The following is a 60,948-nucleotide window of genomic DNA, read 5'->3' on the forward strand; positions in this document are numbered from 1 at the left end:
CTAAAATCCGATGCCAACACAACATTCCTGAACAGGTCCTGCCCGGGTTGGGGCCACCGGCTAGGCCGTGCGGTGCCCACAGGGGAACTCGAGAAGCTCAGCACCCACATCACACTTAACTCTCTTTCCATCCAACTCTCACTCTCTCCTTTGCTTCTATCCTGTCCTTCCCACCTACCTCTTTCTTCTTTACACCCCTGCTGTCCCACCCCAAAACTCCAAAAAAAAAAATTTTTTTTTTTTTTTTGTGGCCATACTCTTGACTTGCAAAATTCGGGCATTAATCTGAAACTCGTCCTGCCTCTGATAAGAGATGAATACAGGAGGAGACACAAAGGGAAAGGTAGACCAGAGAATGAGTCTGTTGGATTTGGTTTGGGGTTTTTTCCTCCTTCTTCTCTCTCCCTCTAAAGCGGAGGATCCGGCCGGGCCAGTTTGGATATTTATTAAGAAAAAGCCAAAGATAATTAACTTTTTTGTTTTTGTTTTGTTTGCGGGTGCCTCCCCTGCTGGCACTCCTGACTGCCTGGCAAATTAAACCTGCTCCCTGCTCCCTGGGTGCTGGGCTGCCGGCAACTTGGCTGCCCAGGAACCGCCCGGCCCCTCAGCCGCCCACCCAGCCACGCACCTCGGGGGTCAGACCCAGGGTCACTTTATGCGGCCCACCGATGCCACGTCCCCAGGCTCTTCTGACTTCTAGAGCAGCCTTTAGAGCTGGGTAAGTGGCCTGCGGGGGAGAGAGAGGAGGGCTACCGTTGGGGTGGTGGCCAGCACTTCCCTAAAAGGAGAAACGGTGAAAAAGCGAGGGCTACCATGGGGCCAGGGCATGCCCCTTGGCCAGTTCAGGGCTGTCCACCTTCCAGAAGAGGGCGAGAACAGAGAATGAGCTGCAAGTGGAGGAGAGGCCAGCTTTGGGCCATGGCCACCACCTGCTCTCCTAGGAGGCGGCTATGCTGCCAGAACCCATGGGCCTTGGGAAGGCTCTGGAGGAGACTCGGGGCCACAGAACCATCCCACGATGGCTGTCTACCTTCAGCACTGGCCTCCGTCCCACCCCCACCTCTGACCCAGCCCAGGCCATCTGGGTGCCCCACAGCATGGTTAGGGAACCCCGCGCTGCTTCTGGCCTGCCGCCCTAGAACCCTGCAGAGCCCTGAGGCCAAGCTCCGACCTGAGCCTGAGCCCTGTCCGTGGGCCAAGAAGGTGGCAGTTCTAGACCTCTCCGTGGGGGGACAGAGTTGAGAGTATCTCGGGAGCGGGGACAGCCAGTGGGGAAGGCAAGTCCTCTCTAGGGGCCAGCCAAGCCGAAGCTGAGGGTTGGAGGTGTGGTTTGCCCCTCTGCTAAATGAATATGGCTCAGCCCCTCCCCTGGCAGAGACCTCTCCTCCGTGCCCCTGGCTTCAACCCCAACTGGGCAAGTAGGCAGCGATGCGAGGTCCCTCCAGGTGGGGAACCCGCTTTGGTGCTGGTACAGAAAGGAGGGCATTTTTTTCAAGGATTTTGCTGGCCCTTTTTTTTTTTTCTCTGAAATATAAGGATGTGCAATTTTTTTGGTTTCAATTTAGCATTGGAGAATTTTATAATTTAGTAATTAAAATCTCTGATAGGCTTTAGAAATTGCAGCTAATTGAATTTAATGGGAAGATGATTTTCAATTTTATTTGATTACCGGGACCCCTGGCATCGGTATTTATGGGAAAAAAATGGGAAATGTGCTGTGTGGGCTAAGATGGCATAATTGAATTAGGGATAATCGGATTTCTCCGTCATGAATTTCACTATAATTTTCCTATAATTTTCCATTAGATATCTAGTTTACAAATATTCACAAAGAAATGAAGCTCTTTCGGAATGGAGATTGCTGGCTAACAGGATTATGGGGCCGAGCGTGCGGCTGTGCCAGCCCCTACATGGCCATAATGCGATCCCTGTATCTGCCTTATACTTAGCCTGAGCCTGGCCTCAGCCCCTCGCTCCACCACCCACTTCCCTGCTCCTCTCTGCCCTTTGTACCTTCTCCGTCCCTGTGTGCCCCCTGCCCAGACACCCACCCGTCCCTGGCCCACAGCCTCTTGCGCCCTGGCAGACCGTCCCCGTGCCACCGTGCTTCCTGTCCACACTTTGCTCACTTGACGCTCTCCCTGACACCCTCCCTCCGTCAGCCCAAGCAGTGCACTCACACGCAAACACACGGACTCCCTCGCAGGTGCGAACATGCTTGTTCACATGCACACACAGTCCTTTGGCCAAGGCTTCTGTGCCCTGGCCCAGTCGCCTCAGAGGGAACCAGTTTATTGGGATCCTGGGGTGGGGTGCAGGAACAAAAGGAGCTTTGTTCAAGTTTATGTGAAAGTTACAAATTCAGAATGAGAGCAGATAAAGCCTGAGATACCTGGTGTGTAAACAGGCTGGTGAGTGAGAAGGCCCCGGGCTCGGGAGGGAGAGAGAATGAGTGGGCACGCTCTGGGGGTGTGAGGGGACCGGGAGCCAACCGTGGAAGCTGGCCTGGGGAGAGCTGATGGTTTTCCCTGGACCCGTGTGAGGGGCCCGGTGGCCGGGATTGCTCTGCACGGCTGCACATTTCCTCTTGGGGATGGGATGGGGTGCGTAAGGAGGAACTGGTGTCTCTGGGCCCAGGGCCTTGAGATTGGGAGGAATTGAGGCATTGGGCTTTCCGTGCCCTGAGTCCCAGACACAAATGTCCTCACTGTGGCCTGGCCTCAGGGTCTAAGAGGTGTCACCACATCAGGGTCCTCAAGGCAAAAATGGGCCATAGCTTCAGAGATGCCAGAGTTCTGGGCCTCTCCCCTTCCTCTGAGCACACACCCAAGGAGAAAGAAAGAGAGAGAAATCTGGGGACCCCTCCATTAGGCAGTCTCTGACTCACACCTCATGACCTCGACGCCTCAGCCTTCTTCTCAGACTTTCTTAAATCATAACACGCCAAGATGGCCTCATTCTCTGTGCCTCTCTGGCTTGCCCTCTGCTTTTGGGCAAGACCCCTTAAGCCTTAGTGGCTGCCTGTGGCTGTCGCAGAGGCAGAACAGAGGCTCTTCGGCAGCCCACACCTCCCTCCACCACTGTGCCTGACCGGTCCCTCTGGCAGGCCCTGTCGGCTCTGTGCGCTGCCAGTTCTCCAGCCTTTGTCCACCAGAGGCCCCGAAGTCACCGTGCAGCCAGTCCAGCTGGCCTTGTCTAGGTAACTGGAGGCATGCCCTCCCATGCCCTCACCGCCATCAGCAGGAGCCCAGAAGGGTATTCAGAGACAGCCAGCAGGCCGTTTGGGTCACATATGCAGGGGGGTCCCTATACGTGCTTCATCACGTAAACCCAGAAATCACCCTTCCACTCGTATGTGACTCTTATGTCTTCAGGCTTCCTTCCACACCCCAGCTGCCCAGGTCGGGGAGCAGACACTCAGGATTGGGGTTTGGGATTGACTGCCTGTTGTTACAGCCAAAGGCCAGCGACATCTGTATAGTCCAGAGTCCTGGGCACGGAGACGCCCTCTCCGACATCCCACGTGGGGAGCAGAGCTCACGGTCTTCTGTGCCTGATTACCCTGTACCAACTCCTGTCCTGGCCTCCGGGTGGCACATGGCTTGGTTAAGCTCTGATCCCTTATGCAGGGTTTTAGGGTCAGGGGACCCTCCACAAAGCATCTGGGCCTCTCTAGCTACTTCTCCTACGTAGGAACAGGGCAGGCCTGAAGGGCAGAGGGTTGCGTGTGGCAACCAGGAAAGGGGGTTGCCAAGAAGGCATCAGGGAGGACAGTCAAATAGGGAAGAGATGCTAACCTCCTCCCTGTGATGCCATTTGGAACTAAAAAAAAAAAAAAAAAGACTAAAGAAAAATAAGGGGAAAGTGGGAGAACGAGTAGATTGGTTATTCTCTGACTTCTTTGCCCCAAGGTTTCCCTGAGCCTCTCCCTTTGCAAAACAGACATATTACAGAAATAGGCCAGTGCCATTTTGCTGAATCCTGCCCAAAGACCAGAGAAAACCCGGGGTCTATTCCCCTCCCCTAACTTGAGGCAGTGTGGCTTTCCCTGGAACAGGAGAGGAAGGTGGCAGCATGGGGATACAAGGGATAGAGGGAGAGCTAGTGACAGTGAGATCTAGGTACTGTACTGGCAAAGCTGCCCATTTCCTGCTCACCTGGCTGCCTCCTTCCTTGAGGCCCCCCAAGTCCAATGGGTAACTTGGATCACTAAAATTTAAGGAATTTCAACATATTTGGCCATAGCAGGGACGTCTGGGGACAGAGACCCACCAAAATGCTTTCTCTGGGGGAAAAGGAGGGGGGCCAAGGAGAGCACGGGAGCCCTGGTCCAGAGATGAGCTGGCAGACAGGAAATGCGGCCACTGCCAGAGGGACAAGTGGGGGGACACTCGTTCCCTGGTTCAAGGGTGCCTCTTCCCTCTATGCCAAGATCCTTAATGAGGCACGGCACAGGCAAGAGGGCGGGAGGGAAGCCCAAGTGATGGCATGGATCTGTGGTGGGCGCTCGGAGTAAAGTCTCCCAGCGGAGTGAGGGAAGAGGAGGTGCTGGATGCCCCTCTCGGCCCAACGGTGGAGCAGAGGAGGAGGAGAAAGGCCCCGGGAGGAGAGCAGGGATGTGTAAGGGGCCTGGGTCGGTCTGGGTTAGCCCGGTAGGGAGGGCACCAGGGCCCATTTCAAGGCACAGCCAAACCCAATCGGTGGAAGCCAGGGGTCCTGGCTCTCCTTGGAACCTGCAGGCGGTGGCGTGCAGAGCTGCGGGAGGCCGGACGCACACGTCCCGTCCCCCTTCCCGCACCCCCCCTCCAGGCCCACCGCCCGGTAGCCTTTCCTCTTTGGGACTAAACAGCCCCACCCCCCCAACCCCCCCCACCATGAGACTCGGGTATGAGGGGAAACACAAGCCCTGGTACCGCCTCACCCGGAGCCCTCGCGCGCGAGGGACCACGAGGGCGCGCAACCCGGCGAGCGCGACCCCGTGGCGCTCACACCTGCGCCCGCCCTCGCGGAAAAGTTTGCGGGGCCGCGCGCGCCGCGAGGCCTGTGCCCGCCGGCACCCGGAGCGAGTCCGCGCGCGGCCGCCGTCGAGTGGCGCCCGCGGGGCCGGGGCCGGGACGCAGGCGGGAGCGTGCGAGCGCGCGGCCGCCGGCGTCCAGCCAGAGTTGGCGCGGGGACGCGAGCGCCGCCCGCCTCGCCCCTCCCGCCAGGGTCCGCGCCCCGAGTCCCCGCCTCCCTCCTCCCGAAGTCTAAGGTTTGGGGAGTCACTGAGCCAATGAGGCGGGCCGCCCGAGCTGGTGTGCTGGAGCTGCGCGCACGCGCGCGCGCGCGCAGGGGAGCGGGGGGGGCGCGCGCGGGGGGGGAGCGGCGGGGGCGCGCGCGCGGGAGCGGCGCGGCAGGCGGGCGAGCGCGCGCCCATTCACTCCAGCACCGCGGCGGGCGGGCGCGCGCGGGCGGGCCGAGCTCTGCTCTTTCACCTGCCGGGGCGGCGCGGCCCGGCCCGGAGGAGGCGGCGCCGCGGCCGCCCTGCCAATCACCTCGGCGCCTGGCAGCGCCCCCGGCCGCTCCCGTCCGCCCGCTCCCTCCTGCCAAACTGTTACCCTGAGTGTTACCGTCAGGAGCAATGACATCAGGGCTTTAAAACAACTTGTTATTCGGGGAGTAATCAGTTGCAATTAGGCATTAATTAAGTATTATGAAAGTTGATTATTTAAGTGAATTCGGCTTTCGACTCTCCGACTATGGTGAGTACGGCAGTGGGGCGGGGGAGGGCAGGGGGCGCCGCCGCGGGGCTCGACCCCAGCGCGGGCGGGGGGCGCGGGCGGGGGCCGGGCGGGGGCCCCCTCGGCCTCGCGGGCCGCCGGGCCCCCCGACCCGGGCCGCGTCTATAAATAGTTTCTCTTTTAGTTTAATAAACTCGAGAGCCGAGAGGAGCTGCTCCGAGTGTGCAATGCCGGAGCGTGAGAGCGACAGGGGAGGGAGGGAGAAACTTTCGCTCTCCCTCCCGGGCCCCCCTGTCACTGCTCGCCGGGTCCCGGGGACTTGTCCGGCCCTCGCTGGGGGGTGCGGCGAGCCGAGGGGGGCGGGAGGGGGACGGCGGGCACTGCGAGAGACTAAACAGATGTTTTTTCTTTCCCCTTCTGTTTTTGGCGTTCCTCGAAGAGTTTGGGACCAAAGAGAGGAGAATGGATCTTGGTACAGGTACCGGCGGTGGGAACCAGGGGAGGCTCTTTCACTTTTCTTTCGGTTCTTTTACGGAAGTTAGTATTTTTAGCCCAATGAGGTAGCAGCTGAGCAGGGGGTGGGGGCTGGCCTGGAGAGGGTCCGGTGCCCGCTGCGCTTCTCGCCCTGGTTTCTGGATTGCGAGGCTTCTGATGATATTATTGTTATTATTTGTTACTTGCTTAGTGACTGTGACTAATTTGATGCTTGTCATTATGAAAGGACCGAGGGGAGAGGGAGCTGGGGGGCACCCAGAGAGAGGATTTAGGGGGTTTTTGTGGGGGTTTTTGTTCTCCGTGTTTTTGAATGGCTCCGTGTTTGGTGTGTGTGTGTGTGTGTTTCTTTTTCCCCTGCAAAGATCGCTGTGTGTCAGGCTGTGGGGTGTGTGTTTTTATTTTTTTAGTGGGGGGTGGTTTAGTTTTTGAAAGCAGCGTCCTGTTGGGAAAGGTGGTTAGTCTGGTTTCGGGGCGACTGTCTCAAGGTAAAGGAATTTAATTTATTTGGGACAAGGCTGTGTCGGATGATCAAGCTGCTTATTATGGCTAATGAGTATTTTTCACCTGAGAATCCGTGGGATGAGGCGGCTGTTATCAGTTCAAAGTGAGGGGCCCAGGACTCTCTCCCATCCCCCTTTTGAGCTCCCCCCAGGGGGTACACCAGGCAAACTACTAAATTTGGACTCTGGGTTTTGGGGGGCCTAGTATGACACCTAGGCTAGGGTTCCAGATAGCATGATGCTGGCCTGGGGCAGTCTGTCCTGATATTTTGGTGTTTTTATTGGTTTTAATCTAATTTTTTCAACATTTCGCTTCTCTTCCCACCTGGGGTTCCAACCTGAGCCCAGATTGAGGTTTACCATAAGCTCCTCAGGCTCTCAATTAGCCCTCTCTGTTGAAACCACATTTTGACCAGGACCCCAGATCCTAGCCTGAAAAAGCCACTGTCTTCTTCTTAAATGTTTTTGAAAGGAGTCCGTAATAAACAGGCTGATAATTCATTGAGACTGATCTCTGAACCCTTGTGTCTCATTTATAGAAGAATAGGTGGCGGTTAGGATTGTTGTTTATGATGGGCCCAAGTTCATGGCATTGCCCCTTGGGGCCCATGAGCTGACATTTGACCTTCTGAGGTCAAAGGGGAGTGGGCAGAGAGAGCAGGAAGGAGACAGCACTGGGGGGCCCAGGGTAGGTGAGATGGCAGTCAGCTCTGGGTAGTGGGTGTGTGTTTGTGGGGAGGGAGGTGGCTCAGAGTTTTTATGACGGTGTCCAGCCAGGTGTGATCTCGGGTAATCTGACGTGGAGGTCCTCGGGACCTCTGTGCCCAGGAAAGATGTGACACCCCCTGCTGGGCAAAGTGGTGAAGGTGTCTAAGGCCACTGTTGCCACGCTGCCCCTCCCTGGCCTCCACGCCCACAGAGAAGCAGCCCACCCCCACCCTAATCAGGTGTCTCATTGCCTCCTTCCTCCGGGCCCCACCCCCTTTCTTCAGAAAAAGGGCCCCCACCCAGCCCAGCCAAAAAGCAGTCCTTACAGATGGGCCAGGCGGTGTGCACCACCCCCTACCTGGGGCAGATGAGCCTCTGCTTGTGGGCGGGCACAGTGGACCCAGGCATTACTCAGCTGGAAGGCGGGCCCTCCTCGTCTTCCTCCCTCTAACCTGCGTGCCAACTGGAGCTGGCGTCCACCCTCCTGCCTTCCCCCAAACAGTCCCTCCCAGTCTGCTATGGGCGCACGACTCCAAAGCCCTTCTGGAGGGTGTCTCCGACTGGAGAGAGAGCCTCCTGGGCCTGTGGCTGGCAGAACCTCTTAGAGCATCTCTCGTGGGACTTAGGGAGACTTGCTTCTCCCAGCACTCCAGGGATAGGCTCTGGAAACTTTTCCTAGAAGCTGGAAGAGTCACTGAGGTGGAGTGGTGCATCCTCTAGCTGGAGCAGGGCTCTCCCAGCAGGGCTTAGACCTGGACTCTGGCCACTCGGTGAGGGGAGGTCCGGGTGTCAGAGCTCTGACTGCTTCCTGGAGGAGTCATGTGGCGATACCATCTCAGGCTTTTCTTTGAATTTGGAAGTTTCACTTAATTTCAGAACTTCAGAAGAAAAATAATTTTTTCCCTCTTCACAAAAAAAGGGAAGCAGGTGGGAACTCTAAGATCCCCCTCGGAGCCCATCTCTGGGCTGACTCTGTGCTCATCTTCCAAAATATCTGGAATGTACTTCTGGACCCAGCCATGGCCAAAGGTCTCGTCACTGGCTAGGGCTCATTGCTGAGACTGTGAGGGGCTCTCTTCTTTGGGGGGACCATGGACAGCTTCCACGGAGAGCTTCTGTAGCAGAGGACAAGGCTGGAGGCTCAGGCCCCAAAAGGTTGCTGGCGCCAGGGACCCTAAAAGCGTTGGATCATGGGTTAACATCCTCTCTAGCCTGGGACAGGTCCAGGTCCTGAAGCATTCCGTCCAGAAGCCATTCAGTGGTGGCAGAACCTAGGCTTCTCAGGAGGGGACAGCAGGACCTCAGGACCGTCCAGGGCCATGTGGACCCCTATTCCCCCACCATAGTTCAGCCAAGGGCTGGATCAATCTGGACGTCTTTAGCAATAAAAAATGCCGATGTCGTCCTAATTCACCAGGCCCCGAGATGACAGCAAATTTACATTTTTTAATTAAACTAGCAGCCAGTTTTTATGAGAGGGGGTTGGGTTATGCAAATCAAATGGTTGTGTACGGAAGATTAGGAGAGTTTGGGAATAAATTCCACAAATGCTAATAAAAAAAAAAGGAAAGGGAAAGAGAGGAGGGAGGGAGGAGAGAGAGGAAGAGAGGAGGACATAGTTCCATTAGGCCCTTTTAGAGTGATTTCCCTGGGGGAGGGAGCCGGGCAGGGGAGGGGAGAGGGGGAGGGAGCTTTCAGACACAGGTAAATCCATCCTGCAGTTGGGAAGCTCCGCAGTGTTAGGCCCCACTAGGCTGATGGCTAGGCCCCAACAAGACTGGAGGCAGGGGCGCAAGGGCCGTGAAGCAACAGTGGAGCTTTGAGAGGGACCTTGCCCTTGATTCTCAGGGTCTGCTTGTAACTGCCCCCACTCTCCCCAGGGAGAGTGTGAGAAGAAGAGGAGAGGCTGTCCAGGGCTAGAGCTGTCCATCAGGATCCAAGCTAGGCCCCACCAGGTCAAGGGCCAAAGAGGCAAGAGAGCAAGTTCAAGGGGATGGTCAGGGACAGAGAGCCAGAAAGGGGTGGCACTGTCCACTTGGAAGCCATGGTATCAAGGTGAGGTCAGTGGGAGGAACTGGCGTTGCTCACTGAGCCAGACCTGCTTTTTCCCTGGGATAAGCTCTGCTGGGACTCTGGGGCCGGGAACCCCTGGCCTTGTGTACAGACACACGCCCACCCCCACCCCGCGCCATTGCATCCGAGCCCTGGCCTCAGCGGTGGAGGAAGCCTGAAGCAGGTTGTCCTCGATTTTCCTTCCTCAAGCCTTTACTTGGCCAGATACACCCACTCGACCAGTCTAAGCTAGGGCCAGTCCCTGCAGTCAGGTTGGGCACCGGTTTTGCCAGTCTGCCGCAGGGGGTAGGTGCCATCTTGGCAGGAAGGTGCAGTCAGAGCCAAGGACAGAATGGGCTGTCTCGGAAGTAGCGAGTTTCCTGGTACCATTCAAACAGAGGCTGGCTGTGACGTGTGCGGGGACCTGAGCATCAGATGACCTTTAAGGCCTCTGGCTCTCCAGCTCTCAACTGGATCTTACTGGGGACCGTCAGTGGGGGCAGTTCGTGGGGACGGGGTTGAGGGGAGGATGTGAGAAGCACATCGTTCGGGACTTCTCTTCGGAAGAAGGCATTTGCGACCTGCGGCTCTGGACTGCAAAGTGGCCCTCGCACCAGCCCTGGTCCTGGTTGAGACATCAGAGCAGAACACGGGCTAAAAGCCCAAGCGTAGCTGTTCTAGCAACAAGAGGCAGAGGCAGCAAGGGCACATCTGGAAGGATCCCTAGAGGGGCCCCATCCCAGGCCCTTTTTTCCTGTAGGGACCAGCCAGAAGAACCCATTAACTCTCCTCTCCGAGAAGGGCACTGGGGCCACTTAGCCAGACCTCGTGCAGCCTGGCCATCGTGCCGCCATTCGCCCATCCCCCACGGCCAGGGAATCTGGCTGAGTTGCAGCTTGGGTTTTTATGATGGAAAAATAAAATAAATGGAGACACCTTTGGAGGGCTGAGTCACGCAGCAGCATCTCCTCATTAAAGCTGCTGCCCCTGGCTCAAGTCCCTGGGCTGGGGATCGGGTGGGGCCCAGGAAGATTCTGGGCGCCGGCTCCTCCGCCTGGACCCTGCCAGGTTAGTGGTGTGCCTGCCCCACCATCAGCCTCCTCTGGCTGGCCCGCCATGCTTAGAGGGGTCAGGCCGTTTCTCCCCCCACCCCACTCACCCGGGGCCCCAAAGCTTGTCCTTTACCACTGCCCTCCCTGAGCTGGTTTTTAAACCTTGACCTCCCCGGCGGCTGCCACATCTTCTCCTCCTCATCTTTGCCGTGGGGTCGCGGGAGGAAGTTGCTCTGTAGTAATTCCAGCCTGAGGGTCCCTGAGGCAAGCAGCAGCTATCCCAGGATACCTGGGCCAGGGTACAGCAGGAGGAAGAAGGAGCAGGGGAGGAGGAGAAGGCTGGCAGTCCCAGGGGGCAGAGGATGGCCTATGTCCCTTGGACCGCTTGTGAAAGGCAGCCACTTGGTGGTCCAGCGTTCACCCCTCTGGCTGCCTGACCGCAGCCTGGCTCCTCACACCCCGCGTTCATCAGGACGTAGTGTCCCCTGTCTGGGAAGAGACCCCGTGTGGGTGGTGACGCTGGCGATTCAGAATGTGTTAGGGAGCACCTGCTAGAGCTGCCAGGGCCGCAAAGCTGCCTGGTCCTTCCCTGTGTTCCGGGACCCACCCGGTGGAGGGAGACAGGCGTGTTCAGCTGCCACGGGGCAGAGGGGCATGGGGTGGGAGCCCAGGGAGCTCTGTGAAGGAGTGGCCTTTGGACTTGATAAAGGATGGGGAAAGTAGCGGCACAGATGGAGATAGGCAGCCGGACGTTCCCTGCACCCCCCAGCACGTTCTGGAGTTCACATGGCCTTGCTCCCTAGTCCTCTGCCACCCACCCCCCAACAGAACTCCTGCTTCCCATCCTGCAACCTCAGCCTTCTGCCCTTTTCTTCCAGGCCGCCCAGATCCCTAAAGCCAGGCCCTTCTGCCTACCTTGCCCCTCCTTACAGCCTCATGCCCAGTTGGCCCTGGAAAGAGATAGGAGATAAGAGGCTGGCTGGGGGCCTGCATCTCTGAGGATCTGGTTAGGCCCACAGCAGTGGTGTGTCTTGGTGGCACTCAGGCTTCTGTACCCTGGCCCCCAGAAGGTCAAGGCCAGCAAAGTGCTTTCTTCTGCTACTCCTGCTCCTAATGGCGACCATTAGAGTTAGCTCTGTGTTGACATCCCCTCCCAGCACTCGGTACGGGGCTGGTCTCACGCCTTCCCACTGTTAGTGCTGGTGGAATTGATTGATTGATGTGCTTCTTCGCCAAGTGCCTCCCGGCTTCTTAGTGGGGGCAGAAGGAGGCAGGCAGGAAACGTTGGCCGATTCCCTTGGGACCTGGGTTTTAGCTCCTTGAGAGCTTTCTATAGCCTGGTTTACAGGAAAGAGTGGGGCTGGGATTAAAGATGACATGAAGGGGGCCCAAGGATAAAGATAGGCATTGTATGGTTAGATGGGAGCCTGCATTAGCTACTAACCGTGAGTCTGGCTTGGGCCTGGGAGGGTATTTGGCACCCGTAGCCTGCTACCCTATGGGGGGCAAGCGGGCAGTGGCTGATGCATGGTCTGGGACTCTCCTCTACTTCCTCTCCCGCCCGTCTCCATCTCCCCCCAAGCAGACCTCACTACAGCATGTCCGTCCTCTCTGGTCCTGCTTCCAGTCCCAGGACCCCTCCAACTAGGTAGGCCCAGTGCCAGAAAGAGGGCCCACCCCACATTGCCGAGACCTCGGACCTCTGTCCCCTGGCATGGCGTTTGGGCTAGGGCACTGTCTGGCTTTGGGGGAGCGGGGGGTGGGTTGGACACATGTTATGTCTCCAAAGACCAGGGATTCCCAGAGGAAACCTTCTCGAGGTGAGATTTGGCCTGCTTTGGCCTTTCCTTGTAAGGCTTTCTCCATGAACTCGGGGGACCCCTGGGAGGGAATGTGCTGCATGGAAACTGGCGAAGAGTAAGAGGGGGCTCCACCATGTCACCGTCACTAGAAGTACATCTCCTTGGCTAGATCATCACCTCCCTGTAGACCAGGGCCTGCCTCCCGTCATCCCCTCAGCCGGAGAGCCCAAGGCCACAGCAAGCCAGGTGGGCTGCCTTGGGGAGGGGTTGGTCAGGTGCCCCACTGCCCAGCAGGGGGCGCCCCAGCGTATCTGCCCCAGTTCTAAGGACTGGGATGCTGGTCCGGGTCTGGTCCAAGCCTTCTGGCCGTGGGTGGGGGGAGGGGAGCCTCCCCTCCCCACCCCCAGAGGTTCCTTGGCTGAGTTTGTTTTGCCAGGGTGACCTGTTTAATCATCTCATTTTCTGGTGGCCGTTTATTCCTTGTTTCCACGGTTACGGCCCCATTAAGGGGAGAAGCAATAAGGCAGCGAGTCAAACAGGTAATAAAAACATTAAGGCCCATGTGCACTGAGGGAGGGCGGGTGGGCGGGAAGGGGGCTCAGTGAGGTGAGGCGGCCCGGGGAGAAGCAGAGGTAAGAGGCCGCTGGCCTTGTCCTCCAGAGGCCACCAAGAGGGCTCCTGGCCGGCAGAAGCAGAGGACCGCTCCCCATGCCCCGGCTTCTGAGCTGCACCCTTTGGGGGCCGAGCCCCAGGGCTAGCTCAGAACCATCCCCAGCCCTCGGTGCCCTGGCAACAGGCTGTATGTTGGGAAGTAGCACAGGAAGGAGAACCGTGAGAGTGACAGAAGCCTCCCCCAGGACTCCTCCCTGCTGGCTGGGCAGTCTGCTTGCAGGCCTCACCTCACCCTCACTTGGTGGGGGTGGGGCATGATTTCTGACATTGTTTTGAGCTCTAGAACTTTTTTTCTGCCAACTTTATCAGAAAGCATATTTGTGGTGAGTGCTGCTAACAGGGCCAGTCTGGTGAGTAAATATTCCTGGTGTGGACAGCCCCGTGACCTTGAGAAGGAAGAGCGTGGCAGGGGGGCCAAGGGCATGTAGGAGAAAGGAGACCCAGTGGCCCCGGTGCTGTCGGGGGGCCCCCTAGGATGGAGTGAGGGGGCCAAAGTGTTTGGGTTTGGCCTTAACAGTCTCTTCCCAGCAGTGTGGTCCGGCTCAAGCTCGAGTGACACTTGGCTCGGGCTGGGGTGTGTGACTTTCCTGCTGGGGGACTGGGCCGGGAGCCCTTGGTGTTGCCCCCACAGAGGACTTTCTGGCAGGTTCTCCTCTGGGCTCCATAGGGACGCGGCCCTCCCTTCCTTTTGGAGATGGAAGCTAAAAGGAAAGTCAGCCTCTTGCCAAACCCGTCTGAGCCCAGGGGCACGTGCCTCCTTCCCTAGGGGCCTCCTGAGTGGCCCCAGCCCCTCTGGGTGGCCCTCGAGATTGACAAGTGAGCCGCTGGTCAGTGGGGCTGACCAGGAGGGGAGAGGGCCCTCAGCCAGTAAAAGTGGGGCTCCGACCGGAGGGGCAGTGCCTATGCGTCCTTGAGCCTGTCGCTGCTGCCCCGAAACCTCGTGTCAGTGGCTCGGAGAGAAGAGCAGAGGTCCCCGTGCGGGGTGCCTCTGAGTGAGGAGCGCCTACTTTCCTTTTCTCCCCAGTGTTCTGAACCTTTGCAAACTCACTGAGGTCTGTGTCTCCAATTATTAAATTCAAAGTTGATTTCTGACTCGAGAGGGAGAAAGAGAGGAAGGTCTGGGAAATGGGGGAAACCCTCTGGCTGGGAACTGTGTCTTGGGAGCGGACCTAGATGAGTTAATATTCTGATCAAACAATTAAAAATAGAAAATGCGCCCGCGGCCCCAGCTGCTGAGGCTTTTCGGCATCTGCCACCAGGAGGTTCACAGGGCAAGTGGTGCTGGAAAGGCGTTTTTCCACAAACAGAGAATATCAGAGACTACCGTGCGCCTGCCCCGCCCCCACGTCCCTCCCAGGACCCAGGACAGGTGTCTAGGGGCTCCCAGCTCTCCCTGAGCTCCCCTCGTGGGCCTGGAGCCGGGGTCTGTGCAGCTTCAGGGCAGCCCTTCTCCCCTGCAGGGCCCAGCCACGGCAGTGAGGTCATCGCCAGATGCCTTGCTAATTGCTTTAAGAATCTAACTTAAAATAAGATGAAAACTTATATTCCTGGGTGAGGAATAATTTCCCATCGAATAGTAAATTAATGGAAGGGTTATACCAGGGGGCCTGGCTGGGAGGCCGTGCTCATCTGATAAATCCAAGTGGCTTGGGCAGAACAGGTCTAGACCGGGGGCTCCCCTAAACCTCAGGCCAGGCCCCGTCCCCCAGCTCTTCTCGAGCTCCACCATGGCCAGCTGAGCTGAGAGGACACGTCCCATGTGTGCTCAAGGTCCCTGTCAATGCTGGGGACCACTTTTCAAAGCCCCCAGGTGGAAGAGGCTCAAGTCTGACGTCCCTCAGGCATGAGAAGGCCCTGGGTGGTCCGTTCACCCAGGAGCACATCTTGGGCATCAAGAGAGCGCATCTCTTGATACCCAAGAACACAGAGCTTCAGGAGCACTTTCCAGCTCCCAGCATGGTGACCAGCCACCCTGGTTTGCCCAGGACCTGAAAGACCCACGTCCAGTGAACACCTCAGTTGTGGAGGCAGGTGGACGGGCTGATTGACACCGCCCCTCCCTTGGGGTCCCGGAGAGCCTGAGCACCTCATGGACTAGAATACTCTCTGTCCAGGATGGGTGATTTACAAGTGGCTCCACCTAAAACACCCAGCTCTACGGGCTGCTGCCTTCGGTGAGGCGCGTGTGAACTCACGCGGGTGTGACACACACGTTCCCGGTGCAGGACGAGACACTGCCTGGGAGCCTCTGCTGGACGTAGGAAGGGACTTGCCCCTGTGCACCCACCTCCACTCCCCTCCCCTTTCTGCTGAGCCCTTCCCCCTATGGCAAGGATGGGCACACGGGGCAGATTTGTGACAACAGAGCACCCATGAGTTTACCTAGTGCCTACCTGCCTCCCGAGAGATTCAGAGCACGCCAAGTTTAATATCCCAGTTCCCCGGAAGAAAGACAGAGAGTTGTCCTATTTCGCAGGTGGAGAAACAGGAGGTCCAGAGACACGGACGGGTCAGGGAGGGGAGCTGCCTCCCACGGGGAAGAGGGACTTGCTGGAGGACCCCTCCATTGGCAGCCCAGTCCTGGATATTTCCCGTGCTGCTGGGCCCACTGCCCCAAACCTCTCTGGGTGCCCCCTAGGTCCCACCTGTAACATGTGGGCACATCCCAGGCCTTCCCTGCAAAATAAAATGCACTTGTTCATGCGGTTGCATTTTGAGCTTTTTGGAGGTAGCCTCCCCTCGAGGCGCTCATTACTACCTATCTCCTGAGAAAGGGGTATCCCCTTCTGTTCACGGGGAAGGGTTGAAGGGGAGTTGGAAAACATTCTGACTTGTCTCTTTGGTGAAATGGAAGTGAGTGGACTGGACCCAGGGCCCTTCAGGAGGAGAGTCTTAATGAACGGGCATTCTCCTAGGAGACAGGACGGCAGATGCATGTTTGTCAGATGTGTTTCTGTGTAAGCATAGACTTTGCTGGAGGGGAAGATCAGGACGTTTCCCCTGGTTCACCAGGAGACCCTTGCAGCTCAGCTAAGGGGTGCATATCACCACTGGCCTTCATGGCTTCTGGAAGTAATGAGGCCTCCTTGGGAACCGTAGAGGATAAACTTGCTGCTGGTCCCTGCGTGGGCTTTGAGCCTGGGGGCTGTACTGAGTATGGCAGGTGTGATCCTAGGGAGTCCCCCGCTCCTGTCCCCGTGTTGACCACGCTGCTTTCAGAGGGAGGGAGGGAGCAGTTGGGTGCTCTTGGGCAGACTGCGGCTGCTTGAGCGGCCTCTTCCACCCTCCTACTGCACACCTACCCCCCCCCCACCCCAGAGGAAGGAATTATGGGGCAGTAGGACTGAGAATTCCTAGTCTAAACAACTCAGGAAAGCATGCTCCAGGAGTGAGCCAAGCCGGAACTGCAGATGGTGCGAGCCTCGGTTTTGACTACAAGGACAGTGGCTGCGAATGTCCCGTGTTCTATGGCAGTTGCTGTTCAAGCAGACTGATTGGTGAACTCCAGCCTGCTGGGATCTGAGCGGGCTCTCCTCTGTTCATCTTCTCTCACCCCCAGGGTGGGGGAGCGAGCCTGGGTTAGACAGAGGGGGCAGCCTGCCAGTCGGCCCTAGAAAGGCAGGTGGAAGGAGGAGGAGACAAATAGGCAGCCTGGGAGCACCCGGGCCCTGGCCGGAGGGTGCAGCCTCTTGCTCTGTCCGCATGGGCCCCTTTCCCAGGCCTGCCTGATAGGAAGTGTCACTTTGGGGGTTCCTGGGAGGCCTTCAGATAGGTGGTGAATGGAGCTCCTCCCTGGAGACCCCAGGGCAGGGCCAAGAGCCCAGAGAAGGAGCTGGGGATGTTTTCTGTTTCCGGGTCCCTTGGGGGCCCAGGGACAGATTGAGACAGGCTCCTTGCAGGGAAGGTGTTAACAAACAGCAGGTGATTAAACATGACAAGCGGTGACATTTCTGTGCAGGGTTCTCGGTCCCGGCAATGCCAGGAATGAAGCTATAAACCCTGACATTTTGTGTTATGCACTGAGAGGTTTTTAATAGACCTCTCTCCCTCTTCCCCAGTCAACTTCTCCTTCCCTCTTCTCCCCCCTTAAATCCTCCCCCACCCTTGTAGCCACTGCCCCCACAGAAGCCGCCTGCCTCCCCATTCAGCCTGGCCTCAGGGAGCCTCCAATTCCTGCATCTCTGCAGGCCTCCGGCCTCTCCCTCCCTCAGCCTCCAGCTCTCCTCCACGGCAGGGGCCAGCTCTCCCAGCTCTCCCAGCTCTCCCACTGCCCCCCACAGCCCCTCCCTCCGCTTTGATCTCTCCCCACAGCCTGCACTCCCTTCTCCTTTTTTTGGGTCCTGATCTCACAGCCTCACCCTCTGCTGTGGCCGTGCCAGTTGTTTGCAATGGCAGGTGGCTGTCCCTGTGCCCTCTTTGTGGTAATAACATTTCCAGACAGACTTGAGAGGGGCTGTAGGGAGGTGCTGGGGCTGGGGCTGGGATTTTCCCCCATCTTTTTTCAATTTCCTTTTCTCCTTTTTGGGACAGAGACGGGAGGTGGAGGGAGAGCAGTGCGAACAGTTGCTGGATTGATTCCGAAGGGGCCTGGCTGGTAACAGTTGTTCGTCTCCCAGAGAAATGTTGGAACAACTGGGGCCTCTTTTGTTCTCGAGGCAGAGCCCTGTGAAGGGCATTTGGAGGTGAGCCTGAGGCACAAGAGGGTCAGAGACCCAGGAGCTTCAAACCTCAGTCCCACCCAAGGGAGGAAAGGTTCCTAGAGCTCCGCGGGGCCTGCTTGGTACAGAAGCCGGGCCACACCCCCCATCCCCGCTCTTCCCCTAATGAACTTCAGAAGCACTTAGTTTTCTGTATTCATTCAGTAAATATTTATTTGGGTCAGGCGCTCTGCTAAAACAGTAGTCCCGTCCTACGGATCCTGCAGTCTAGGGAGATAGAAGGGTCATTAAACAAGTTACTACAGAAGCGCTGCCACACGGAGCAGGGCGTCAGGAGAGGACAAGGACAGGACCCTCCAGAGTGTGGTGATCTCAGAGGGCTTCCAAGAGGAAATGAAATTTCACCTGGGACGTCTGAAAGATGCGTGGGGGTGCGGGTGGGATTAGCTGGGCCCTGAACTGAAGGAGGTGGGGGGGGGGGACGCTCCCTGTTCCCCAGGGGCTGGCTGGCAGGCCAGGGGTGAGTGGTGAGCTGTGCCAGCCCACTAGGGCCATGCCCCTTCGCGCTCTGGCTAACGGGCCCGGGACTTGCTCTTCCAGCCGCCCTCCTACCAAGTTGACCCATCTGTGCCAAGCACAGTACTTGGAGGCAGAGCAGGAACGCGGCTCAGCCCTGTCCCTGTGTGAGGGAGAATAGCCAGGAAGTCAGCAGGTGCCACTGAGGAGTGGGCTGCTCCCACCGTTCCTCCCACGAGGCACCTCTGCTGATGACTCACTGAAGAGGGGGCAGGAGAGAGCATGCAGACCCACATGGAGGGCAGAGCTGCAGCAGGAGCCCAGGGGAGCCCAGCTGGGACGGTGGCACGTCTCTGTGTCCGCTTACTACCCCTCTTTACCTCCTGCACCTGCTGGCCTCCAGGAGGCCCTCCTCGAACTCACAGCTGGCCTCCCTCCCGTGCCTTCCGTGGTGTGCGGAATGCTCCGGTGCTGGTGTGTCTTCCCCAGTAGACTCTGAGCCCTCTGACACCTGAAACCGCACTCCCCGAGTCCCTAGGGCCAGCGGGACCCTGCGAAGTATGTGCCTATAGGTACTTGGGATGTATTTGAGAAACTCACCTGGGCCCCAGAAGACGAGGACGTGCACTGACCCTTAGAAGTGAGGAACCTGTAGACAGACCAGGGGGCCCCTGGCGTTGGGGAAGCCAGGCTCTGGGGGTCCAGGTTCAGTTTCCCCACCCAACCCAAGCTGCCCTCACACCCCAGAGTCATTCAGCCATAGCAGTGGGGCAGCAGTAAGGGCTGCTGCCTAGAAGGGCCTCAGGGAGACTTCTGAGGGCTTTCTTCCCCACCATGCTCTGCCTTTGCCCAGAGGTCAGACCCAGGACATCCTGCCTCCATACCTGTTCCCCGAGGAGGACCAGGTTAGCTTCTGGTCCCCATTAAAGGGTCCAGGGCAGATTTCAGCCATAACTCCCCTTCCCCACCCCATCCCGATCCTGCCTTTCTGCCAGATTTGGCCTGGGTCCCCTAATGCTACCGCTTGTCATCCACTTCTCAGAGTCCAGCCAAGACCCCAGGGAGGCCCCAGAGGCTCAGCCTTCCTGGGCCCTTGGCAGCCGAGAGGGATGAGGTGTGCAGAAATGGGAGGGGAGGGGAGCCCCAGAGCCAGGACTTGGCCCCCTGCCCCTGTAGATCCGGAGCCAGGTTTTACTGTAATCCCTACATCCTGTTGCAGATCCTTAATCAGCTGGAGCCCAGGTTGGGCCGGACCCTGTGGTGACACTCAGGGCTGTAGGATGGAAAACCTGAAGTGGAGCTTCCGGAGTTGGGGTTGGGGGCTGCGAGGAGGAGGCAGGTGGAGGGGAGGAGAAGAGAGCCCGTGCAGGCACAGGATGTGGACAGAGCCCAGAGCCGCCACCCACCCAACCCAGGCTGGGGGTGGAGGAGCAGCTGTTGCAGGCTGGGAACCAGGGATGTGAGAGGACGAGGAGGGGCCCACGTGGGGCCCCCTGGAGAACAGCAGAGTCTGTGGGGGCGGCCCACGTTGCCTGTTAGCACCATTGAGACAGCTGGCCCTGGAGTCGCTCAGATAGTGAGCAAGGACTCCAGCTGGGAAACAGCAGAGAGGGGGGACCCTGGGTGCTGTGGGTTCCAGGGGTCTACACCGACCTGGGCCCAAGTGCAAGGCGGGAAGGGCTCCTGCCCTGCTAGGAGCTCTGCTTCCTGAGGAGGGCTGAGGCAGGGGACTCGCAACTGTCCTGCTAGGGGCTCGGGCAGCCAGGGGACCGGGCTCCTGGGGGGGAGCAGCAGGGGCCCCTGAGCAGGAAAGCAGGCTCCCAGGATTGGCCATTCCCTTCAGCCAGGAGCAGCGGGCCCTGGTCGTCCAGCCTGGCTCCACAGTCCTTGCATGAGTCAGGGGAAGGGTTGGGGACGGGGTGGGGGGAGGTTCTGGACCTCAACTCCGTGTCCCCCAGGAGCAGTGGTGGAGCAGGATGGGGGTCAATGCCCAGGCCAGAGACAGCCATGGAGCGCAGTCCAGGAGTGGGCTGGCTGGCAGCGGGCGGGCAGACGGGCGTCTGTCCTGCCAGGGGCCCAGGCTGGCTATGCAGACAGCTTCTTTTCTATATGGAAATGAAGAATTTAGGCTAATGGAGCTCAACCATCTCTAATTTTGCGATGGCAGGAGGATTTTGATTGAAAGTAATTAAGCAAGCTAGCTGTAAAATTAATTAAAGCAAAAGGGGGGGATTTTTTATTGGATTGGATAGCGATATAGCGTCTGTCAGGCGGGGGACGGATGGGGGTGACCTGAATCCTCTGCCCTCCCCCCTCCCACTCGGGACGTTTATGTCACTTTAATCTCCTTACAGCGGCTGCTGTGCATTTGTTTGAAATAATCAAGGAAATATGGTCAGAAATTGTCAGCTTTCAGATCTAATTTACCTGACGGCCCCTGCGCGAGCTGGCGCGGCCCAGGGAGTGAGCGTGCGTGAGCGGGCGGGGGAGCCTGAGTGGGCACAGAGGACACCAGGCTCTCCAGCCCCCTCCCCAGCCCCAGGCCCCCTCCCAGGGCAAAGGGAGGGGCTCCCCAGGCCTGCGGACACCTCCCCAGACAGGCCCCCGCCCCACCCACCTGCTGCCTCCCCCTCGTGCTGTAACCAGCTTTGGGTTTAGGGCCATAGGATCAGGGAGGTGACGGTAATTCCTTACTCCAGATGGCTGACAACTGCTAAACCCCTCCACGAGGGCCACAGTTTTAAAAATACTCTTAACTTAGTCCCCTCATGTCGTTGGCAGCCTTAGCAAGGGGATTGTGGAGATGGGCTGTAGGGAGGGTGGGATGGCAGCGTCCACCATCACACCCCTCTGCCACCTGCTGCCATCCCCACCTTCTTTCCCGGGGCTGCCTCTCTCCCAGGCCCTTCCTCTAAATCCCAGAATGGTGCTTTGCCCTGTTTTCCCCTTCATAGCACAACTCACAAGGTCTGGGGGTCTCAGTCTCTGCAAGAGGAAGGTCCCCTCCCTAGAACACACATGCTCCCATGCTGCACCCAGGCAGGCTGTCCCTCATATGGCCACCCGCCCCCATGTCCTGCCCCTTTTCCAGTGGGTAAGCCAGGCCACAGACTCTCCTTGTGCTTCCCTTGGGTGCTGGGAGCCTGAATTTCAGGCCCTGCACCCTGAAAGTGTTGGCTCAGAGCCATTTGGGGTCCTTGCCCAGGTGGGCCAGTGTGGGGTTGAAGCTTTTCCAGCAGGGAACCCTTGTGGGATTTGGGGCCAGTGGGCCCTGGAGCAGTCTACAAGGGCTGCAGAAAGTTCCCCTTTAAAGCACAAATGTGTAGCAATTTGATCTGCTGGTCATGAGAGGGCCCAGGTAGGGGGTTGAGGCTCCGGATTTGTCTGGTCCTGACGAGTTAGTGACATGGGCTTCTGAGGAGTCTCTCAACCTCCTGGGCCTCAGTTCCCTTCCAGTTCTAAAGTTCTATGCAAATCTAGGACAACCTGTGCTCTGATCGCTGCCACCCTTGGGAGCTCCTTGTCCAGCCAGAGCTCCTTGCCATGCCCCTGGGACAGAGGAGAAGGTGGAGGGTTCTAGAAACAGAGCAGATTAGGATGAGCAGCCTGCTCCCAGTTTGCCCACATTACAGCACACCTGTTAGAAGCCCTCTGTCCCCACCTGCCCTCCTTCCATCGGTCCTTATCCTAACCCTGAGTGTGTCTCCCCACTCCCACCCCAGCTTTGGTGCTGGGTGACTCGGGGGGAGGGGAGGCCTCCTCCAGCAGCAAGGGGGATTGAGCCCCGGACTTCTTTCCAGGCTGGCTCTTGAGCAGAGCGTCTGGGGGATTGGGAAGCATCGCCTGCCCCCTTCTTGAGCTCTTTCTGCCTGACCCTCCACTGTCTTCGCACCATGAATCACTCATCTTGGGGCAGGGGGTGGAGCCCCAAAGCGCTCTGCCCAGGAAAGAGTGGGAGGAGAGCCCTTCTCCTACTGGCTCTTCTCCAGGTCTTCAGGGCAAAGTTCTTTGTGCCTAGAGCCCAGGCGGCACTGTGGTCATTTGGGCCCAGCACTCCCCTGGCTGTGCTGCAGGAACTTGGTGAGAGGCAGGGGCATGGCCAGGCACCGTGGGGGCCAGCCAGAGCCAGAGTCCCTGCCCTTCGTGCCCACCAGCTGCCCAGGAACCAGATCCCAGGAGACACAGGGCTAAGAGAGCGTATCTGGCCCCAGCCCAGCGCCTCACCTCCACGTGTGGCTGTCAGCTGCTCACGTCAGTCCCTGCAGCTGAGATGTGGAAGAACCAGCCTGGGAGCCAGCACCAGGGACCCAGCAGGGCTGCTCTCCCTGGGCCAGGGGCCGGATTCTGGCCTCGATGCTGGTCCAGGCTGCGGGTGGCGGGCACCAAGGTGGAGAGAGACTACAGCAGAACTCAGATGCCCACTCGGGCCTGGGCAGGTTGGTGCACTGAGGCACAGGGATGTGGAGAAGGCCAAGAGAAGGGTGAAGAGTGCTCTTAGGGTCCTCATGGTGTCCCCAAGTTGGCCCTTTGCTCTGCCCTTGTGGGAAGCACCTGAACTGGGGGTGCTGTCCCCAAAACTGCTTTGGGAATGAATCCTATGCAGTGAGGAGAGAGCTTTGTGCAGTGGCTTCTCTTGGAAGGACAGGCACAGGTAGTGGGCAGGCGAGGTCCACAAGACTGGCCACGGGCTCTGAGATTGTAAGGTCAGAGAGAGACGGCCCCCGACAACATAGTCCCAGACAGCCCAAGGAGTCTGGGAGAGAGATGAAGGGCGGGTATTTGGGGGCTGCTAAGTCTGAGGCCCACCCAGGAGTACCTGGTGCCCATCACCTGGCTGGGGTTTGAGAACACACATGCATTGTGGCCTCCAAGGGTTCCCGCCCACCCTTCCTCCTCAGCCCCCAAGGCTTTAGGAAAAAGCAAAGCGTGTTGGCCTTGTCCAAGTGGAGCCCTCCTCTTTCCGGGGCTCCTCCCTGGCTCTCTGCCATCCCCTACAGCCAGGTGTCTGAGCCTCTAGGTGGAGCTTGTGCAGGGAGAACCAGAGAGGGTGAAGGATGACTGGCTCGGCCTTGGACCAGCCCTCCAGGCCTGGCTCCCTGAGGCCCTTTGTGAGTGAAGAGAACTCCCACCAGCGGGGGCCCACCCTGGCCTAGCTAGCCCCGTGCTTCCTCTCTTTAGGTGGGGCCCAGCATGAGTGGGGCTGGCTAATCTCCCCGCCACTGAGGGCAGAGAGGAGGGTCTGTCCTCTGAGTCCTTGCTCGTGCTTCCTAGTGGCCAGTAGCTTCCGGAGAGTTCTCAGGGGTATGTGGTGCCCCAGCCACAGGACCTGGGAGCGGTACCTGCCCAACTGGGAGAGGAGCCCAGGGTGGCTGGGGTCCAGCCCCGGGAGCATTCACGGCGGGGTCTGGCGATGCCCACGGTGCTCCCCCAGCCAGGGCCGTGCTGGAGCTGGCTGGATGTGACCAAGGCGGCGGGCTCCCGGAAGTGCCCGGGGCCAGGCTGGGCTCTGGCCTGGCAAAGCCTCCGCCACCCGGCTCGGCGGTTTCCTGCCGGCGTCAGGCCTTCTCTCCTGCTCCCGTGGCACCCACCCCGCTCCTCCGGATCCTGCGGGGTGGGGTGGTGGCTGGTGGCCCCGCACAGCCCCGCGCCAGCCTCCCAAGCCCCTCTTCCCCTCCCTCCAGCCTGGCCCCGCTTCCTCACCCTTCAGGCCTGAAGCCTCTCTGGCCCAGCCCCGGCCCCGTGCCCCGGCCCCGTCCTGCGGCCCCCCTGGCTTCACAGTCGCATTTGGCTGCCAGCACAGGGTACAGCAGAACTGCTGGCGCTGCCAAAACCCTGTGTGCGCTATGACTCCCCAAACATCCCTTTATTTTTATTGTTCTGTTAATTACTGTTTAAACTTTAATAAGTCACTTCGTCAGGAGGGGGGACCTGCCGTGAGCTTTTCTGTGCAAACACGGGCCCGGGAGTGACTCGGGTGTAATATAACCCTTTATGCGATGTGGGAATGTTTAGATTGTAACAGAAACTTGTTATTTTAATGACAGTTGGGGGGGGAATCTGAACATGGAAGGGGAGGAGGGTGGGCTCCCCTTGGGTCCCCACCGAGGGCTGGGTGGCCTGGCGACAGCAGGGGTGCTCCCTTGCTGCTCCGAGGACGCCAAGGGTCAGGCCCGCCCAGAGGGGGGTGCCTCCCAAGAGATGCTCCAGGACTCGAGGGCAGGAGAACACTCGGGTCTCAGGGGCCTAGACAGCTGAGGGTCCCAGGAGAAAGGGGGGCTTTGGGGGTTGGGAGAAGTAGGAGGACCCAGAGTTCCTAGATCTCGGGGAGGCTGGACTTCCTTCCCTGCCCCCCACCCCCGGTCTGGGGGGGAGCAGCCCTTCCCCCTCCCAAGGCAGGGACCCTGCCCACAGTCACCATCCAGTAGAGGGGCAGGCCCCACGTGCTCCGAGGTGCTGTGCCAGACATGTCACTCGATTCCATCCTTTCAACAGCCCTGTTTCAGATGAGGACACTGAGGCCCAGGGCAGAGACCAAACTTCCTTAGAAGTGGCGAGCTTTAAGAGGAAGATCCAAGTTTCTAATGTTGATTTCTCTGATCTGGATGCTGTCAAAGTCCCGGTGCCCGAGCGTGGATGGTATGGGAGGGCCAGGCACTGTCCCTCGATGGCAAGGCAGGGAAAGGCTCCAGGCGCTGTGCTGGGAACCAGGATCATCCCCCTCGGCCCTTGGGCAGGGCTCACCCCTTGAGTCCCCCCTCCTGCTCCCCATCAGGAGGAAGGGCTGCAAGGTGAAGGGGACATGGAAGTAAGGGTCGTCCCCAAGCCTGGGCATAGGACACTTGCCCTCTTCCTCAAAAGACCTGGCTCCATCTCAGGGAGTTGGGGTTCAGGCCTAAGGTAGGGGTGATGGTAGCCAGGTCTCGTTCCAGTGCCCTGTCTCACTCCAGTGCCCCCCATCCTCTATACCCAGAGGCACTCCTGTCCCAGACCCCTTTCCAGAGCAGGTGATACCTGGACAGGGAGCCTTTCTCCAGCATCTGTGGGTCTCCTTCTGGAGCCTGAGGGCGTCTGGGCCTGGTTTCCTACTTTGTCTTCACTCAGTCCCTCCGCCTGTCCATCCATTCATCCATCCACCCACAGCGCTGAGCTTCTGCTCTGTGCCAGCACTGGGTGGCAGAAGGGCACGGGCCCCATGCTTGCCCTCGAGGTCCCATGCCTGGTGGGGCAGTGAAGAGGTGTGGGGGGAGAGCACAACAAGGGGGACTGTCCCCTGGCCTGCGCAGGTGCTCTCGGCCAGCCAAGGCAGAGACCCTTGCCCTCCCTCCACTCTCTCCCCTCCCTCTGCAAGCTACGCCCACGAGGGCCCCTCCCCAACCCTCCAGTGGGCAGGGCCAGAGGTTCAGGACCCTGGCTCCCTGGAGCTGGAGGCCAGAGCCCCCCAGATGGCAGCGGCGTGGGTCACGAATCGCTGAGGTTTTCCTTTTCCGAGCAGCGCGTTTCCCTAAATTGTCTTTGACTGCGTGCATGGGTAATGAAAGTTTATGCCCTTGTTAGAAGGACAGGCGGCCAGTTCCAGTTAGAACTGGGGCTGTCTCCCTGCCAGCCCCCCCCGCAGCCCCCCTCCCCAGCAGCAGAGGGAGCAGGAGCACAAGTGTGTGTGTGCGTGTGTGTGTGCCCGCGCGTGCGCGCGCGCGCACACACACACACACACACCCCTCCCTGGTGGATAAGAAGGCTGTTAGGGGAAGGGAGAGGGGACAAGGAAAAAAAGAAAAAAAATTTCCATATTTGTGTAAGTTGCTTTAAAAGCATTTTATCATGTCATAAAAAAGGGAAAGTACTCTCAGAAATTGATCCTCTCCGCCAGCCCATTGGACAGAAGGACGTTGGGATGTTAATGGCCATCCTGCTCCAGGGTGGCTTATTAAAAAATTTATACATAAATGCTTAAAATTGCATAAATTATTTAAAAAAACCCAACAAAGTAAGCAATTTGAATTCCCTCTTTTCCTCCCCTTCGCTTGGTCCCCCTTCTGCGACCCCCCCTTTTCCGGCCCCTCAGCGTGGTCCTCCCGTTCCCGGGGCCCCCCCGTCCCCCTCCTCGGGGCTCCCCTCCTGCTTCCTTCACTTCCCACCGCACCCCAGCCCCGTCCGCCCTGCCCTCCTCTGGGCTTTCCCAGCCTCACCCACAAATTAACGGAACAGCCGGCCCACCACCAAACACTCACATGCACACGCACTAATAAAAACACCACTAATAATGCCCCAAATCGCGAAATTAAATATTAAGGCCAGAGGAGGCGGACGTGGAGCGGAGCCGGCTGCCACCGTAGCCGAACTTGGAGCTGATGAGTGTGTCTCTCACAGGCGTGGAATGTCACCCACACATCCCGGAGACTGGAGTGGGGAGTTTTATGATGGTTTTTCATTGATTTGTTTCCCCAGCGCAGCTGCCGACCTCTATTGAGGGACAAACATAATCAGCACTGACGCAAATTAGATGGTTATTCGTTTTGAAAATTGACAGAAAAACAATAAAAAAGATGAAATGCTCCCAAATCAATAGATATAATGAAATTCAAATAATCCGAGAGATGAGGTCTCCATGGCAACTGATAATGTGGAAAAGAAAACAATTTAATAAAGGACAGACACACTTTGAAAACAGATTGGGCCCAGGGAGGGGGGCGGGCTGGCGGGCGGAGGGCTGGAGCGGGCGGGCTGGCGAGTGAAGGATCACTGTCCGTCCCAAGGACACCCGCCATAATTAAGCGAGGCTTTCGGCCCCAGAAAGTGCAGATTCAGGTTTTAATACACAAAATTATTTCAGGAGCAGTGAATCGGAAAGTCGTTTGTAATGACCTTCCTGAGAGGCCCGGGCGCGGGGCATGTTGGAGGCTGGGCGGCCGGGCCGGCTGAGTTATGGCATATTTGTGTTTTTATAGTGCGAAGGGGAGGGGGTGGGGGGGAGGGGGGGAGAAGGTTAAACAGTATTTACAGCTCAGTTGTTTTCAGAGAGGAAAGAGAAATAGAGTTCACGGGAGATGCGGCGGGCAGGCAGGCGGGTGAGCCGGGAGGCCTCCGGGGCGAGGTGGGAGAGGTGGGCCCCGGGCGGGCCATCCCCCCTCAGGCTGCCTTGCCTGGCCTTGGGGATCCACAGAGGAGGCCAGGAGAGGCCTCTCCCACTCCGCTGTCTGGTATGGCCCAACTAGTGGGTCCTTCCAGGTCCGGGGCCTCTCTGGGTGTTGGGGGTGGGGACCTGTGTCCAAGCTGCGTGCACATGCGGCCACACCTACTGGAGTAAAAAGGTGGGGCATCCCTGTGGACAGGTGCCTCTGGGCGCTCACCTAGCCTGGGCACCTTCCGAGGCCGCTGGTCACTCCTTCAGATGGTGCCACCCTTCTTGAGTCCTGTGCTGTGTCGGGGGCGGGACCGGCCTTGGGTGGCCTCGGCTGGCGAGGACCTGGGACCACAGCGTGCCCCTCTGCGGTGGCCTGCGAGTGCCGGCCTCCCTGGCGCTTTCCACGGCTCCACCTCCCCGCTGAGTGCTTACCTTGGGCACACAAAAGGGGAAAGCTCGGCCCTTTGGGTTTACAGAGGCAGGGGCCACAGAGAGTGGAGGGGACCGAGCGGAGCCCCTCCCGGGCCCTCCAGAGCCACTCGCCGGGGCAGGGCAGCTCAGGCGTGAGCGCCCAGCCCTGGGGGTGGCCCATGGGAGGCTCCCTGCCCTCGGGCTCTGACTCCCTTTTCAGCCACAGGAGCCCTGTTTGTGCTCTGTTATCATGACCACACACAGCACGCTCAGTTTCCGGGCCACTCCGCATGTGCACGTGTGACTTCTAATAATATTGTACAAATACGGAGACGCCCGAGTGTGTGTGCGCGTGCACGGTCTGTGTGTGCGCCGTGTGTGTGTTTTAAATCTCCCCTGGGTGGTAGCTCTTTTTTTCTCCCCTTCCTGTTTGGCTGTGACCTGGGGGAGATTGATAGCCAGCCTGTGCGGTGGATGCTAACAGTTCCCCTGATTTATAGAGTTACTTACGCTAAGTGAGGCCACTTAGACGCGTCTGGATAGTAAACCTTTTAACTGGACTAAAAAATCATAATAAATAAATAAACAAAGGGGGGCAAGTAGGACCTGGCGGCCGGGGCCCCCCCACTTCCTGCCTTAGCACTGTTGGGGACCAGGGGTCCTGGCTGAGAGCCCTGGGGAGCAGTGGCCCTGCTCTCACCCGCAAAAGCTGGGCGGCCCTTCTGTTCTGAGCTGGAGGTGGGCTCTGGCCCAAGAGAGGAGGACACCCTCTCCTAGAGGACAGGTGCTGGCTGGGGGAGGGAGTCAGTGCTGAAGAAGATAATAGGGAGGCAAACTGGGCTAGCTGTGGGGGCGAGGAGAGAGGTGGGAGGGATGGTCAGGGAGCTTGGGGGGAAGCAGGGGATGGGGCACCTGTCTCTAGGGGGACCCTTCCTGGCTCCCCAGACTCGCTGCCCCTGTGGCACCTGGACCTTTCACCACAGTGATGGCGCTTGTAATGACGTGAATGTCTGCCCCCTTGTCTAAGTCTGAGCTGGCTGTGGTGGCAGGAACCAGGACAGTCTGTCTTGCTCACGTCGTGTCCTGAGGATTAAGCCCAGGGCCTGGCCTGTAGAAGGAGTTCAGAGGGGGTGTTGAATGAACGTAGACACATCCCCCCCAAAACTGGGGTTTGTGGCCCGTCAAGTTCAAGTTCTTAGGGATGCAAGGGTGGAGGCTCCAACATTGCCACCACCCTGATTGGGAGGCTGTGGGAGGGGCGTGTGGGGTGTTAGACCATGACCTTGGACATCCGAGCCCCGTGGGAGTCCAATTCCAGCACTGACTCTGGGTGACCGTGGGCAGTTACCAATCTCACCAGGCTCTGCTTCCTCGTCTGCAAATGGGGACAGGTCAAAAGCCTCATGGGACTGTTGGGGGTGGGTGGTCACTGACGTGCCCAGTGCGATCTCTAGCACGGGAGGTATTCAGAGGGTCCCAGCTGCCCTATCACTCCGGGCTGTGGGCCCGTGGCCTGGCAGTGTCCGTGGCCCCTGAGCTGCCTGGCTGCGGGCAGGTGGGCCCTGGAGCACCCCCACCCCAGGGATGGGTGCCTGGCCCTTGCCTCCCCACCTCCTGATATACAGCGGGCGTTAGGCTGCCCAAAGGGGACACTGCATCCTTAGGAAGAAATATGTCCTCATTTTTCTTAAACACCGTTTCCACTGAGTGAAATGTTTAGAAGGGACGCACAGGGAGAACTTTATTTCCTACCAGGGAGTTCAGAGCCACCAGGCAGAGCCCATAAAGCACCCGGAGCCTGGTGGCTGACAGGCCGCCCGGCCCCGAAACACATTACTCACGAGTTTGGGGGGGGGGGCTGCCAGGCCTGCCCAGCCCCCAGGGACTGCCCCCCCCACACAGCAGGACAAGCAACTTGGAGAACCAGGCCATGGGCGCTGGGCACTGGAGCTTCTCATCCCCTTGAGCAGGTCAGGGGAGGGCCTGGCCCCAACCTGGCCGGGAGGTGGAGCCGTTCCAGCCACCCCCAACCCCTTAGTCCCCAGAGATCCGGGACCAGGGGCCCAGGTGCAGCTATAGGAGCCCCCCTGTCTCCCCCATAACTGGCAGGAGCCCTGGCCTCCTCAGCCTTTGGAGGGAGTGATGAGATTCCTGCCATAACCGGCCCTTCTCCCGAGGCCCTCCCTTCATTTGATTTCTGAAGCTGGCTGATTTGAATATTTATAAATATCAGTAAATTATTTATTGTAGCAATCTGCTGCACCATTTTACCCATTGCAGTTAACACTTTAGGGGGCTCCGTGTTATGGGAACCAGGAGTGGGGGTGAGGAGGAGATGGGGCAGAGAGGCCTGGGACTTCCTACAGCCCACCCAGGAGCCTCAACTGGGGACGTGGTGGCAGCCTCAGCGCCTTGCTGAGCCTGGGGCCTTTGTGAGCCCAGGCTCTGGGGTGTCTGTGCGGCTCCAGGATCAGTTGCCTCTTCTATTAAAGAAGGGATGAGGGCAGTCCCTGCTTCACTGGGTCACCGTGAGGCATATCGTGAGATAGTCCCCAGAAATGTGCATGGAAAGTCCGGTTTCTGCCCCACCTGCCTGCCGCCAGGATCTGCTCAGCTCACAGAGGAGGGCTGCTTGCAGGTGGGCTGGTGGAGTTTGGAGCACTGGGAGGGAAGATTCAGACCCTGGGAGCTGATGTGGGGGGGGGGGGGCATTTGTTGCTGAGTGGGCAGCCTGCCCCCCGGCCAGGCCCCCCAGCCTCTCTGGTCTCCCCTCTCTCTTCAGGGCCAGGTGAGGTTTCCAGGTCTTGGGATCTTGTGCCTAGATGTGCACCACACCTGCTTGCTTGTCCCCCCCCCACCCAGGACTCAGCTGCCTTTTCTCAGGTCCTTGCTTGCCAGAACTCTCCCACCTTAAAGTCCTGTGGCCCTTTCACGGGGGGAGAGCCCGCCCAGGGCCGTGAGCTAGCAAGGGGGAGAGCCAGGCTGTGCCCCGGGGCTGTGCCACCTCCTGAGGCTCACCCCACGGGGCCAGAGCTGCCGGGGCCAGAGGCTAGAGTCTGGGAGAGCCGCTGGGCTTGCTTCCTGCGTGCAGGTCCTGGCCACTCCTTCCCCCGGGCCTGACTGGGCCCACCTCAGCTGCCTCGCCCCTTGCCTCCTTTCTGGAGCCTGTCCCTGAGTAAGCAGTGCAGGAGTCCCCTCGCCTTCCCACCCTCCGGCCCAAGCCTGCCTCCTGGGCAGTATTGTTCCCAGAGGAAGTGTCCAGTGTAAATACAGCAGCGGGCAGGCTGGTGGCGGGAAGGAGATGAAAGGGGCAGTGACAGGGCCGGGGACGGATGGCTTCCTCCCATTGAGGCCTGGCCACGGCGTTTATATTTTAGGGAAGAAAGTCGGGGGAATGTTTACATGGACAGGAGCCTGGGGTCAGACCACGAGGGGGGTAGTCTGTATGTCCCAGGGCCCTGAAGGAGGGGGAGGGGAGAAGGGCTCCGTGGAGTGGGCCGGAAGGCGGATGGACCTTAGCTCTTTCATACTCCCTACCGCTGCCCTAGCCTCTGCCTCCTGCCCTGCACCCCAGGCCCACACGCCTTCTCCACCTCTACCCCTGGGACCAGCAGTAGAGTCAGAGGGAGGGCAACATCTGGAAGGCAGGTGGGCTGGGGCAGAGCAGCATCTGGAGGGCAGGTGTGGGGGGTGTAGGCGGAGCAAAGGGGCCTGTGGGCTGGGGGTGGGCCCTGGGTGCACAGCTGCATCGCAGCTGGTGGGGGCCCAGGAGGGACCGAGCCAGGCACACGGCCGAGACCAGGGGAGGGTGGGCTGGACTGGGTGGGCCCAAGTGCCGGGAGGCTCCAGGATGGGTGGGAACCCAGGGAGGGCTGTCACCAGCAGCAAGTGCAGCCCTGGGAGCTTCTGCTTCCCTCTTCCTTGGGATAAATATTTATAGATCCATTTGCTGTCTGCCATACACACTTGGCTGCTTACCTCCTGGTAAAAATAGAGCAGGCTCCCCTACTCCCCCCTTCCCTTCCCGACCAGGGCAGGGGACAGAGGGGGCCAGGTGAGGCCTGCTGCCTGTAGGTCTGCTGGAGGAAACTTGGTGTCGTGCAGCCTGGCGGCTGGCCCAGCAGTTGGGTGGGATGGTGTGACTAGGGGACCCATGTCAGTGCTTGGAGACTTGGGCATGGGCAGCACGGACTTGGAGATCTGGGTGAACTTGGGGAGAGCGGGCCCCTGGCCTGGGCAAGGGTGGGGCCCAGCAGAGCCAGGGCCCCAGGACTGGGAGGACTGGTGTGAGCCAAGCAGAGCCTTCTCTGGCAGTGAACACTACCTAGCCTGGTCTCGGTCACCGGGCCCCCAGGGCCCCAGGCCATGTGCCCTGGCGGCCGGCTTCAGGGCAGGTCTGGGGCTGCTGGGCATTGTGCAACCACCCGGGTGCACAAGCCGAGTCTCGTGGAACAGGGTCCCTGGGCAGGCCCAGGTGTGGTCATCCTGTCTGAGCATGCCTCTCAGGGGGCTTCCACGTGTGGGGGTTTTTAGGGTATTGACACATTATAGGGAACCCCCTTCTGCCCACGGCCCTGGGAGCGGAGCCCCTGCCCTCACTCAGCCTTTTGACCATTGTGGGTGGAGACTCAGACATGCCCATTCCTCCGCTGAGGGACACGCGAGGGAGCCCTGCCACTGAGAGACTCCAGTGGGGCCCCCGGTGCCCAAAGCCAGTGTGGGCTGAGCCTGTGTGCCCAGCCCACCACAGGGTCTGGCCCACAACAGGAGCTGACTAAATGGACGGATGGAAGGGTGGAGGACAGACAGACAGATACACAAACATGTGTATGTGTGTCCACCCTTGGCCTTTGTGGCAGGTCCCAGGCTGTGTGGTGCGGGGACTTGCCGTGCGCCATCACCCCCACCCCGGACCCTGGGCGCCCCGCTCAGCAGCCGTGAGGAAGGTGGTGAGGCCTCGGGCGGCCTTAGTTAGAGTTTCTGTCGAGCTGTCATGTGCAGGCATTCGGCACCGCAACTGCAGCTTTTGGGCTCTCTGTTGGGGATCTGAGGAATCCCAGCCTGCTCCAGCTGTGGCTTCTCCAGGCGGGGACGTGGGCTTCCCGGAATCAGCCAGGTCTACAAGGGCCGCGGGAGCTGGCCGAGGCTGAGAAGGCAGAGTGAGATCCCCGGATGGGGATGAGCGGTTCTTGGAGGGACTATCAGGAGTTCTGTCCTTGAATGGCCCTCACTGAGGATTGAGGAAAGGAACTGGCCAGAGAATTCGAGCGGGTCTGTGAAGGGGAGGGGAGGGAGGAAAGACAGAGGCCTTCGGAGGGCCCTGGGTGGCTGGGGGGAGAAGGAAGGGGTCTTGAGGCTCTCCAGTGAGCAGAGGTAGGAGTCCGGTGGGGCCCAGGGACCAGGTCTGGCAGAGGAGCTGCCAGGGAAGAGATGCTCAGGTGGGGAAGGGTGCCAGCCCCTTGTGGCTGGGACAGGAAGGCAGGAGGTTGGTGCGGGCTGCTCCCTGGCTCTCGGCAGTCTCCTCCCTGCGCGGCAGGCCATGGAGGGGGGCGGGGTGGCAGATGCTCCCAAGATGCTGTCACTTACCAGTGTTACCCAGTGCCCAGCCCCTCAGCCGGCGTGCGTGCCTTGGTATCCTTGCGTGTCAGAGGACACACCGCCTCCTCAATCTGGGGTCATGTCTGGCCTGCCTCTCAGAAGAGGAATTGAGGGCCAAGCAAGTGTAGGAAATGCTTCCAGAAACCAGGTGCTGAGGAGAAGCCTGCCCCTGGTGTTTGAAGATCATCCATTAGGATGTTCATTTACAAACAAGCCCTCCTTGAACCACCTAGTACAGGCCCGCCCCAGTGCCCAGCTCTGGGGACGGAGCGCCGGGTGAGCTGGGCCCCTGGAGCTCCGGGTCCGGTGAAGGGCCCGAGGCCCCGCCAGCCAGGCTCGGGGCAGTGCGGGGAAGGCGGAGGATTGGGAAGACATGGGGCCTGGGGGCTGCCGAGGGTGGGGGGGGCGAGCCCAGCACACGCCCGCCCCTGATCTCTCCGTCCGCCCCACAGCTGAAGGCACCCGGTGCACCGACCCGCCCGCAGGCAAGCCCGCGATGGCGGCCAAGCGCAAAGGCGGCCTGAAGCTCAATGCCATCTGCGCCAAGCTGAGCCGCCAGGTGGTGGTGGAGAAGGGGGCGGAGGCGGGCCCCCAGGCCGAGGGCAGCCCGCTGCGGCCGCGGGACCGAGAGGCCGGTGTGGCCCGGGGCGCCCGCAGCGAGGAAGACAAGAGGCGGGCGGTGATCGAGAAGTGGGTCAACGGCGAGTACAGCGAGGAGCCCGCGCCCGCGCTGGGCCTGGGACGGATCGGCCGCGAGGGCCTGGAGCTGCCCCCCGAGGGCGTCTACATGGTGCAGCCCCAGGGCTGCAGCGACGAGGAGGACCACGGCGAAGAGCCCCCCAAGGATGGCAGTGGTGTTGCAGACGAGAAGGAGTCTGATGGGGCAGCCTCCAAGGACAACAGCGGCCCCAGTGCCAAGCAGGCTTCAGGTAGGTGTCTGAGCCCCAGACAGACGGATGGATGGATGGATGGCATGATCCCGTCGAGGGGGAGTAGGGGATCCGCGGAGCCTGCCCCCTTCCCCCACGTGTGCTCCCCTTACCGGTACCTCATTCCGCCCCGCCAGTCCTCCTGACATGGGGCCTAGGGCCAAGGTAGTGGCCAGAACGGGAGACTTGCTCGGGGTGGGAGAGAAGCTTCCCAGGGTGAGGGGGGCGGCCGTGAGCACAGCGGTGTCTGATGGCTGCAGGGACGCAGGACAGAGGACAGACTGTTGGACTGTCTCTCCACACCTGCACAGAGGAGCCTGCAGGGGCGGGGCTGGTCAGCTCCAGGATAGGCCTGCTCTCCCACCCTCCCCTGCCCTCTCCCGAAAGCCTTACCCTCACCAGGGACACTGGCTATCCCAGGCAGGACCTCTCAGGGTGAGGCCCACCCGGCCCAGCCTGCATGTCCCATCATACCCACCTGCCCGGGACGCGCTCCTCTGGCTGACCTCTTTCCTGTGCACGAGATGGCTAAGGCCCAGCTTTTCGGCTCTCCTTGTCCTTACAACTCAGAGCAACCCCGAGCTCCTTCCCCTCCAGGGAGGGAGGGCCTGCAGTTTCGGGTGGAAGGGGGTCACCACCGCTAGGATGGAACCCCAGGTCTGGGGTTTTTTTCTCCCGCTCCCAGCCTCCTTCTCAGGCCTGTGCCTGGTGCCCCGAGCCTCCCCTGCCTGCTCCCCGATCCCCTTCCCCCTGCAGCGAGGGGCGCATCTCCTCCCTGCGCGGGGAGCCCTGCGCAGCTACATAATTATGCATATAAGATATAAACAGAGCTGTTTAATTATCCTTCGCCACATCAGTGACAGAGTAATTAACAAACATTGCAAGATCAATGAGGAAAAGTGTGACCTTCAGTTTCCTCTGATAGGAAAAGCCCTTGCCATTCCCAGACACAAGGTGATTGTGCTGAGCCAGAGGAGAGGGAGGGACAGGGACAAGGGCCGCTGTCCCATCGGGGCCCCAGCCCCTCCCAGGCCCAGCTCTGCCCTGGCTCCTGCCTTCTCTCAGCCCAAGTGGGGAGCTGGGACCGTAGAGGTAGGGCTGGAACTGCCAGTGGCCTCATGACCCAGGCATCGCTCCTCCTCGGGTTGGAGGCCCCGTGGGACTGCGGTCTGACACCCAGGGCAGCCTGCTCAGCCCGGGCCACCAGAGAGAACCAGTTGGAGCCCTATCCGCCCACCGGGCTCGGGCCACCTTCTCTGGGCCTGGGGGCTCAGGAATGCAGGCCTCTGGGCTGCCCCAGACCCCTGCCGGGCCCCCTCCCTCCGCTAAGCTGCCTGCCCTTCAAAGCCTTCTGTCTCTCTGCCATATATAGTGAGGGCTCAGCTGCCTCCTGCTATTTTTAGCCCCTTTCCCTGGTCCCTGAACCACTGAATCTAGCAGCCAGAGCCCACTCCTCCCAGGCTGGGCCCCCCCACCCCACATAGCTTGAGGTCAGGACAGTGGCCCACCGGCCACCCTGCCCCAGGGAACAGCCGTCTGTTGGCTCCTGGAGTCACTCTGCCCACCTTGGGGGCCAGGTGCTACCTGTGACTGTCCTCACACAGGCCTGGTAGGTGGGGATGTGGGTTGGGAGGTGGCCCCCATCGGCCGCACTGCTGGGGTCCTGGGCCTCCCCTTCCTCAGCCACGCCTTCCCCTGCTGTGCTGTTGGGACTCCCAGCCGGGCATCCTCTGGTCCGAGTGTGCCCGGCTTTGCGGGCTCAGACGAGAATGCAGAGGACATGTGTATCCCTGAGGCCCATGAGGGTCTCACCCTCCTATGTGCACCCGCCCCTGATTCAGGGCACAGCACATAGTAGGTGTTTAGCGAGTTTCTGCACGGGAATGAGCAGGTTTGGGTGCGCCGGAAGTCACACGTCTGCTGTGGTGGAAGGTGGCGTGTGCAGGGAGGCCGGTCTCCACAGGAAGAGCCCAGGCAGCGTAGGATCAGCTTGCCTCCACCATCAGGGGACTCATCCTGGGGAGGTGCGTGTAGGATTTAGGGTGGTTTGTGTCCACGTGTGTGTGTCTTTGTGGAGCTGGGCAGGTAGCTGGAGGTGTGCGTGTGTGTGCGCGCGTGCGCACGGTTGTTTGCTCATGTCCCTGTGGAGAAGTTGCCCCCGCAGTGGGCACAGGCGGGGCCCACAGATGGGCCGTAGTCTGTCCGCTGCCAGGGCTGTCAGGCCCAACCTCTCAGGCCCGGACTCTCCTCGGGGAGACCGCCCTCACACGCAAGCACGAGGATTGACAGGGGAGGTTCGTAGGACTCCCCACGTCATAAATCTTCGCTGCAAAGAGCCCTGTGTGAGTCTGAGTAAACACATCCGCAGGGCACCTGCCCCCTCCGCCCCGTTGTCTGGGACCCTCAGCCACTGGGGGGCTGGTGGGAAGCCAAGAGGCCAGCTCCTGGGGAGGCTTGGGGCAAGCCCTCCACCTCCCAGGGATGAGGGGCTGTGTGTCCACTTGGGGGGTCCGGGAGAGTCCCCCAGGTGGGCTTAACCAGTCCCACCCCAACCCTGTCCCCAAGGGCTCCCTCACCTCCTGGGGTCCCTCCTGATGGCATGGCCGCTGGCCCACATCCTTACCTGTCCCCAGCCCCCATGTCACCCCACCCTGAGGAGGCAGGTTGGGATCTGGCCTTACTTCCAGTAAAGTGACTTCTCTTTCATATTAGGCCAAGGCGAGAGAGAGGAGACATTTATGAAACTTTGTTTAATGTACTGAAAAGCCATCGGCCAGAACATTTAGGAAATTGATTTTCCTGGCATTGATGAACTCGTTTTATTTTACCCCGGTATTAATTACTTTTTTTTTAAACAAATTAATTTAAGAGTCGTAAAACCTAACAAGTGAGCCAAATGTCCATAGATCATGTCGTGCTCCGCCCCCTCCCCACGCCAGCCTCCTCCTTCTGTGGGTGGGGGCTCGTGGGGAGGGGCTGCCCCCCATCCCTTGGCCACCCTGCTCTTTCCCGGAGGTGACTGGGCTCTCCCCACACTGCAGGAGAGGCCTCCTCGCTCCGGGACTACGCGGCTTCCACCATGACCGAGTTCCTCGGCATGTTTGGCTATGATGACCAGAACACGAGGGACGAGCTGGCCAGGAAGATCAGCTTCGAGAAGCTGCACACGGGCTCCATCCAGGAGGTGGCCACCTCTTCCATGCTGCCCACCTCCGAGGATGCCCTCAGCAAGCGGGCACGCTTCTCCAAATACGAGGAGTACATCCGCAAGCTCAAGGCCGGCGAGCAGCTCTCCTGGCCAGCCCACAGCACCAAGGCCGAGGAGCGGGCGGGCAAGGAGGTGGCGGGGCCCCTGCCTGGCCTGAGGCTGCCCAGCAACACAGCTCACCTGGAGACCAAGGCCACCATCCTGCCCCTGCCCTCACACAGCAGTGTCCCCATGCAGGGCCTAGTGGCCCGCGCCTCCAAGTACGACTTCTTCATCCAGAAACTGAAGACAGGCGAGAACTTGCGGCCCCAGAACGGTAGCACCTACAAGAAGCCATCCAAGTACGACCTGGAGAATGTCAAATACCTCCATCTCTTCAAGCCCGGGGAAGGCAGCCCCGACATGGGCGGGGCCATTGCCTTCAAGACGGGCAAGGTGGGGCGCCCCTCCAAGTATGACGTCCGCGCCATCCAGAAGCCGGGCCCTGCCAAGGTCCCGCCCACCCCCAGCCTGGCTCCTGCGCCCCTCCCCAGCGTGCCCAGTGCTCCCAGCGCCCCTGGGCCAGGGCCTGAGCCACCTGCCTCCCTGCCCTTCAACACTCCCGAGTACCTGAAGTCGACCTTCTCCAAAACAGACTCCATCACCACGGGGACCGTCTCCACTGTCAAGTAAGTCACGCCCCATCCTGAGCTCAGGACTCGAGTAGCCAGGAGGCCCACTTCTCTGCCTCTGAAGCCCATGCTTGTGCACACATCCACTCATCCCTTAGGCATATCTGCCACGCACACAGGTTAATACATGCTCAGGTTCTCATACACGTGCTTGCACACACACACACATAATCGCTCATGCCCGGTTCATGGGCCGGACATCTTGCGGTGTGCACACTTGCTCTCACGTGTGCTCATCTGCTAACAAGCACACCGGGGCCTACTGTGACCCCCATTTCCCAGCGACAGGCTTTCTCCACCTCAGATGCAGCCTTGGGGTTGGCTGGGGAAGCCCCAGTCCGGGTTAGGGGTTCTGGGCTCCAAACTGGTGGTCGTGGCTCCCAGGCTCAAAGCCTGGGCTCTGGGGAAGGCAGCAAGAGAAGGCAGGAGTCTGGGGTGGGGGTGAGCCCACTCATTGCTAACCCCCAGGCCATGGTAAAATCCTCTGTGGATCAATTGTGTGGGACTGGGAGACACCCTCCCGCACCCTTGAGGCAGAGCCCACAACCTGGGAGCTGATCTAGGGAGTTGCCCACTGGCCTGGCCGGGGGGGTTGGTTCTGACCAGCTAACCACACTTGCTTGGCACTGCTCTCGCCCCTTCCCCTGGGGTCTTCCCAGCATCCTCCTGACTCATGGTGTACAACGGGGGCCAGGGCCCAGCTTCTAAGGCTTCCTACACAGCTGGACTCCAGGTTGGGCCCACGACTGAGGTGGAGCCCTCCAGCCGGCCAGCTTGGGATGGTCCTGCTTGGCCGGAGTTGGGCGAATTGAACCCGAGCCAGGGTTCTGCCAAAAGCGCTTTTCAGTCCCACCTTGAGGGCCTCAGAACATGACAGAGCAAGAGAGGGAAGGGCCAGGGCCCCAGGGCAGGGAGCTGCCCCTTAGACGCTCCTGGGGCATGAGGCTACCCCCTGTCCGCTAATCGGCTGTGCCCTGTGTGTCTCTCGCCAGGAACGGATTGCCCACAGATAAACCAGCTGTCACCGAAGATGTAAACATTTACCAGAAATATATTGCCAGGTAGGCCCCTGGGGAGGAGACGGCCACGGAGAGAAGGTGGGATGGTGCCAGGAACGCCTAGGGACTGTGGGACCATAGGTCCATCTGACCGCCAGTGCCAAGGTGCCTACTGCTTCCCCACCCTTGTGCACTCCTGCCCTCAAATTCCCCCAAGGGACTGCACCCCATCTCAGAGCCCCTGCCCCCTGATGTGGTCTGGGCCAGGGTGTCCGAAGACCACAGGTGAGCCCAGAGCCCCACTGTCGCTTACATGGAGTCTTGGGTGGGACGCAGGCCAGAGCTGAACCAGTGGGGATGAGAAGGGGGTGTGGGCGATGGTCCTCCCTGACCTGGCCTCAGTGTGCTCCCTGGGCCAGGCCTTGATCCTCACCGCCCGACTCCAGACCCGCTCCTGTACATTTCTAAGGCAGCAGGATGGGCAGGTAAAGAACCTTCACCTTAACAGATTCCCCCAAATCAGGCCCCTCGCTGCCAGCGCCCAATGGGGCAGCACGTAGCAGGGGCTGCGCCCCGGCCTCTGTCTTTCTGCTGATCTTCTAGGTTCTTCCCACCCCTCTCTGCCTTTTCAGCTTCTCTCCGTTCTATTATTATTATTATCATTATTATTAGGGCCTCAGCAGATGGCCCTTTTGGCAGCTTCAGCGTAAATATGTATTTGCAAGTCGTTCTCCCCTCGTAAGGGGGTCTCCATCTCTGTCCTGCAGTCTGAGGCCCATCTCCTCCCCGCTGTCACTGTGGGCTCTCCCCCAGAGCAGCCTCCCCAGGGTAGCCGGCACCGAGACCGAGAGCCACACCCCGGCAGCCTCGGGGCCTAGAGAAGGCACGGGGTTTCCCGGGAGGCAGGCAGTGGCCGGGCAGCCGGGGGCTCCTGGCTGCCGTGTTGGCTGGAGAGCACACTCCCTGCTGTAGGAAGCCGAACAGATGCTGTGCTTTAAAAATTCATAACCCTGGGCTGTTTCAAGTGTCAGGAAAGCCCAGGACAGAGAGAGGCTTTAACACCTCTCAGCAGCTGGGCCCTCCCAGCCTGTATCTGCAGCACCTGGCTTAGCCCTGGGTGGGGGGCCAGCGGCGGCACCTGCAGGAAAGGCAGTCGGGCCACCGTGGGGGGCTCCTGCCCTCACCGCCTCATCCCATCCCATCCCAGGCGTCTTCCTGTGTCTCTGCTCTGACTTTCGACCTGCCCCAGCTTCTTCCTCCCCACCTTGGTGCCAGGCCTGTGCGCCTCCCTGGGCCCTCGTTCCCAGCGCAGGTGGCACAGGCCTGCAGTTCAGTGGCTCTGGGATTCCCAACAGGCGCAATCCCTCCTCCAGCTTTCTTAGGCCTCTGCCACTTCACCCCTACAGACTACCTCTGCTGCCCCTGCACCCCCACACAGGGCCCTGCGCCCCCCTGAACCCCAGCAGCGCTTCCCTGAGGTATGGGCACACATTTTTCTCAGCTGCTCCGGCCGAGAGCCTGAGAAGCGTCCTCGCTGGGACTGCTGCCCCGAGAGGCCTGAGCCCCCCGCTCGTCCTTGCAGGTTCTCAGGCAGTCAGCACTGTGGCCACATCCACTGCGCCTACCAGTACCGAGAGCACTACCATTGCCTGGACCCCGAGTGCAACTACCAGGTAGGGCCCGGTGGTCACCAGCCCTGCCCCTGCGTGCCGGCCCAGCGGCAGACGAGCTTCCCGCAAGTGCGCTGGGGGCTCTCAACTCAAGCAGGCAGAGATCCCAGAAAACCAGCGGCCGCAGATAGGCGTCTGATAGGATCCTGAGCCCCCACTGCATCCCCGGGGTGATAACTGAAGCTCCCATTCACTGGGGGCTTGCCCTGACCCAGGGACCAGGCCAGCAGGCAGAGGCCCCTTATCGGACGCTTCCCAGTGTCTTCGTGAGGTCGGGTCTCCTGCCCCGTCTAACAGATGATCACACTGAGGCCCAGATAGATTGTCACTTATGGTCAAAACCACCTCTGGTACGTGCAGAGCGGGTTGTCCCTCTTGCTCACCAGGGAGCTCGCGCTGGCACAGCCCGTTGGTGGTCCTGAGCAACAGGAGTCGTCACCCATCAGAGCCCCTGCCTGAAGGGCCGGGCCTGCTTCGGCTTCTCTGCTCCTGGGCATGACTGCCGGGAGCCTGGTGGGAGGCCAGGGCAGGGTCGGTGTTGGGGGGGCCTCCGGAACCTTTGGAATGGCTCCGTCTCCGGTCCCCTGTGATGGCCTGGAGGCCACGCGGGCTGCTTCCACCTCAGGCAGGATTACTCCCCGGGACAGCCAAGGGGCCAGTGGTCTGGGCGAGGTAGGGGGGCTGGCCCCGACCCACGCGGCGCTGTCCCGCAGAGGTTCACGAGCAAGCAGGACGTGATCCGTCACTACAACATGCACAAGAAGCGTGACAACTCCCTGCAGCACGGCTTCATGCGCTTCAGCCCGCTGGACGACTGCAGCGTCTACTACCACGGCTGCCACCTCAACGGGAAGAGCACCCACTACCACTGCATGCAGGTGCCCCGCCCGCCCTGGGGGCCAGCGCGGCGGGGGGGCGGGGGGCAGCGCCGGGGGCAGCGTCGGGCGGGCCGGGTGGGGGGCAGCGTCGGGCGGGTCGGGGGGCCAGCCCCATGGCCATACTTGGTGCGGGTGCAACTCAGGGAGCTGTTTATACAGACCGACATTTTTCAGGCTTTAACACCAAGAGCCGCATCGCAAATGGTTCCTGAGGAGGTTTTTGTTTAATTCTCTGTTTTAATGCCACGCAGAGTCTGGGCTTTTTCAAGGTGTCAGGTCCAGGGGGAGCGACTGGGGGTTGCAAATAGCAGCCGGCGCGCCTCCCCCGGGTATTTGTCAGGGGGTTGTTATGGGCTCCGTGGAACAACCTGGGCCGGGAGGAGAGGGGGGCTCGCTCTCCGGGCCCTGAGATGGTGCAGACGCTGGCACGGCCCAGCCTTCAAGAGTGCTCAGGTTCCACTGGTTTTTACTCAATATGGCCACGTTGCCTGCCTTGGCCCAGCCCGGGTGGGGTGGGGAGGGCCCTGTGCCAGGAACTGTCCACGAAGCGAGTCCCTGGGCTGAAGGTGACCGCCAGGCCCCCCAGGTCCAGCCCTGCCCACCGCCAGGGGCTTTGGAGGGAGAGCCGCCGATGAGGACCCCAAACTCACCTCCTGTGGGACTAGACTGTCACACCTGTGCCGGGAGGCGTCCAGGGGCCCTGCAGACAACCCGGCCCTGAGCGCAGGCGAGGCCTGGAGGGCCGGAGGGGTTGTTAGAGGCTCTCCACTGTCCAGGGTGATGTTTACGGGGCCGAAGCCCCCCTGAGCAGGGAGGTCCCTGGCCAGCAGCATGGCTGCTCTGACCTGGGCCCTGGGGTGCCTGGCCTCAGTTGCCCTGACAGCCGTCCTGCCTGCAGGTGGGCTGTAACAAGGTGTATACCAGCACGTCAGACGTGATGACCCACGAGAACTTCCACAAGAAGAACACCCAGCTCATCAACGATGGCTTCCAGCGCTTCCGAGCCACCGAGGACTGCGGCACAGCTGACTGCCAGTTCTACGGGCAGAAGACCACCCATTTCCACTGCAGGTAAGCGGGGCGCCAGCCGGGGAGGCTTCCTGGCCGGGGAGAGGGGGGAAGGATGGACACAGGGACGTGGGCCGTACCGGGGTGGGAGGCTGCCCAGAAACTCCTCCTGGGCTCCCCCCTCCCTGACCCTCCCACCCCACTCCGGGGCCACGGTGGGAGCAGGGCAGGACCACCTCCGGGCCCCCCGAGGCCCTGCAACAGGCTCCCGATGTCCCGTCCAGGCGCCCCGGCTGCACGTTCACCTTCAAGAACAAGTGTGACATCGAGAAGCACAAGAGCTACCACATCAAGGATGACGCGTATGCCAAGGACGGCTTCAAGAAGTTCTACAAGTACGAGGAGTGCAGGTACGAGGGCTGCGTGTACAGCAAGGCCACCAACCACTTCCACTGCATCCGCGCTGGCTGCGGCTTCACCTTCACCTCCACCAGCCAGATGACCTCCCACAAGCGCAAGCACGAGCGCAGGCACGTGCGCTCCTCGGGCGTGCTGGGGCTGCCGGCCTCGCTGCTGGGCGCCAAGGACACGGAGCACGAGGAGTCGAGCAACGACGACCTGGTCGACTTCTCGGCCTTGAGCAGCAAGAACTCCAGCCTGAGCGCCTCCCCGACCAGCCAGCAGTCCTCCGCCTCCCTGGCCGCCGCCGCCGCCGCCACCTCGGAGGCCGTGCCCAGCGCCGCCAAGCCTCCCAACAGCAAGATCTCGGGGCTGCTGTCCCAGGGCCTGCCCGCTTCCATCCCGCTGGCGCTGGCCCTCTCCAACTCAGGCCTGCCCACCGCCGCCCCCTACTTCCCCATCCTGCCGGCTCGGAGCGGCGCCTCCCTGCCCGTGGGCGCCCCCGGCCTGCTGGGTGCCATGTCATCAGGGGCGGCGGCCTCAGCAGCCGCTGACACGCCCGCTCTGGCTGCCTCGGGAGCCGGCGACTCTGCCCCGGCGGCTGCCTCCTCCGTCCCGGTGCCCCCCGCCTCCATCATGGAAAGGATCTCGGCGAGCAAGGGCCTCATTTCACCCATGATGGCCAGGCTGGCCGCCGCCGCCCTCAAGCCCTCTGCCACCTTTGACCCAGGTGAGCAGGCCGGGCCCTGCCCCAGGAAGCAGGCTGGGCCCTGCCCCAGGAACCCACAGCCTCGGGTTGCGGAGCAGAGGGGGAGTGGGGTGGAGGCTGGCAAAGCGCCTTTCTACTCCTGCACCCACGGCCCCTGCCCGCCCAGCCCCCCATCTTGCCTGGTCTCTTCCTCCTACCATTTATTTGCTCTTGGGGGCCCCTCGTTCTGGCCTGCCCACCCTCTGCAGGCAGCCCTTGTCCCTCATCTGTGAAGTGGAGGCGGTTAAGCCTTCACATCCTGGGGGCAACTGGTCCTCACCCGCTGCCCTGACTTCTCACCCTACCTCATCCCAAGTCCGGCCCCTGATGAGAGCAGTCCCGGAGCCCCGCGTTTCCCTAGGGCCCCCCTCTGTGTCACCTGGAGGGGGCAGGAGTCCAGTGGGGTGGCCAGACTTCAGGGATGCTTGGGATTCACACCTGGCCAGCCCCTCGAGGCCGAGGACATCCTTCCAGTCTCTCCCCCTCAGTCAGTGCCGTCTGGTAGAACTTTCTGCGACCACGGAAACGTTCTGTTCTGCGCTGTCCAGTATGGCAGCCGCTAGTCTCAGGCGCCTGTTGAGCGCTTGAAATTGGCCATGTGACCAGGGAACTGGATTTCTATTGGAATTACTTCAGCCGAGTCACACCTGGCCAGCTGCTGCCATGTTGGACAACGCAGCTGGAGCCTCCTGCTTACACCTCCGCCCTCCCTCTGGCTCGCCGAGGGGCGCGGTTCTCCTCTCTCACGTTTTCTACTCTTTTTAAATGTCTTCTGTGTCTCTGGAGCTCTTCGGCTTTTCTGTTTACCTGGCTCCTCTCGCCTGTCCCCTGTGACAAAAGTCAGCTGTCACTTCACTCATTCAACAACCGCTGTGCTTGCTAAGGGCCGGGCAGCTGGCCGGTGCTGGGGACACACAGGGAGGCAGAGTCCTGCCCTGTGGAGCTGAAGGACCAGTGCGGATAGTCTGCTCCCGGCACACAGCTAAGAGGGGGCCAAGTCTGGTGGACCTCGGTGGTCCGACTCCTGAGCCCGAGCGCCCTGCTCCTCTGTGAGGTCATCTCGAGACCAGCCAAGCCCTAAGGTCCCTGCGGCCTACCCAGGCATCTGCCCAGACCTCCCGGAGGGCCTGCCCGTATCCTGGGGGACCTTGGGCAAGTGACTTTGGGGAGCTACCGGCATGTGGACGCTGAGTTCCAAAAACTCGGCTGTCCCCAGTGGGACACTCCTGTCAGCTGGAAGTGGCGAGACCAACCGTCCATTCCAGGCGTGGGAGGGACAGCAGGACTGCCCCAGGGGCTATGCCCCTCTGGCCAGCCGTTTCAGGGCCACGTGGGGCTCCGTGGCCAGACTGGCAACTTCTTCCTTTTCATTAGAAAAATCTCCTTCCCCCAAAAGAAAGGGCAAGGAAGGGGAGGGGGCCCGTTTTCCTTTATTTTTTAATAAAATGCCACTTGCTGCCTGTGAAGCAGGCCTCTGTCGGCCACAGCGCCTTGGGGCAGAGCAGTATTTCAGCCACTTGGGGATTGTGGAGAAGGGCTCGGTGGACACACTCCTGTCAGCAGCTGCTTCTGCCCCTGCTCTGCTCGGCCTCCCCGGTCCCCTGCCCACCCAGCTCCGGCCTTTCCCCCAGTGGCGGCACCCCACCAGCTCCCACCTAGCCCTGGTCCAGCCCAGCCCGGCCCGAGTGGGCCTCCTATCCCTGCCCTGGACAGCTTGATGGGCGAGGTCACATAGTTTGAACCGCTCTGATTGGCTGTCAGCTTCCATAGCCCTGACACAGCAGATGCCCCTCCTAGGCATGCTCAGTGGAAGGCAGGGCCGTCGCCCCGGCAACAGTGGGCCGGGGACCTGCGGAGGGGGCGCAGCTCCCAGTCTAGATCTGCCACTTTCCCTCAGCATTAACAGAGTCTTTAATAAAAGCCTAAGCGGCAGCCCCACAAATTGACTGTGACAGTCGGTGGAGAAAATGAAGGGCCCCCACCCCCGTGCCAGCCCCCTCCCCAGCCTCCCGCCCTTCTCCTCCAGGAGGCCCTGAGCCAGGACAACTTTGACATAATTTTGCAATAATTATCACTTGAAGAATTGCCACACAGGGGTAAGCGTCACAAGCGATCATGTCAGTGGGGAGAATCGCTGACCAGCAGCCAGGGCTCCCCCCCAGGGCCCCAGCCCACCCAGCCCACTGCCCTCCCTGCTGGGCGGTGGGGGGGTTCCGGTTTGTGCCCAGAGGAAGCCCTCAGCCCCTCTAACACCATCTTCCCTCCCCTCCCCTGTAGGAAGCGGGCAGCAGGCCGCCCCCGCCAGGTTCCCCACAACCCCGGTGAAGCAGGAGCCCGGTGAGGACACTGGTGCCCCGGTTCCCCACGAGGTCTCCCAGGACCGCAGTTTAGACCTGACTGTGAAGGAGCCCAGGTGAGGCGAGGCTGGGGCCTCCCAGTTCTGCTCCATGGCAGGAGGTTCTGGGCCAGCACTCCTGGAGGCACACCGCACAGAGGCCAGGAGCCGACCCCTCCTAGCGGGGGTCGTCGTCCTGCCCAGGCAGATGTCGCAGGCGGGGCCGGGGCCCGAGGGATGGGCTGGGACGGGTGAGTATCTGGGCTCAGTCCCACGTACATCCAAGCTAAAGCCCCTTGGTTTGTGTGTTCCAGCAATGAATCAAATGGCCACGCAGTCCCGGCAAATTCATCTCTTTTATCCTCGCTTATGAATAAGGTAAGAACCATCCATCACACGCCTCCCATTCCCCCACCCAGAGAAATTAAAGCTATGCTGGGGGGTGGGGGGGATGTGTTTGTTTTTTAATGTTTTGCCTCTAATAAGATGAGTTTGTACCATTTAAATTTTGAGGCCATTTTTCATCGGATATAATTTCAGAGCCCCTGCTTACAAATTAATTTAATGAACTGGCTGAAGAAATATATTCCAGCCTCTGACACCCTTTTTTTCCCTTCAGATGGAGGACTCCAAAAGCTTTTCCAGAGACCTCTAACTTCTTCCGCTCTCAGTTATTAATTTTATTTATTTATTTTATATATTTTTTTGTTTGTTTAAAAAGGGGTGGGGGAGGGGCCCTAAAGTGGGAGCAAAGCATCAATTTCCACTTTTCGGGTTGAGTAATGGTCTCGGACGCCTTCCGCAGAGGTCGCTCCAGAATATTTATTTTAAATAATGCAGGGTCTTTGTAAATTATACATCATCTCAAATATATTTTCCCCCTTCACATGATAAATTTGACTATAGCAAGATTAATTTGGTTACCGCACACAAGTGACTGCTGAGGGAGCTGGGCCCCGACCGGACCTCACCGGTGGGGGTCCTGGCTGGGCCCTTGGCGGGGAAGGAGCCCCCTGCCGCCCTCTGCCCTCCGCCACAGGCCCCGTGCCCTCCGCCTTCCCTCCCTCCCTCCTAGCTCTCTTGCTCTCCTTTTCCCTTCTCGGGTCACTGCCCCCCGCACCCCCTCGTTCCTTCCTGTCAGGGCCCCATGCCCCATGTGGGTCGAGCCTTTACATGGGCTCCCCCTCCCCACTCCCCCTCCGGGGCCCAGCAGCAGTGAGCCATCTTGATCTCACCCCATGAGCCTCCCTCCCTCCCTCTCTGCTCCTCCTTTGTGTGCCTTCTCTTGTTCTCAAGGAATTCATAGGGGTTCCCCCCCTCTCCTCCTCCTGCACTTCTTTTGAAAACCTGGCAGGAAAATAACCAGGGAGCCACGAAGTCTGGGAAAAGCTAGGCTGGAGTATGTGCCCAGAGTCTCGGCCTTAGCTTGAGTGATGGATCTTAGCACCACGGGGCTTGTGTGGAGGAGCCCTGGCATCTCCACGGGGCCAGGGTAGTGCTGCACGTTGCCTGGGGCAGCATCCGTTCAGAGCAGGCTCGGCTATGGCCAGAGCCTCGTGGGGCCAGGCCTCCTCTCCTCTCAGTGGCTCCGGTCTGTTGCCAGAGGCCCGAGTGACCCAGAGCTGCTGCTGCTCCCAGGGCGGCCACGTTTGTGTCTTGAGGTCCCCAGCCTCAAGCACGGCCCCTGTGCTCTTCGCAGATGTCTCAGGGCAACCCCAACCTCGGCAGCCTGTTGAACATCAAGACGGAAGCGGAGGGCAGCGCCGCCGTGGAGTCCTCGCCCTTTGTGGGCAAGGCTGTGAAGGGACTGGTTCAGGAGAAGCTGTCCGAGCCCTGGAAGGTGTACCTTCGAAGGTGAGGGGCTTCCTGGCAGAGCAAAAGAGCAGGGAGGGCCACGCCCACCCGTCGTGGTGGCCAGTGCCCCAGGGTCTCCTCTGACCACCGGTTCCTCTGCCAGGTTTGGCACCAAGGACTTCTGTGATGCCCAGTGTGACTTCCTTCACAAGGCCCACTTCCACTGTGTGGTGGAGGAGTGCGGCGCGCTTTTCAGCACCCTGGACGGGGCCATCAAGCACGCCAAGTGAGTGGGGGTCCCCGGGGCCCACGGCAACCTAGCCTCATTCATCCCAGCCAGGCTCAGGCTCTGGGCTGGGTGGGCCCAGGGGCTGCGCGGGCCTCTAGCTGCTTTCCAAGCAGGGACCCATGTGCAGCTCCCACCAGACCTCAGAAGCTGAGCTGGCTTCTTAGAAGGTCCTGCCTGAAAGAAAGGCCGGCCTCCCGCCCTTCCACCTGCTCAGCTCCCAGCAGCATCTTCGGAGCCCATCCAGGCCCCACAGAGAGACCCGGAGCAGGGTCTGCTTCTGCCCCCCCCCGTCCCCCGCCCAGTGCAGCCGGCAGCCTGACCGCACATGTTCCCTGCAGAGTTAGCCAGAGAGACCCCTCTCTGACCCAGGCAGGGACCCTAGGTGAAGACCTTTCCCAGCCACAGTATTGTAGACTAGTAGATTCTCTTTGACCTAAAAATAAGGAAATCAACTTGTAAACCCATTGAGCTGAAAAGCAGCAGGCCAGCCGCCTAGCATAATTGAACCCAGAACTTGCCGACATTTAAAACAGACCGAGGCTCCTGGGCCCTCACTCAGGCTCTGCTTACGGCTTAGGCAGCCCAGCTGCTAGTCTGAAGAAGAGCCAACTTCGAAGGCTGAGACCCGCCTTTAATTCTCAGAGCAGATTCTGGAAGCACGGACTTCGTGCGCCAGGGCCTGCTGTCCCTGTCCCCCCCTGCTCTGTGTAGGGAGGAGCTAGGGACAGCCACACAGGAAGGTCACAGGTAGGAAGGTACAGTTAGGGCCGAGCCAGGAGCCCAAGTTGAGGACCAGAGGATACGGCCGTTTGTTGTCAGTCCTTCCTTCCTGGTAGGGTCATGCCTAGGACTGGGGACTGCGGGGGGAGGGAGGGAAGGGGGACACTGGGCCCCTAGGCTTGTGATGGGGTCAGACCCCGGGAAAGGCTACCTGCTCGGGGCCCTCGTCATTCCCCACCTGAGACGTGGCTTCTGCCTGTTGCAGCTTCCACTTCCGGACGGAGGGAGGAGCAGTGAAGGGAAACGCAGAGGCCTCCTTCCCCGCCTCGGCTGCGGAGACCAAACCTGCCTTGGCCCCCTCGTCCCCTCCAGCGCCTCCTGTCACCACAGCCACGGTTTCCTCTCTGGATGGTCCCACTCCCAGCCCGGCCGCCGTGCCCTCCACCCCCACGCTGCTCGCCTGGAAGCAGCTCGCTTCCACCATACCCCAGATGCCTCAGATTCCAGCATCAGTGCCTCACCTGCCCACTTCACCCTTGGCAACGACTTCTCTAGAAAACGCCAAGCCCCAGGTCAAACCCGGATTCCTGCAGTTCCAGGAGAAGTGAGTCCCTCGATGAGCCGGGAGTCCCGTGTCCCCCGCGTGTCTCGGGAGTAGGTGCTAGTAAGGGGAGCCGCGGAGGCCCTGCTCCTCACCCTGCACTTAGCCCTGGCTGTCCCCAGCCTCTCTGGGACACCATCATCGGGCGATGGCCTTCTAGCCAAAGATGCTGCTTCCCTGGCCTCCCTGCCTGTTCCCGGAGTGGCCAGCTGGGTGGGGGGGGGGGGGTGGCCGCTGTTCCCGAGGGGCAGTGGTGACACAGTGAGGACCCGCTTGGGTGGACTGGGAGTGGTGGGCTGCATCTCGCCCTGGGCCTCCTTGCGGGTCTCTGTGGCTCGCACCCACGGCCAAGCCTCTGCGGAACAAGCGAAGTCATGGGTGGGGGGGCGAGGGGGCTAGGCGCCACCCCCCCCCCCAGGCCCGCGCCCATCTGCACAATGGCCTGAGCTCTCAGGGGTGGAAGGGCCCTTCCTCACTGGATGGTGGTGGCGCCTTGTGGCGAGAACGGTGACTCTGTATCGTTATGTGTGCGGCTTCCTGTTCTCAATAAAAGTAATAAATTGGATGTGAACACACACCGCCTGAGCGGCAGCTGTCCTCCCTCTCTGAGCACCTGGGGCTGGGCCTATGGCATGGAAGGGGACCTGCGCTCCTCCCCGTCCCTCCCCGAGTTTCCTCCAGTCCCCCTCGCCCTCAGCAGCAGCCCTCTTAAGTTTCCCCAGCGCGGTCGGGTTCCCACCCCACGGCGGCCATAGGGGTGGCCGTGGGGGCGGCCAGGGCTGAAGGCTGGGGCACAGCGTCCTCTGCACCTGTCTGCCGCCCAGGGGGGCAGGCCGTGGGGCAGGGCTGCTGCTCCCTGGGCAGGCCGGCACGGGGCGGGGGGGCTCAGCCCAGCACCCCTCTGCCCCCCAAGCTCCACCACTCAGCTGGCCTGTGAGGTTCTCTGAGTGGGCGGGAGCCCCACGCCCTGGGCCGACCCTGGGGGCCCCCAGCAGCCGTGCGCCTCGGCAGCACACGACACCAGGCACGCATCCCCACTGGTCGAGGCCCCGTGGTAGCGGAGCTTCCTGGTAGGGCTGCCCACCCATCTGCACCCTGTCAGTCAGCCACACCCAGGGCAGTGCCCGTGCCAGGCCTGCCAGGCCCTCACTGGCCCCCCGCCAGGGCTGGCAGCGCCATCTCTCAGTTTCACATCCAAGAGGTTACTGCAGCCGTCCTTATCTATAATCCTGAGGTGTGGCCATGGAAACTACGTGTCCCAGCATGCAATGCTCTGGGCAGCCTTCACACTGCAATCCTTCCTGCACCATCCGAGCTCCAAAAAGAAGGCAGGAATGCATGCTGGGATCTGTAGTCTCCTCTGGCCAAAGCCACTTGAGGTGCGGGAGGAGGGCAGCCCAGGGGCCAGTCCTCTGGGCTGCACCCCAGGGGATGAGGGAGCAGAACCCCAACATGACAAATGTCAGGATGTCCGTGGGGAGGGCCCTGGGAATGCCAATGACCTTCTGGGCTGTGGTTTCATTCCAGCGATCCTTGCCTCGCAACGGACTGCAAGTATGCCAGCAAGTTCCACTTCCACTGTCTCTTTGGGAACTGCAAGTACGTCTGCAAAACCTCGGGCAAGGCTGAGTCACACTGCCTGGACCACATCAACCCCAACAACAACCTGGTGAACGTGCGAGACCAGTTCGCGTACTACTCACTTCAGTGTCTCTGTCCCAACCAGGTCAGCACGGGGAGGGGGCGGGGGCAGGGCCAGGGGGTAGGGGTCAGCACAGGGCAGGGCAGCAGGGCCCGGGGAGTGGGGGTCAGCACGGGGCGGGGGGCAGGGCCCGGGACCAGCTCCTCCTGGCAGGGATTCCGTTTCTCACGCCCATTTTGAATTGGCCTCCTCCCGTCCCTGGAAAGGGCACTGTCGGCCCCTGAAGGCCCCTGGGCAGGGGTCCAGACTGGGGCTCCGTTGGTGAGGTCTGTCATGTCATCCCGGCCCTCAGTGGGGACGTCATGCTGGACAGCTGCTCTACACTTGGCATCATTGCGCCGGTCTTGGAACTGGGCTCCCTTTCCCCACACGCCGAGAATTTTACAATTCTAGGCCCACTGGGCAGTTAGAGATTCAACTGTCCGTGCCCCAGACAGGAAGGGCAGATCAAGTTCACCTTAATAAAGGCCTACCCCGAGACTGGTAGGGGCTGTTTGGTAGAGTGCCTTGAGAAGGAGTCTGATCCCAGAGCTGGGCGATGCAGAGAAGAGTGCAGGGATAGATTAGTGATGTCTGCTCTGGGTGTGGGATCGGAGGCAGTTGGCAAGATCACCAGGTTGGATGTTTCAGTCAAATGACAAAAGGGACAATACTGCTTTTGCACACGTGAAAGGCCTGTATCCGATTCCTGATTCTGAGCACGGAGGAGGGCCTGCCATGGCCCAGACGCGGGGGCCAGGTGGGAGCTCACGAGGCCGTCCGCCTGCTCCTGACCCCTGCCCCTCCCTGCAGCACTGCGAGTTCCGGATGCGTGGACACTACCACTGCCTCCGGACTGGCTGCTACTTCGTGACCAACATCACCACCAAGTTGCCATGGCACATAAAGAAGCACGAGAAGGCCGAGCGGCGGGCGGCCAACGGGTTCAAGTACTTCACCAAGCGCGAGGAGTGTGGCAGGCTAGGTACTGCGGCTGGGGCTGGGGGCGGCGGCTTGCGGCAAGGGGCAGGGGTGCAGCCTTGGCCCCCTCTCCCGGTACCCACCTCTTGTCCCTGCCTCTCAGGCTCCACAGTTCTTTAAAAACGTCCCAGATCTCACAGGCTAGGAATTGCCACGGGGGCAACACTGTCCAACACAAAGAGCCCAGGAAGAAGGGCGAGGGTGACTCGGAACACTCCAGCCACCACCCCTCCCCCCAAGGAAAACGCCACATGGGCAGAGGCAGGCCCTGACCCCGGCGCTCTTTCCTTTTCCCTCGAGGCCGTGCCGGTAACGTAGGAGCTCCTGAAGTGGCCTGCCCTGGGGTCGCTTTCCAGGGCTTGCACTACAAGGGCTTTGTCCAGAACGGACCCTGCTCTGTCTGCTCGTGTGTTCGTGCAGCAGATGCTTACTGCGGAACGGCTGCGTGCGGAGCGTGCTGTTGCAGCAGGCGGCGGGTGGGGGGGGGGTGGCAGTAAGGCTTTGGGGCGTCTGCTCTGGCCAGCACCGTGCTTAGTGGCAGGGATCCGGTGGGACAAGCAGGTACACTGTGGGTCAGCCCAGAGCATCTGCGACCTGGGCGACCCAGAAGGAGGAGGCCACACGTGTCCTGAGCTTCGCAGCAGATGCCAGGGAGCGGAGTCTGCTGTGAGAGCTGGGGCCTCAGCCGGGAAGCCGTCCACAGCCCCTGACCCGGGGCCCCCCGAGTCACTCCCTGGCCCCAGCTTGCCCTGGGGATGCCTTTTGGGGAGGGGGCTCTGGGATGAGCGGGCAGAGGGCAGAGCCCACCCATGTGCCTCACGATGGAGCCACATGTTCTTGGGCCTACAGATGTGGGGCAGGAATCTGCCAGGAACAAACTGGAAACTGGAAGGCAGGTGGCCCCGAGGCAGGCGGGCCAGACATCTGGGCTGCAGGCCGGGCCAGCTGGGATTCAGGTCGGGGGAGCAGCAGGGCCTTGGGGGACCAGAGGTGGGGCCGCGGCCTCTGCGCACTGGCCCTTCCAGAGGGGAAGGGTGAGCTACTCAGGGCAACTGCCAGAAAAGGGCAGGAAACAAACCTTTCTTTCAAGTATTAATTCAAAAAGAATTCACGGCCTGGGAGAGGGTTGGTAACTGTGGCAACAGAGGTCAACATTCGGTGGCCCGTGCTGTTCTCGGGCTCAGCTTACGGGTGTCGGGGTGCTCCGTAGCTGTCCGTATTTACTCAACTTTGGGGGTTTTGGGTGGTAGTTGGGGCCAAACAAAGCTGGGGGATGATATAAGACACCTGGCCAGCCCCGGTGCCATGGCAACGGGCAGGCCTTCACCTGCCCTGCACCGACACTGTTTCAGCCCTGCCCGCGCTCTGTTTGTTCTCAGCCCAGAGCCAAGCGGAGGTGGGGTGGGGGCAGGGCAGAGGCCTAAACAGGTCCGGGGACAGGCACCCGGGCTCCCCAGAGGAGACGTGAAGACATGTCTTGCTTGCTGGGAGGGGGCTGACCTGGCGGACGGGTCACTAGGGTCTCTCGCCTGGAGCCCCGGGATCTCTCCGTTGGGGGGACAGGGGATGGGGGGCCCAGCCTGCCACGTCACATGCCCTCCTGCCACCTGGGGGTGGGGTGGAGTACAAGGCCTCCTCAGAGGAATGCCCCCGCGGTCGGGGGGGACGTGCCCTCTCCCTGGACACCAGTGCCCAGAAGGCCACCGACACGCAGCAGGTGCGGCGAGCGTTGGGCGGCGCGGGGCGCTCACGGCCGGGCGGGGCTGTGTCCGCAGGCTGCAAGTACAACCAGGTGAACAGCCACTTCCACTGCATCCGGGAGGGCTGCCAGTTCTCCTTCCTCCTCAAGCACCAGATGACCTCCCACGCCCGGAAGCACATGCGGAGGATGCTGGGGAAGAACTTCGATCGCGTGCCCCCCTCCCAGGTGAGAGCCCCCGGCCAGCCGCCGCCCCCTCCTCCGCCTGGGGTGGCGACAGGGCATCACCCCATCCTGCTCTTGCTTCCAGGTGGGGGGCCCGCGCCGCCCTGAAGGCAGCGAGGCCCCCAGCCCAGCTTCCTCAGGGCCCCCCCGCTTCCTTTCAGGGCCCCCCGAGCCTGATGGACACGGAGACAGATGAGTACATGGACTACACGGGCTGCAGCCCGGGCGCCGTGTCCTCTGAGTCGTCCACCATGGACCGAAGCTGCTCCAGCACCCCCGTGGGCAACGAGAGCACGGCGGCAGGTGAGTGCGTGGCCAGGGAGCGGGGACGGCGCCAGCAGCGGGCCAGGAAGAGACCGCGGGCGCCCGGAGACTCCCAGCCTGGCCAGGCCCCTCCTCCCAAGGCCCACGGCACTGCTGGGTCGGTCTTAGGACTGGAAGGGCATGGTCAAGTGGCCTCAAGGGGGGACAGAGCCAGCCTCTGGGTCTGGCAGAGCCTGCGGGTCTGTGGGACGCGGGTCATGGAGGCCACCTCCTGCCCGCACTCAGCCCTTGGCTTCGGTTTCCAGGAGAGGACCCCAGGCTTGTCCTCTCCGAGCACTAACCGAATAGAGCAGCACAGCCCCGCCCCCCGCCAGGAGGGCAGGTAGGCCCAGCACCCCCAGCGGCCGCTGGGCTCGGCCGCAGGCCCTCCCCGAGCCCCCCGTGACCTCCCCCGCACAGCCTGCCCGTCCCGTCCTCTCCTCCCCCTGCCACCTCCTTCCCCACTCTGTCGTGGCGCCTCTCTGCTCCTCATCTGTCCACATGTTTTCATATCATACTTGCTTCTGCCATTGGGTTTCTCATTTGGGTTCTTTTTTGTTTGTTTTTTCTTTGTTTTGGTTTCCTTTTTTTTTTTCTCCCCCCTGCGTTTCTCCACCCTCTCCAGGCTGCTCGGCTCCTCCTCCTCCTCCTCCTGCCGCCGCTGGTGACCAGGCTGCCCGCGTGGCTCCGCAGCCCCCACTGACCCCATCCTTCTCAGCGGCCGTGCTCCGGGCGCCCCTCCCCTCCCTCCCATGCCTCTTTTCTCCGCCCTGTGTCTCATACTCTCTGCTCAGTGCCACTCTCGGAGCCCCCCGGGGCCTGGGCCGCCCTGTCAGCAGCCCACCCTGCTTCCCGCCCATCACTGCTACTCCATGTCCAGTACAAGGCGACGCCCCCCTAGTTCAGGACGCCGCAGGTAACTCGCACACACCTTCCCGCCAGTGTTTGTCACCCCGGCTGACCATCGAGGCCGTGATCCGGGGCCTGACCTTTTCCTGTGGCCTTGCCGGGCCGAGGACAGGGCCGCCTTGTGCCCCTCACAGCCCAGCACCCCCCCAAGACCAGAGAGCCTAGTCTCTGCCCCGCGGACCGCTCCTCTCCGCCCCTGCCCGGCACTGGGTCCAGCCAGGGTCCTGATGTCAGCCTGAACCCCCATCCCTGGGGCCAAGCAGGAAGAAGGGGGGAGTCTGTGTGGCCCAGGCCCCAGGCAGTGCTCAATGGCAGACACGCCTCCCGCGCCCACCCTCAAGCCCCCCCCACACACATCTGATGCCCTGCGGGGATGAGACCTGCCCTCCTTTCCCCTCCGGGGTGTACTCATCACCCCGGCTCTGCGCCTTCCCTCACTCATTTGGGCCTCACATTCTGCTGAGTGCCAGGCCCGGGGGTGTGGTGGAGAGCAGAGCAGGGGGGCCCCGCCTCGTGGGATTCAGCCCACGGGAAGCTGCCGCCATAACCAGGCAGAGCCCTGTACCATAACCAGGCAGAACCACTCCGCACGCGCCTGCATCTCCAGGCCCCAGACCCTCCCTGGTTCTCCGCTGGGCACCCCCACCCCGTGGCAGACCTTGGTTTCACCCGCTAAGGGTGGGTGACTGGGTCTATTCCCTTAGTGGACGATGCGGCCCAGGGGTCCATGGAGGCTGGGCGTCTAGGCAGGTTCAGGGCGGGCTGAACGCGTCAGCCACGTGGGAGAAGGCTGGAGGATGCCCACCCTTGACCCCGGCTAGGGCCGGGCCCTGAAGCTTTCTCTCTGGTTTCTAGGGTGTGGGGCAGGGAGCGCTAGGATTGCTGCCCTTTCCCCCGTGGCCTGTGCCGCGCCCCTCACCCCGCAGGAGTAGGGGCCTGGTGCCTCCCAGAAAGGGGATCAGGCAGCCTGGCATGGGGCATCCGAAGTCTAGGGAGGCGGTTGCATCCAGTAGGGAGGGCACAGATGGGCACCCATCTGTTGGCTGAGCCCCTGCTCCAGGCCTGGCCCCTCAGCAGAGCTGTCCTCTCCCAGCTAACTGGAGCCAGAAGACCCCAACAAGACTTTAAAGAACCTTCTGGTATGAAGGGGAAGGTGTCCCTCGGGGCAGGGAGTTGCAGTCCCAAACAGCCCCGGGGTGCTTGGCATCCCTGTTCCAAGTAGGCTGGTCCCCTGTGCAGACAGGTGGGCAGCCGGGGAAACTGGTTAGCCAGCTGGAGAAGGAACTGGCCTGTCCCTCATTAGAGGCGGGTGCATGATGGCGTCCTGGCCCCCGGCCAACCTGGGTAATTATACTCTGCCGACCTAGATTCCCCCTTCAGCTTCAATTAGCGCCGGGACGTGTCCTCACTTCCCACCCAAACTGGCCAGGAAGCAGCCACCACATCCCGCCCCTCCCCCCGGGCTGCTTGCTCTGCCACCCCGGGCGGATGCCTGTGCCCTCATCCTGCAGACATGCGATGATGCAAGGGGAAGCCTGGGGCTCCCCGGCTCTTCTGGGGAGGGGGAGGGGGAGAGGCCCCCAGAGCCCCGGGGAAGCCAAGGCGTTGACCCCCCAGGGGCGCCCTCTGGCCGTGTGGTGCCAGGACTGGGGACCCGGCGTGGGTGTGTGATCCTGGGAATGGTGCCCCGGGCGGGGGGGTGGGCACTGACCCCCCCTGCCCCTCCCCAGGGAACACCATTTCCATGCCCACAGCCTCTGGGGCCAAGAAGCGCTTCTGGATCATCGAGGACATGTCGCCGTTCGGCAAGCGGCGCAAGACGGCCTCCTCGCGGAAGATGCTGGACGAGGGCATGATGCTGGAGGGCTTCCGGCGCTTCGACCTCTACGAGGACTGCAAGGACGCGGCGTGCCAGTTCTCGCTCAAGGTCACCCACTACCACTGCACGCGGGAGAACTGCGGCTACAAGTTCTGCGGGCGCACACACATGTACAAGCACGCGCAGCACCACGACCGCGTGGACAACCTGGTGCTGGACGACTTCAAGCGCTTCAAGGCCTCGCTGCGCTGCCACTTCGCCGACTGCCCCTTCTCGGGCAGCAGCACGCACTTCCACTGCCTGCGCTGCCGCTTCCGCTGCACGGACAGCACGAAGGTCACGGCGCACCGCAAGCACCACGGCAAGCAGGACGTGATCAGCGCCGCGGGCTTCTGCCAGTTCAGCTCCAGCGCCGACTGCGCCGTGCCCGACTGCAAGTACAAGCTCAAGTGCTCGCACTTCCACTGCACCTACCCCGGCTGCCGCCACACGGTCGTGGGCATGTCGCAGATGGACTCGCACAAGCGCAAGCACGAGAAGCAGGAGCGCGGGGAGCCGCCCGCCGCCTCCCCGGGCCCCGCCGTCGGCCTGGACGGCGCGCTGTCGCTGGGCGCCGAGCCGGGGGGCGCCCTGCTCTTCCTGCCGCCCGCCGCCGCCGCCGCCGCCGCCGCCGCCGCCGGTGGCCCGGGAGGGCTGGGGCTGGGGCTGGGCGCCCCGGGCGACCCCGGCCCGCTCGACGGCCCCGGGCCCCGCGACGGCCCCGCCGCGCCCGCACCCGTGCCCGCGGCCGGAGAGTCGTCACAGGAGGACGAGGAAGAGGAGCTGGAGCTGCCCGAGGAGGAGGCGGACGAGGACGAGGACGAGGATGAGGACGACGACGAGGACGACGAGGACGACGAGGACGAGGACGACGACGAGGACCTGCGCACCGACTCAGAGGAGGAGTCGCTGCCCGAGGCGGCGGCGGGGGGGCCCGGGGCGCGGAGCCCGGAGCTGGCGGCCCCTGCGCCCGCCGCAGCCTCGCCCTAGCCGGCCCGTCGGGGGGAGGGACGCGGGGACCGGGCCCGGGGCCTCCTCGCCCGCCCCCCCCCACTCTGGTGGCCGTTGCGATTCCTTTTGTAAGAGATGCTATTTATGTGTAACGCTGCCCTCGGTCCAGAGCGAGACGGTCGCCCCCGCTGCGGGGCTCGAGGCGGCCCCGCTGGTGCTTCCGGACCCCGAGTCCGTCTCAGGACAGAGGCGGGGGCCTCCCTCTGGTGCTCCCAGACCGCCCCCACCCCGCCCGCGGCGCGCGGCCAGCGGCTGGAAGGACCGGCTGCGAGCGACCCTCCTCTGGCTGCACTTCGGGGATCTTCTTCTTCAGGGAAACAGAAGGTGCTCTTGTCCGGGGTGGGACCGAGGAGCAGGGGGCCCCCCCGAGGGCGAGGGTGGCGCAGACAACCGGGCAGCCGCCCCGCGCGCCCCTCCCCGCGGCCGGGCCCCGGGCCCCACGACCACGCCGGTGGGATTCCTCATTGCTCAGGACCGGGAAGGGCGCTGGGGGTCACCGCGACCCCCTCCCCTCACCCCCAGAGGCGGGCCGCAGTAGCATCTGGCAGGGCCTCCCATTCATGCAGCTAAGACGCTCCCTCCCGGCCCTGGGGGGGGTGGGGGGGGCGGGGCAGAGGCAGCAGCGCCGGCGACACTGCAGGGACCGCAGGGAACCCCACGGAATTAGCCAAGCCGGGAGGCCGGGGCGCTGCGCCCCACCGCAGGGCCCGGCCCTGGGGTCTGCTCCTGAGGGCTGCGGCCCGGAGGCGACGCGCCTCGGCCTGCCGCTCGGGGACTCCCAGGCCCCAGCCTCTGCCCCCGGGGGGAGGCCGAGGCTGCGTTCGCTTCCAAACCGAAGAGCAGCCGGTGCCGGGGTGCTGGGCCCGGTAGGGGCCTCAGCCACCCACGTGGTGGGAACAGGAAGGATACCACTGTCTGGGGCTTTAATATTCAAAATGGGGGAAAAAATGCGAGAAAGTTGTACAGTATTTTTCCTGTAAAGGTTATTATTCTACATAGAACAAAAAAAAAAAAAAAAGGCAGGCGGGCCGCGAGAGCACAGGCCCGCCTCGGACCAGCCCTGGGGTTGGAGACCGAGTGCAATCGCTCACGTGGGGTTTCGTTTCGCATTTATTTTAGAGGCCTTACCAGTTTGAGGCTGTCTGTCTTCACACTAGCACTGACGGGAGCTGCGTGATTCCAACTTTTAACTTGAATTTTGTAGAAACAAGGAAAAAGGACTATTACTGTTGATACAAGTTTGTAGTTAACATTTGAGTTTTTCTCTATTGGTTATGCGTGTGGCTTTGTAGGGCTTTTTTTTTTTTTCCAGTTTGTTTTTATTTTATTTTTTTGTTTGGGATGCTTCTTTGGTGCAACCCATCCAGACTTGCTTCCCTTTGCAAAACGTCCCCCCTTCCCAGAGTGGATGAGGTCACCAAGCCCAGCTTGCGGGGAGGGGGGTGCCACAGGGACAAGGGCTTCCCGTGTCTTCAGTCCTGGCCACCCGCCTGGCTCAGGTGGGACCCTGAGACCCGGCCACAGGGAGAGAGCCAAGCCCAGCCTGGAGGAGGCCTGCCACCCAGAGCCTCCCCACAGATCTCCAAGGGGAGCCCCAGATGGCAGGGGGCACTGGTTTCTTTTTTTTTTTTTTTTTTTTGGTCCGTGTGTGTGTGTGTGTGTGTGTGTGTGTGTGTGTGTGTGTGTGTGTGTCCTCTTGGTTGCCCACAGCCAGAGAGCCAGGATCATCTGCACTGGGGAGGGAGCAGGGAGGGAGGAGCGGTCAGACGGAGCGTACCTGATTCATCAGGCAGCAAATCGTTGTCTAAAACAGCCCCTACCAGAGCCTCCTGAATTCTGTGGGCGCCACGCTGCTGCTGAGCACTCGCCCAGACTCTGTGCCCTACCACGGAACCGCTGGGTGTGTGGAGGGAGTTTTGTAAAGGAAAAAAACAAAGAAACAAACAAAAAAAACAAAAAAGCAAAACACAAAAACATTTTTCAATGTAGCAAAATTAAACAAAAAAATAAAAAGAAAAAAGAAAATCGGAGACGCCGACAGTGCGAAGTCTGGCCTTTTGTAACCTTCATATTGCACACTAGGACTATAAGCCATCGCTAGCTCATTTTGAATTTTAATGTGTAATTTTGTTTTATTTTCTTTCTGTGGGGAAAACAATGCTTGATCCACCAATGCTCTTTTTAATGTTTTATAACTATGTATGTGTATATATATAAATATAAAATAACGTATGCACATATGTGTGTGTATATATCTATATGTATATACATATATAGATATATAGAGATATATAGAGAGGTTTTGAGACGAAAAATGCAGAACGTGAAAACCGAACTGAACAGTGTGTGCTCTGATTACTTGAATCTGGTCTCCTCGGCACCTGGTTAACTGAATATTTTTCCACTTGAATTTAGTGCTATTAGAAATTTAATATATGTGTTTTATTTATTTGATTTTTTTTTTTTTTTTTTGCATGACTGATGCAAGGTTTGACATTTTCACTCAATAAAAACTGGAAAAAAATCTATCAAGTTATCTTTTATTTTTAAAACCAGCCCCAAGTGGCTGGCGGGGACCCAGCTGTGCAGGATGGCACAGGGCAGGGAGGAGTGGAGGGAGTTGGTCACCCCTCAACCCTGGCAGGAAAGGGGCAGACCAGTTCCACCCTGGGATGGGGCCAAGTTCCTCCAGGTTGCTGGGGACAAACGGTGGGGAGCTCAGGCCCTG

At 60.8% G+C, this 60,948-nt stretch overlaps 1 protein-coding gene across 3 annotated transcripts; it reads left to right on the forward strand.

Moving 5' to 3' along the window:
- Window positions 1–5,596: 5,596 nt before the first annotated feature.
- Window positions 5,597–60,746, forward strand: CASZ1 (castor zinc finger 1). Of its 3 annotated transcripts, none has more exons than XM_078073798.1 (19): window positions 5,597–5,741; window positions 6,160–6,198; window positions 33,758–34,234; window positions 37,276–38,110; window positions 39,106–39,174; window positions 40,694–40,784; window positions 41,495–41,659; window positions 42,558–42,730; window positions 42,952–43,796; window positions 46,092–46,227; window positions 46,464–46,527; window positions 47,849–48,003; window positions 48,107–48,229; window positions 49,218–49,556; window positions 51,081–51,279; window positions 52,048–52,219; window positions 53,991–54,142; window positions 54,301–54,442; window positions 57,082–60,746. In XM_078073798.1, the coding sequence occupies exons 1-19, from the start codon at window positions 5,693–5,695 to the stop codon at window positions 58,197–58,199; spliced, it is 5,343 nt and encodes a 1,780-aa protein (XP_077929924.1). In that variant the 5' UTR covers window positions 5,597–5,692; the 3' UTR covers window positions 58,200–60,746. The 3 variants fall into 3 exon arrangements, with proteins under 3 accessions (XP_077929924.1, XP_077929925.1, XP_077929926.1); XM_078073799.1 differs by having other exon boundaries at window positions 57,106–60,746; XM_078073800.1 differs by lacking the exon at window positions 39,106–39,174.
- Window positions 60,747–60,948: the final 202 nt, after the last annotated feature.

The sequence above is a fragment of the Halichoerus grypus genome, chromosome 5 (assembly GCF_964656455.1).
Source record: "Halichoerus grypus chromosome 5, mHalGry1.hap1.1, whole genome shotgun sequence".
Classification (NCBI taxonomy): Eukaryota; Metazoa; Chordata; class Mammalia; order Carnivora; family Phocidae; genus Halichoerus; species Halichoerus grypus.

Excerpts from the sequence above, each read along its gene's own strand:
- CASZ1 (XM_078073798.1), top strand. The coding sequence starts at position 5,693 with ATGAAAGTTGATTATTTAAGTGAATTCGGCTTTCGACTCTCCGACTAT. Across the intron at positions 52,220-53,990 it reads CGAGGAGTGTGGCAGGCTAG|GCTGCAAGTACAACCAGGTG; the intron begins GTACTGCGGCTG and ends CTGTGTCCGCAG. Across the intron at positions 54,443-57,081 it reads CAACGAGAGCACGGCGGCAG|GGAACACCATTTCCATGCCC; the intron begins GTGAGTGCGTGG and ends GCCCCTCCCCAG.